A 72,089-nucleotide genomic window follows, 5' to 3' on the forward strand; every position below is an offset into this window, starting at 1 on the left:
TGAAATCATGAGAGCAAAGCACATTGGTCAAGATTGGGGACAAACCCTAATCTTCACTTACAAGCATTGATGAGACTGCCTAACTGACAAAAAGCGCCAGAGGCTAATCGACGTGATTGTTTCTTAGCATATCACACTGATCAATGTGACTATCCATAGATTAAGCACATTGATTGAGGGAGCCAAGAAAAAGAAAAGAAAAAATTTAAATAGGGACCAAATCTACTACTATGAATTGCAAACTCGGGCCAGTAAGCAGAAGAAAAGAAACAGAACTAAAGGGAAAAACTGGAACTAGAAAAGTTCACACAAAATCATGAAATCTAGGACAAACAAAAGGATTGGTTTCCCAGTATGGTCACCAATTTGTGGTAAAGTAAAATTATAAGTGAAGATGCAAACAGATTCCTCTAGCCGATAATGGGTCTAGCCTCGACAGATACATTCTATGGAAGATTTCCTTAGGTTAGAACCAATTAATAGGGCCTACCTCTTAGTCCACTTATCATGTTTGATGATGTCCTTGCTTGCTCGCACCAACTATCCCTCGCTTCCTTATTCAAGCACCAGAAACAAGTAAACAATAGCAGACAAGAAACGTGATTATAGACAAATTGTAATTCAACCTACTTAACAAGTCAAGAAACATTAAGCCATGAATATGTAAGATGACAAATCATGTATGAAATCAATCGAGAGTTGCATATATTAATATCAAAGAGAGATTACAACCATTTGTCTTGACGTTGCAATCCTCCTTTGACAAGACCAGGTTCCTACACACTTCTTCTAGCATTCCATGATGGCCTCAATCAACAATCGTTTTCAGACTCTTCCCTTTAAGCTTCACTCCAAACCAAATCACGCTTCTCCCTTACATAACTAGATAGCTAAAGTTGTAATAGCTTGTTGTCTACTCCAATCCAAAATAGCATTAGCGCACCAATATCAACAGTTCAACACTCATACTAGCATGTGCTTAGGAAAGGGAGGTTTACATACGATGAATTGATGGGTGATGGATCCTCTTCTCATGGGAGAAGGACTTATCCCTTGAGGTAGTTCCATCATTATAAGGGAAAGGAGCCCAAACTCAAATCGTCGACCCCATCTGGCGAAACCATTTACTAGACTTTTGTTACAAAGCTTCTATGGTTGGAAGCTTCGCCGCCTAATTTAAAAAAAAATCCATAATAGGACCAACGTGACTAGAACACAGCTCGATCACTATGGTTGGCACTAGGGATAGTATCAATGTCTGCACATTGACGTGGGGGAGACAAAGGCCATTAGTGTCGGTCTTGTAAATTGGGCAAAACATAAGTTTCAAGGGAAATGGTGCGGAAGGGAATTGATCTTCTCATGAAGAGGGACACAATGGGAGTTTCTTCATGAAGGCAAAGCATGCAGAGTTCACTGTATAGGTCCTACAGGATCAAGGAATAGGGAGTACATGGATAGTGACAAAATGTTATTTAACACATCTGTACCTACACATAGTGTGCATCGCATACATACAATTATACATGACATATATCATCATACAATACATGTATTCATACTAGTACAATTTATACCGTTTGTACAAAGTCTCACCTGTACAATGTGTACACAATACCAATTGTCCATAGCATCACCTGCACCACATATATTTCATACACATGTTTTCAACCATGTTAGTATTATACCAAAAATTTCTTCAATTATTCAAATTTCCTTTAAGCAAGTATAGTCAAACCATGCTCGGTTTTTCGATTGGAGAATAAGAAATTTCATGGACTTGTTCAATTCCTAAAATTAGAGCATAAGTAAATAATTTTTATGTCAAACTATTCAAGTGCTCTTATTTACCTAATACTTTTCAGGTGTCTTGTGCTTGCAGGACAATTTCAGCAAAATAGTACCATAGAGGTAATCATGCATACTACAATTTTATCTTACCAATAGCTTTGACTTCTAGAATTAATCAGTTAGTAGACAAGGCCTTAATTACCATTGGAGTATGACCTATGACCCATCTTAAAACATACCTATTGACTATGATAGTTAGTCTAGTATTGACTTTATTATTATACTTGAAGTTTAGTAACAACTTTAAGCCTTGTCTTTAAGAAAATAATTGTTATGTTGTCATGTTCAAAACTAGACAACGTTATGAATGCAATTTTACAATGGTATAAAATATGCATCTCAAATTGAAGAATTATGAATTGATTTCATTAGATTTCTACATATTATTTTATTGATCTCAATCATTTTTATATACCACAATCTCAATTTCTAGTACCATTTTGTCATCAATATGGTTGAAGCATCCTATTGATTTAATGATGAGATGTTGCATGATTTTTTATCCTCTCTTTTAGTCACCTAGAGATTTTTTTATGTCACCTTACTTGGTGGATGTATTATTTTACTACTAGCATAATATCCTTAGATCATCACACCAAAAAAAAAAATTATTAGTTCTGACCAGTCATGTTCTGAATCTAGTGTGCAATTCCTACTAGTCATTAGGCTACTCTGAATTGCTCTAATGCATCAAGAATGACCATATATATTCTTCAAGTACATCTTGTTTATATAAAGTACACCAATCATTTTAATCTTATCACTTCTCCCAAGAAGTACATTTGTAAGATCTTCAATCATTCTGCAGATTGGAAATGTTCCTATTTGTGAGATATTTAAAATTGAACCCCATTTATATTTGGATCGATGTATACATTAAGGTTGTGGAGTTTGAGGTTGCACAATTTAAGTTGAAAAATTTCACACATTAGAATTTGAGTGAACTATTGGGGATGTGCTCTTAAGCTCAATATTGTCTTCTGCTATTAGCTGAGAAGCACTAAGAGTTGCGTTTACACTTCCATTATGTATTTGTACTTTTGGGTGCCAATCACATTGACCTACTTATGAAGGTCATACAATTATTAATGTATGATGTCTTCATGCATACCGTGAGTTTTATTACCTGTGTGCACACTCTTCACAACTCTGACCCTAGTTCTATCTAGATTGAGCATATGATTTATGCTTCTTATCTATATTAGTTACAATTATTTATATATTGCTTTACTCAAAAAGAGAAACCTATAGGTCCCAACTTATTAAATATGCATATTTATATTGAATATTAGAATAATTTCTTGATACATTTTAATTCTATTGAATCATTTTCCCCATAAGGGTGGATTAACAACTCAACCCATGGCAAAACCACATCCAAAAATCGACTATATCATTAGATGTTGATGCACCAATTATCACAAAAGATTAAATTGAAATATACTTTAAAAAAAATAAAAATAGTCTGATACCACATACAGAGACTTGTCTTTCATGAGCTTAATGATATTTCATGGGAATTTCATGTACAAAAATCCTTCAAAATCCGTTCTAGGTTGGAAACCAATTAATTAATCATCAATTTCGGACAATTTGGATAGAATGTCATGAAGTTATTTTGTTATGACTTATATGGATTCTATCTTTATACTTTTATTTCAATATTTCCTAAGATCTCTATAAGTATAAACCTCCTTCCATTAATCTATGTACTTGGATGAACTATATTTATTAGCATTAGTTTGTATTTTCTTCAACTTTGTCCTTGCATCGCAATCATACAAATCATATTTAATTTTAATATGAGAAAAGTAATTTGATGACAATATGGAAGGAGAGATCTATTATCACACAGTTAAACATAGGATTCAACTTTCCTTATCCATCATTTCCTATACTTTCATTCATATTTATAAAACATGATGACCACACCATAGAAACCCATCATCCAAACTTTCACTGCAATAACCATACTTTACAATTATTACGAATTTATTCATTCTTCTTGCTCTACTATGAACTATAAAACTATGTAAATATCTTAAACCAATTTTAAACCATCGTATATATTATTTTTTCCTTAAAAAAAAAAATTGGGAGAACTTCCACACTTATAATAAAAATTTAATATTCACATAATTCTTAGCATTTAATAAGTAGGCACAATAAAAGGTAACCAATTAATGGTTGACTATTTATACTTATTAAAAAAATCCACATGTTAGTTTTTTGTTGTTTCTTTGCATTACTCTTTACTGCACCACAATTCAACATTGCAGAATTATTTGTTCCAATGTAGAATTTCAACATTTCTCCTCCCTATAATGCTACTATAACTATCCAAAGACTTGAGAAATTTAATATAAGTGCAAGGATTAAATCCAACTTTGTTTATTCCTCAAGTTTTATTATATATATCTATCATCTTGAATTAGTTTTTAAATCATGTTAATTTGTGAGAATTTTGATCCATCCATGCATGTAAACATACCAACACAACTCATTGTAACCACACAAATGATCCATATAAGAAAGCTATACATATATGTAAGCACATGCATGTAATCACTGATGAGCCCCAAAAATGGACAAATATTTGGGCTCATCCAACCTTCTAATTTGACTTAATCCACCACTCTCATTTGTTTATTGCATGTTTTTGATTATATTTGTGTTAATAGAGTGAATTTGGTTAGTCATTATGCCAACAAGTCTAATGGGTGCTTTGTGTAGCCTTGTTGGTCAACTTGGAGACAAAATTGAAGGTCTTAATGAGCACTTGGCAGCCAAATTCGTGGGAGAACAAGCTAGAGGATTTGTAGGAAGGTGTCCCCCTCATTTATGGGCCCTTACCTCGAATTCTCCACCATCAGCTCGGAGTTCAAAGGCCACCAAATCAATGAGCACAAGGGCAGCCAAGCAAGTCAAGTTGGACTGCTGTTAACTCCAAGTCTTGGGCAGCCAAGTCCCTAACTTTTAGGAGGACTGTTGGGTCCTCAAAATTGTATAAATAAGAAGGCTTGGGGCCTCATTTTGGTTAGCTAGTGGGTAGTCATTTTGTAGCTAGTTAGTCATTTCGTTTTAGCCATTAGTCAGCTAGTTTGTAGTTCGATTTTTATGCAATAGAGTAGCTTTGCTTTCAGCTCATGTTCAAGCTCTCCTTGTGGACAGTTTTGATGTAACTTTTCATTTCTTGATTAATAAAGATGGATCCAGCTTTGCACCAGCTCTAAATCGCTCTTGGGAGGCTGTAGTTCTTGGGGTTGGGCCCATCTCAAGCGCCCAGTACCTCCCTTGTTTATATTTATGTGTTTGCTGCGTTCTTGAAATAAAATCTGCTCTTTAGACTTAATTCGTGCTTTGTTACTTAGGTTTCTTTTGATGGTTCAAGTAGCTTTTCATGTTTATAATAGATTGGTAGGAGTTTGTTATGCATTTAGATCTTTTGGCATGTTCTTGCTCACGTGATATATATGGTTCTCTTTGCAAACAAAGCTGTTGTTTATTCATTTCATTGATAGTTGGATTGAGTTAGCTAGGACTTGGTTTGTTTGCAAGAATTCATTGATTCGTTGAATGAGCATTGTGCAGGGCATCTCTATCACCTTCATCACCTCCTCATTCATTTGAGCCTCGTTCAGATCAGCTCCTCCATCACCAAGTCTGTTCCCTCATCTCCCATCTTCTCTTTTGCCAAGTAACCTTACCTTCTTCCCCATTGTTGTCTCAACCACCTTCAAGCCAAGTCAGCTTCCCACATCACCTCACCACTCCATCCATCAGTTCCTGGGTCACTTCAGACCCCCATCCTACCTCCATAACCATCCATGCATCTTCCATCAACCATCCATCCTCAAACATCCCATTTCAGAACATCCTGTAGAAGAGTTGCAGACCTTCCTGTAGAAACCCCTGCGTTTCCTGTAGAATCCCCTGCAGACATCCTGTAGGAGGCCACTCACTCGGTTGCTAAGCCTCTGAACGTGAGGAATCTCTGTGGACTGATGCTAAGGATCTCTGGGGACCTCTCCTAGCCTCCCCAACCTTTCCCAAGCTTTCCTTCCTTCCGCATCACATCTGCACAACTAAACCCTAATAAGCACAAAATCACAATCACTCCATCCACTTAAAGAAAAAATACAAAAACATGTCTTTTAAGCTGCAAGTAGATTAGATTCATGCATTTTCACTTATTAGAGGTAATGGCATCATTGGTAGAAGTTTCCTTCACATTCTTTGCATCATAGAGGTTAGACTAGTTAAATTAGGGTTTCCTAGGGTTTCTATGTTTTGATTTGCTTTCAGTTCATTTTTGCCAAGTAGATTAGTCTTCTTTGAGCTAGCTTTCGTCCATCATTTAACAAGCTTCTTCTGAGAGCCTATAGAAGTTGGCTTGAGCCCTAGCGGACTTGTGCTAGCTGACCAAGTGACAGCTGCGACAAGAGCTAGTACTTGTGCATATAGCACCGCCGCTTCCAAGTTTGTACGAACTACCGGGTTGATAAAATTAAGAGACAGGAAGCCCCAGGAGTTGTAGCATTATTGCTACAATACTGGAGCTCACCAATCACATCATGAGTATCCCCTTCATTTATAATGTGAATTAGAAACTTCGAAGATAAAGTATTCATATTCTCCTGTTGTATGCATAAAACAAAATAACTCATATAAAATGTATGCAATCTTCTATGCAGTTCGTTTATACACAAACTGCCCACATGTCATTTAATCTTGTAATGACTCAAAATAATTATGCCTACTAATCTAAAAAAATATCCTTATGATCAAGTAAATTTAAATTAAGCAAACCGTGGCATATATGTCGACAAGTTTATACATGTTTTGATGTTTTTCACACATTAACAAAATAAAATATGTGCAACACAGTCCTCATCCATAACAAATAACTCACATAATTATGCACACACACATACATAAGTTATTTGGTTGCACTACAATTAAAACTAACATTCACAAGCATCTTGATAATGTCTGCCCATCGTGTCAAAATGTATATTCTAATTCATATACTAATTTGGAAAGAATGTACCTTTCCTGATCGAAATGGGAGATTTGCATCGACCACTAGTTTCGATCGTCACAAAACAAACCTCACACTTTCTAGAAAACAAATTTCTAACTAAACTAAGAAACCCATCATGAGAATCGAACTCGATCGGGGTGTACGGAATCTAAGGAACTCCTTTAAATTGTGACCAACTTTTGCTTGAAAATAAAACTCTTCATGGGGCTCCCATAATTGTTGCTAACTCACCTTTGCTTTTTGCATCTTTGGTAGCTCTACCAGAAAAGAAGAAGCAACACTTGTAACAACGTCCAATAAAAAGAATGTGTCTAGTGTCCCGCCAAGAGGAGCAGTTATTCCTCTGAAGATATTACGATATGGATCGCAGAGTGTGCTACACTAAATGCACTCTGCATTAAATCTGATTTATATTAAATTCAGTCAAAAGTGTAAAAGAATTAACCACCAATATTCTCGCCATTTGTTTTCAATTTCACAACTAAGAAAAGGGGCACTTGTTCCATACTCAGAGACTTTGGTAGTCAAGGTAAATATTAGACCAGGGTTTAGATGGGCCAAATCTTGTGTGTGTGTGCTAGTGCTAGCATATCTATATAGTTGTATCACACATAAGAAATATATCACCGCAAAGGAAGAAATATCTTACCTTACAGGATTCATAATGACCAGTGGTGAATTAGGAAACGAGGTTAATACCGACCTCACTATCACAAGAGTGTTGTAGATATTTAAAAAAATTCAAAAGTCTATTTGTCACCACCAATCCTACAATTTCTACCCACAAGTTTGTATTGGAGTTGAACTGATTTCAACAAATCCAAATAGCATGCCTGCCCATAATTCCACTAATCAAACACATGATTTAATTGGTTAGATGTGGAAGAATCGCCTTCGCTCGCACTCTGGATTTGAGATAGAACACACCCCTTTCTTATTATATGTTATGTAGTATCATTGAAACTAACCACGTGTTGTTTTATGGAACTCGATAACCATTCCCAAATGGAACGCATTTGTGGGATGACAACAATGATATAAATTGACTATTTTGAAAGCATGTCAACCATGATAACGATTATCATTGGAAACTTTTTGTGGCAACTCAATCCGCAATCATATGCCTCCATCTCAACAGATAAAGCAAGCAGAGAGGGAAACATCAACTCAATGGATAAAGCAAGCATCAGTTGCCACTCAAATTGGCAAGGTTGGTTTGTGTTTTAATACATATTACCGAAATCGAATGTGCTTTTCTCACTGTGACTTGTCCAAGTGGAGTAAGGATAAAAACTATATAACTTAAATGCTTTTATGAGTGCGACCACAAGGATAACCATCGTCCCTCGAATGCTTTTATGAGCTTGTTCATAAGGATAACCATTATCCAATAGGTATTCTCCTTATGGAAACGTATCCCACTCAGTCGGTAAGGTGAGAAAACAGAGAAATATTATATATCAAAAAGAGAAAAATCAGTTCCTTACTGTGATTTTTCCGTCAATCCAGTTGGGAAGGTGCATGTTGAGATTCAAAACTACCAGTAATAGAAATTCTTCCTAAAGTTGTCATAGTCGATCGTGGTATAGAGGCGTGTGGGTTTTTCTTTTGTTGCAAATCTCATGGGTTGCATAACAAGAAAGAAGTCAACAATTAAAAAAACATTACTCTCTCAGTTTTGAACATGAGCATTGGTACCACCATCACATAAGTGTCATGGCTTCTTGGCTCTTAGAGTTGATGTTCGAAAACACAAGTGTGAATCATCCTGAAATTGATATAATATCAGTCCTGGTAGAGGGAATCGACTTCGAACAATTCTTCATTATATTTCAATTCACATTGCGGGGAGCTAGAACTTGTCACTCAAAATGGTTGACTCTGTCTCTCTTATGGGACCATAGAGCTTTCTCACTCCCTTTCATTTTTATAGATCCTCAGGCCAAGTCAACTAGGATTTTTATTAACTAGTAGTCGAGTCAGGTTAAGGCATGGTAGTCTACATAATGTGTCTCCATCTTTGGTTCAGCATAAGACCATGCTTAATATCCAACATACCCCCTTTAAGGATTTCATGGCCCCAGATAATTGGGTAACTAAATTCAGTGATTGCATCATAACGTGACCAAGAGAATTGGCATTCCCATATCAACTTCCATAACGGATATCCATACACCATTCTAATCTTATCCTCTTCTTTAGTAGCAGCTAAATGACACCCAACATTTCACAAGATGTCAAAAGTTTAACCCTCTAAACAATCTTAACTTGATGCCTCATCAAATTCGTCACATTTCTTGTTACTCATGTTTTGCATTATGATTTTGTAGGCATCCTCGACGCTTGAGCCAAGTGCAAAAAATGCAACTTGTAATCATTAAGGTACATGGTATAGGTGAGTATGATTAACAATATGCAAGGTTGAAAGTACTCACGGGCTTATTAATGGCCCTCATAATATCAGGGTCCTTAAAGATAATGAGCTTGTATTCATATTCATGAAATCATTGCTACAAGATTTGGGTGAGAGAGTAGAAGGTCTGTAATGACTAAGAAGCTCAACACCCTTATCCACACCATACCATTTATCAATAAATGGAATTCCATTAGCACGATAATCTCTAGAAACCCCATAAGCAGAATATGGGCACTACTCTCTCGTAGAAAAGTACAATTCAACATCATGAGAGCAACCTGGAACAAATAGCGATCAAGTAATTTGCAATTTAGGATTGTTGAGAGCCTTTTCTATGCACATAGTTCTTATACCTTTCACCATACCTCATTTTACAATTTAGCTTCGGATTTTATCGTCATTCACTAAATTATGCTTGAGTTAAAATTGGTTTCTCTTTTGCACAATGGTGATGAAATTGGAATTTTATCCCCTATTCAAATTTCCATTTCCAATTTGCTAGAATATAACGATTTACAAGGGAAATGAGTTGCTATTATGGATTTCCCTCTAGCCTTTTTTGAATTATTTATTTAACAATGTTTTATCTCACAACTAAGGATCTGAGAGCTCAATTTAATCCACTACAAGCTCTACCGAGCTTTCATAAATTTTCTTTATTTCACCTATTCCAAGTTCTTACTAAAAATTCTACTAACATACCACTCCTTTGTATTCATAGATGGGATAGGGGAAGGGTACAACTCTACTTCTCAAGTATATATTTTTGCTTCCTATTCTTTCCCAATCATGAATTCCCCAATTATTATGAAGCATGGTTTATAACCCATTCTGCATCTTACAAAGATGAGTTGCCCTTAGGCTACGATATTTGAACTTAGATATCTAATACCATTTTTCACATAACCCCTTGGAACAATACTACCAACTACCTACTATGCTCCACTTGATCCATGATGTGGACTTTTAGGCTCAATTAAGAGGCTTAGTTACTACATTCCAAATCAACCCTTCAACATTTCCCATGCATACATTACAACTCGAAGAAAAGAATCAATCATGGGAATTCAACATGATAATATTATGCATTCGAATTTCATTGCCTTTGATGACTCAACACAATCATTAATGGAAATTTTGTCATAAACACATTGTATCTAGCATTGCCATATATCATGATCATAGTCCTACTGTCATAATCGAAAGTATTACTAACATATATCTTCTGAAATATGAATAATACTAAATAAATAGTTAAATGAGCTTGAGTGGATGGAATTAACCCCATGATGCATAATGAATAATATAGATAACCTGAACCATAGGCTATACAATTTCAAACTTTAAAAAAATAATTATGCACTGTACATAATTGTCTCATGCATAGGTATCGTCATCTTAAAAACCGTGATAGCACATAATTTTAAAGATGTCACACATAAGGAGTAATGATAAAACATAAGATACATCCCAAGCAATTGAACCAAACAAAGGTAATTGAAAGAAAGTCACTTGGAAAATCAAGCACCGCCACCCAACCTAGAACTGGCTACCTCCAATTCACCCCCCCGCCCAGAGTTCTTACCGTGGATCAACTGCCTTCTATTGATCTCTTCAATGTGTATTTAATACCCTCTTTCATGATATGGTTTACTTTAGTGGCGTCCTACTTTTAGGTGGATACTTTTATCCATTTTCCTAGGATTTTCATGGAAAATCTCACCTTTCTCTCCTCCGAGGCTTTTCCCATAGAATCTTTCCTTTCTCTCCTGCAAGGATTTTATGTTTTTCTTAAACTTAACATATTTCTCCAGCTAAGTAACTTGATATATATTTATCTCCAAATCCATTAAGCTTGTTAGTGTCAGTGCTTTCACACTGCCATCAGTGATCAAATTTCTCTTTTGCATTTCATATTAGGTGTCCCATTCTGATGAGTTGCACTCCATTAGGTCATGGATCAACTGATGGTAGGGTTTCATTTCATTTGTCCCTCATGCTATATACCTATTGACCTATTACACATATATTTTCTGTCATTCATAGTCATTCCAGTTTATTTCATTTATAAAAACCAGTCTTAGGGTTTAGTTTCACTGGATCTTAGGGTTTTTCGCCATGGTCCTTCAAAATGAATAAAAATGGTAAGCATACACATGAGTAGGTTAACAAAGTTGAGAAGATCATAATTTCCTTTTTGTAAGCTAAATAAAGCTCGTTAACCTCAAAACTTGTTTTGAGGTAAAACAGATCATTTGTATTTTATTGTTCCATTTCATGTAATTTGATGTAATTTTGGTTTCTATATGTATTAAATGTTCACATGCTACTCCTGGTCACTTGATGACATTGCCAACTCCTGCCACTGCACAAAGACAAAGAGATTAGCATCAGTTCACCTGTCAAAAGCCAAAAGTCAGATATCAGAAAAATAGAGTATTTCAGAAAAGCAAATAAACATTATAAAGTGGGTTTGGATAAATGAACAATCAAAGGGTTGAAAACCTATAAAAGGCCATCCATATCTTATGTCACCTCATTGTTGAAGTTTAGATTGCTAAAGAGAGCCCAAAACATGATTTTCAGTTGTCATTGAGAAAAAGGAAGTAAGCCACGGTGTTTTTGAAGAAATTTGCAGGTGCTATGCACCTGTCAGCTGGTGTTGTGCATTGGATAGGCGGTGTGCACCTGGAAGCTCCTACTAGTGTAAAATAACATTGGTGTTGTGCGTACAATTGGCTTCGCGCACCTGTTAAACACTCCCAAAATTCTGCTAATCGCTCAAAATCACCTCAAACCACCTCAAATATTCAAAGCTCATCCCATTTACAAGTATTATTTCCACTCTTGATTAAAAAGAAATTTTGCACTTAGTTTGTGGGGAGCTTGTCTCTTAAAAAATTAACCCTAGTTGTCATTAAAATATTTCCACAGTCCACTGTTTTATTGTTGTCATTCCTTACCTTGTTGTTGTTTCCTAAAACTTAACCCCCACACAAGTTTCCCTAAATATTATTCCCTTCATGTTTTCCCATTCCCACACATGACACTCCCAAAACCCTACTTGCATACACATTCCCTAAAACCCTATACCCTACATGCAAACCCTACTCACTCCCCTTATTCTCTAAATCCCCAAATTCTTCACTACATTCATCCATTCATATCCCCATTTCACCTCACTCATTTTCCTTCTTTTTGAAATCTCTTCATGCCCATTACTCATCCACCCTACTCCTTCATTCCTAACCAACATTTACAGTCATTAAAACCAATGGACAATGATTATGAAACTGGGGAAGAGACCCTCAGTGACAGTTCTAGGGAAAGAAATTTGCAGCAGAAGAGACCTCACAAAGGGGAAAAGATAACCAAAGAGGAGCCCATTAGTCTGAGAGAATTTCTTGCTCGTCCACTTTCCATCTCATGTTTCAAACATCAGTCTTGTTATGGTTTCTGTGAAATGGTAGAGAGGGTCAAATTCCATCATGAATTAGCGAGGGTATTTGTGACACACCTGGATAAAAGTGAAGTAAAACTTGCTGGAGTTACCTTCACTCTGTCACCTGCTATCATTTCGAAGGCTACACGAATTCCAAATGTAGGTGAAAAATGGAACACAAGACAATACATTAACAGGGAGTACTATGAGCCTTACATCAAGGCTACATACCATGGCAAACTGAAAAGAGTGTTTCCCTTCAAATTCTTGGAGGACAGGTTTGCCCCACTCATGAAGATCATCATTAAATATTTTAATTGTGAAGGTAGTTTTTCATGGTTGTATGCCTACCACATTAGATTATTGATGAATTTTACTAGAGTGAGAATGATGGATATTCCTTACTTCATGTTCTGGAATATTGAAAAGATGGCACACTATGTTAAGAAACAGCCATATCCCCAACAATTGAATAGCATCTACCACTTCTCTGTGATCAAGATCATTGTCTTACATCAGTCGAATCTACCGAATATACCAAGGGAAACCTTCATTTCTCATGAGGTGTTCAAAGGCCCTCAAGTATTTTCATCAGTGCATTAGGAGGAAAGTGGACCTTCAGGATATGAACAAGTCAAAGAAACTGAAACTGTTGGAGTGCCAGTGTTTGTCACTTATGAGAGAGGCACTAGGATACTTTTTGCATCTGCCAGGCAAGTATTATCTCCACAAGGAGTGGAAGGGGTCTCACCTTCATCTACAAGCCATAGGAAAATGCTATTTCCACAAGGAGTGGAAGGGGCTTTGCCTTCTTCTTTAGTAAAATAGGTACATGTTGTGCAGCACAACAAGGAAAAAAGTAAAGCCAAAGGAAAAATGCAAGAGGAGGATCCTAGTCAAAAGAAAGAGAGGGACTTTAACCTTGTTGTTCATGAGAAGACACAGGGAATTTATGTCATTGATGTTGAGACTCAAAGCACACAGATAACTAAGGAAATCATCAAGAAAAAAGAGGCTGACATTCAAACCTTGTCAATCAATTTGGAAAGGGAAAAGTGTATCATCAATTACCTTGAGCAGGAAAACAAGCAATTAACTGATAAGCAAGTTATCATGGAGTTGCAAATGATTAAGGAGAAGCGGCAAGAGGCAAAGAAGGAAAAAGTCACGATGACCTCCATTGAGCAAGAGATTGAGAATGATCGAGAAACTTAGCTAGAAATGGTCAAAATGCACCTTGAGAAGCTTCTTGAGAAGACCAATAAAGAAAATAAGATGCTTCGCCACATGGCCTATCACTATATGACCCGGAACAAAATATGCAATATAAGGATGAGGTAGTTTAAGGCAAGATTAAGGAAGGCTTTCAGAAGCAAAAAAGAGCAAAACAAATTGGAAATCCTTGTTGATGCTTCATTAGCTCATCAAAGCAGTGCATGAGGGTGCGTTGTGCAAATTTTGGGACAATTTTGGTAAAATTTTGTAATTTTCAAATTTTAAATTTTGCAACACAGGAAATCCCAATAGGTGTGTTGTGCCAACTTTTGACTGGGGCACTTTTTGGAAGAATGGTTTGCATTTTTGTATTCAGCATAAAAAAATAAGTAAACCCAGAAAGCTTCATCAAATTTGGAGTAGATCTTGGTAACCTAAAGGCCAAAAAGCCATCAAAAAATGACGTCTCTGCCACTTTTTGGATTCACAGGAAGCAGTCTTGGAAGATTCCATGTTTGAGGGGGGGAATGACCTCCAAATTCAGAAATTCAAGATGTTCCAGAAACGAGACAAGCCGTCCTTTCCGACAAGCCATTTTGGGCTCAGTTTGGTTAAGGGGAAGGCCCTCAAAACTAGCTTCAAAAAAGCACTATGCATAGGATCAGGGGTGCTGCGCATAGCATGAATTTGCCAGTTTTGCTCAAAAACCAAAATTTCGCCTAGTTTTTCTACAGTTTGAATCTTGCTCTCATTTAGGATGAATCTATGAATGTAAATGATGTTATGGTGTGTAAATGTAATTACAAAAATGACTCTTGAGGGTAGATTCATCATTTTGAGGTAGTTTGGGGTTGAATGAATCAGTTTCCATGGTTTTAGAGGCAATTTGTTCCACTGCCTATATTCCTGTTCTTAGTTTAGATATGGTTGAAACCACCCCTCTTCTCATGGACTCGACTCCTGATGGCTAGCATAGGTGTTTTGATGCCTATATTATGTACTTTCTTAGTCATTTGTAAAGGTTGTACTATTGTGGATGCTTTGAGCTTTATTGTACATCAGTATAGTAGTTTGGCAAGGAAAGAAACCAGGGTTTGCAACTATTTTTGTGGGATTCTTGTGGTAATGTGTCTTGGCATTGTTTCTCATTTTTTTCATTAGTTTTTCTCATTTTTTACATGTGCCAAAATCTATTTCATTCTTCTTAACTAAACGAATCAAGATAGATAGGTATAATACATTGATAACAATGCTCTGCCTTGGGAATACGTTTAGTTTTTTATGTTTTCAGCTGTTTGAAGAGGATTCATGACTTGTACATGCCCTCATCAGCCCCTCATTAGTCTTATACCTACCATCTCACTCAATTCTAAGTGCTAAAACACCTACCTACCTAGCCCCATAGAACACCCTGCAATTCTGATTTCATTTCCCAGACCCAAAATCGCCTGTCCATTTGATCTCGCAAAATACTCATCAAAATAAACCAAAAACTCTAGAGCTACTATACCTAGCCTAAAATCCCTATTCATTTCAGTCATCTCAACTGAGATTGACAAGGAGAGAGCCCTCTCCTGACCTGGTAAGGCTAGCTACCAGGTTAAGCTTGGTTTGTAGTTATCCTAGGATTGCCTCCCTTCAGCCTGAGGTTGATCTAGGCTCTAACAAAGCTTATCTAGAATTGGATTTAGAAGTCTTATTAAGAAAGAATTATCCATTCCCATTCACGAATGGGATTTCATTTGGTAAGAACCTCATCTCTTGGTGTCTCATTTTCCAAGTGATTAATTTATTTCTATTTATTTAATAATAAAGTATTTACTTTCATTGTTACACATCATACCTAGATTTTCTTATAGTGTTACATACAATAGAGGTGTGTTACAATTCCTTAATCAAAATTTTCAGATGCTATCGAGACATAATTTGAAATGAAAAAACAAAAAAAATGCAATAGCTAAGGGAAATAAATTAAAGGAAAATGTCCATCTTACCTCCAAAATCCACAGATACACAAAGATATGAGAGCAATGTCGAGTTCCTCTTTAAATCAACAAAGTGAAATAAGCATAACTATAGTGACTTCACTTGTATTACTTTAACGTTGATTTGGTTAGTTGTTTCTCTTTGTATAACACAGACGATGTTAGAATTTGTGTGTCAAAAAAAAAAAATGGTTTAACACGGAGCATTTAGTTCACGATTTTGTCACATGAAAGTCGTATGTTGCGTTTTGCGTCAAGGATCAAGTTCAGTGAGATAATCTTAGTGTAATGATTTTGTTTAAAAGGGACGCGTGGGAATTTTTAACTTAAAATGTTGTACTTGTAAAATAACATGAAGATTGCTTTAATGTTGACAACTTAGGATGGATTTGTAAAATTAGACAAAGAGTGTGTTTTATTTAATTGAAAGGATAAAAGGAAAACTAGGGAATTTTGTTTTTATTTGAATTAACTGACTGTTTTAGATATTTGAGTTAATTTGAATTATTAATGGAAATTATTTTGTTATTATCATTTGTATTTATTAGGTATTTGGTCTAATTAGGTAATTTTTTAGTTGATCTGGTTTAATGTGATTATAAATTGGGAAAATTGTAATTTAAGTTATTGAGTTTGTACAATATAAGTAATTGATTTATAATTGAGAAAAATGTAATTTTAAGTTGTTGAATTTACACAATTGATTGAGAGCAGGTCATCAAGGCTAAATGGGAAAGGCAACAACTAAATTTATCTATCTACAAATAACAATTACTATGATTCTTTCTTAGCAACTATCCATTTAATTATATTTTTTAAATATGAAAATGAAACTTATATATATATATATATATATATATATATATATATATATATATATATATATATATCAACGCTATGTAAACCTTGTGAATCTCAAGTAAAAATGTATTCCTTGTCAATGAAAGAAAATTTTTATAATATTCAAACTAATTGCATATTCACATAAAAACCTTGTAAACGTAAACTTTATTACCTATTTTTTAATTATATTATTTTCCTTTCTATAAATACACTATAAGATTTTTCCCTTATAGAACCATATGTTTCCCACCATCCCTTTAATTGGATTATGTCCATAAAATACATTTTACAACCATGGATTCACTCTATGCCCATGCACAACATGGGACAATAGCCTTGTTAGTTTGTTTATATGATATCTCCACTTATTCTTTGTTTGTATATTATTTCATATACTATTTGACGTTGAGTTGTCAATTTAGGTTTATGGAGGTTTTCTATTATTTGAAATGTCATCAATTGTGTAGAAGTTTAAGGATGTGGTGTGCAATAGACATGGTTTCAAAGCCTCAACTTCTTCATTCCATGAAGTTAAAAATAGCTTAAATTTGTGTAGTACCTATGAGTAATTTCATTGTTTGTATTTCTAATTATATGGTATGTGACCTTGTCATTTGGAAAAAAAGTAGAGCAGGTAGGTGGGGTTCCATATTTTGTGTAGGACTCATTTTCCATAGTGAACCATGGTCCCACATCGCATTGTGAAAAATGTTGTCTCAACATGAAAATTAATCATGCTCAACCATGCTCAAGCATGGTCCAATGTCACATTGTGTCAAATATTGTCCCAATATGAAAATGAACCATGGTCAACCATGTTTATTTTAGGGCTTATAATACTTATCTTAGGGTTTATATAGCTTAGGTTTATAATATTAATCCCTTGGTTAAATATTATTCCCTTGGGTTTATAATCTCAATCTCTTGGGTTTATTAATTTAAAGGTTTATATTCCTAGGGTCTAATATTATTCATAAGATTTATAATGTTAACCCTAGGGTTTAATATAAATCATTTGGATTTATAATCATGCTCGACCATGCTCAACCATGGTCCAATGTCACATAGTGACACATTTTCTCAATATGAAAATTAATCATGGTCAATCATGGTCAACCATGGTCCAATAATATAAATCTGTTGGGTTTATTAATCTAACGGTTTATATTCCTAAGGTGTAATATGATTCATAGGGTTTATAATATTCATCCTTGTGTATAATATAAATCCATTGGGTTTATAATCATGGTCAACCATGGTCCTATTTCTCATTTTAACAAAGATTGTCTCGATATAAAAATCAATCATGGTAAACCATGGTCAACCATGGTCCAACGTTCGATTGTGACAAGAATTGCCTCAATATGAAAATGAGCCATGGTTAACCATGGTAAACCATTTTTATTTTAGGGATTCTAATATTTCTGTTAGGGTTTATATATCTTGGCTTATAATAGTAATCCCTTCTATTTAATATTATTCCTGTGGGTTTAATATTATTCTTGTGGGTTTATAATACCTTAGGGTTTTAGCATTAATCCTATGGGTTTATTATTCCCTTGCATTTATTAATCTAAGGGTTCATATTCATGGGATATAATATTATTCATAGGGTTTATAATATCAATCCTATGGTTTAATATAATTCTCTCAGGTTTATAACCATGGTCAACCATGGTCTAATGTCACATTGTGACAAAGATTGTCCCAATATGAAAATAAACCATGGTCCAATGTCTCATTATGGAAAAGGTTGTCCAAAATTAAAATGAACCATGGTCAACCATGGTCCAACGTCACATTGTGACAAATATTCTCTCAATATGAAAATAAGCTATGGTCAACCATGATCCAACTTCGATTGTGAAAAAGACTGTATCAATATGAAAATCTACCATGGTCAATGATGTTTATTTTAGGGATTTTCGTATTTATTTTAGGGTTTCTATATCTTGGATTTATAATATTAATCCCCTGGATTTAATATTATTCCCATGGGTTTATAATCCCTTGGGTTTTTAGTATTAATCTGTTGGGTTTATAACATTAATTCCTTGGGTTTATTATTATAAGGATTCATCTTCCTAGGGCATAATATTATTTTTATGGTTTATAATTTTAATCCTATGGTTTAATATAAATCTCTTGGGTTTATAATCATGATCATCCATGGTCAACCATAGTCCAATGTCACACTGTGACAAGGATTGTCTCAATATTAAAATCAACCATGGTAGGTCATTTTCAACGATCATAAACCATGGTCAATCATGGTCACCCATGCTCCAATGTCACATTGTGACAAAAATTGTCTCAATATGAAAATCAATCATGGTCAACAATGTGCTAACATCGCATTGTGACAAAGATTGTCTCACTATGGAAATAGACCATGGTAGACAATTGCCAAGCATGTTTATTTTAGGGTTTATAGTGTTTATATTAGGGTTTATATACCTAGGCTTTATAATATTAATCCTTTGGGTCTAATATTATTCCCTTGGGTTAATAATCACTTGGGATTTTAGTAGAATCTTTTGGGTTTATTATTCCCTTCGGTTTATAATATCAATATTTTGGGTTTATTAATCCAAGGGTTCATATTCATAGGCTATAATATTATTCATAGGGTTGATAATATTAATCCTTGGGTTTAATATAAATCCTTTTGATTTATAGTCATGGTCAACCATGGTAAATGATGGTCCAATGTCACATTGTGACAAACGTTTTCTCAATATGAAAATCAACCATGGTCAACCATCGCATTTGTGAGAAAGATTTTCTCGATATGAAAATCAATTATTCTCAGGCATTGTCAATCATGGTGAAATGTCACATTGTGCCAAATATTGTTTCAATATCGAAATGAATCATGCTCAACCATGTTTATTTTAGGCTTTATAATATTTAACGTAGGATTTATATACCTTGGGTTTATAATATTATCCCTTAGGTCTAATGTTATTCCCTTGGGTTTGTAATGCCTTGGAGTTTTAAAATTAATCCCTTGGGTTTATTGTTTCCTTAGGTTTATAATATCATTCCCTTGGGTTTATCAATCTAAGGGTTCATATTACTAAGGTACAATATTATTCATAAGGTTTATAATACTAATCCTAGGGTTTAATATAAATCGCTTAGGTTTATAATAATGTTCAAACATGGTCAAACATGATCAACCATGGTACAACATCCTTCTTCTCTACACTGACGATATTCTTCTTCTCGCAAGGTGCCCATCTAATCTTGATAAGCAACTTATACTTCTTAAGGATTTCTGCTCTACCATGGGTATGATTGTTAACACTAACAAAACAAAAGTTATGATTATCAAATTGAGGAAGGACACTTATGCTAATTTTATGTATGACAATAGTAACTTGGAGGAAGTGTCTTCCTACAAGCACCTAGGAATTGATATTCATCACAAGCTCAACTGGAACTATAGCATTGAGAAAAGGATTAACTGGGGATGGAAAGCTTATTTTGGTCTTGAAAATAATTGTAAAACAAAAAACCTCGTAATTTGGGATAGAAATAACTTCCTCTTTGAAACTTTAGTCAGTCTGGTTATCTTATATGGATGTGAGGTTTGGGGTTGTAGCATCTCTAGAGAATCCTATAGAAGGATTGAGAAAATCTAGAAGTGTTTTATAATGTATCACCTCAAAATTAAAAGCAACACAACCTATCCTATTCTCCTTATAGAAGTGGGTCTTTCCCCTATCAAGAGCCCAGCTATGACTAGGCTTCTGTTGTACAAGAAAAAACTCAATAATATAGGAGACCATAGAATTCCTAAGCTGGCTTTAAATTCTAGCCAGAACCACATAAGGCTCAAATGAGGTTGGTATAAAGAGACCAGGGCTTGGTTAAACCATTGGGAGATCGACGAGAATGTTGCATTGCAAAACATTAATAACATTAAAAATATTGTTACTTCTAAGTTCAAAGAAAAAATGTGGTGTGAGAAAGATTTAGCAGCTAAAAGAAAATTAAGATATTATAAGGAGGTCATCAACCCCACCCTAGAAGATCAAAAGTATCTCTCTGTTTTAACTAGATCAAAGAAGAAAATTAATATAGCCAAGATTAGAATGAACTAGCATGAGCTCCATAGTGAAACGGGTCATTGGGCAGTTCCTAAAACACCATGGATGGAAAGGTTCTGCCATCTCTTTGAGAATACGAACATTGAGGATGAAAATCACTTCCTCTTAGAGTGCCCTGCATACAACCACATTAGATCTCAGTTTCAAAATCTTTGTTACAATATTGACCTTCCTAGCCTTTTACATTGTCAAAATTACAGTGAGCTCAACAGGCTTCTCTCCAAGCTTTTTGAGCATAGGAATAAAATCTTAAATCAAACTAAATAATTTGTTTCTTTAGGTCTGATAGACCAAAGTTTGGTCTCAGTGGATGTTAACCATCATCATCATCATCATAATCATCATCATCATCGTCAACATCGCATTATGACAAATATCGACTCAAAATTAAAATGAACCATGGTCAACCGTGCTCCAATGTCCAATTCTGAAAAATATTGTCTCAATATGAAAATCAACCGTGGTCAACCATGCTCCAACATCACATTGTGACAAATATTGTCTCAATATGAAAATGAACCATGATCAATCATGTTTATTTTATGGTTTTTTTGTATTTATCTTAGGGTTTATATACCTTGGGTTTACAATATTAATCCCACTTGCTTTAATATTATTCCCTTCAATTTTTAGTATTAATCTCTTGAGTTTATAATATTATTTCCTTGGGTTTATTAATCTAAGGGTTTATATTCCTACGATATAATATCATTCTTAGGATTTACAATATTAATCCAACAGTTTAATACAAATCAGTTGGGTTTAAAATCATGGTCATCCTTGGTCCAATGTCAGATTGTGACAAAGATTGTATAAATATGAAAATCAACCATTGTCAACCATGGTAAACCATGGTCAAACATTGCATCATGGAAAAGATTGTATTAATATGAAAATAAACCATGTTTAGCCACTGTCAACCATGGTCCAATGTAACATTATTGAAAATCTCCATCTCTCACTCTAAAATCAATACTGCACTGATATCCTCCTTAAAATCTCTCATCAATCACAATATTTCTCTCAACAACAATACTAGGTCTTCAGAAAACACCGGATTGTCAACCACACCATCACTCACACTCACAGAAAACAACTCGTCTCTAGAAATCATCACACCTACCCACACTAGATAAAATAACAGACTCACTTCTACACTAACAAATGATACATAGATCAACAACATCATGTTCCACAGCAGCCACCCAACAACAAAACCCACGCATCCCAGAACACCCCTTTCCTCCACTCAACACACACCCCTCAACAATCCATCTGTCATATCTGCTCTCACAGCACACAACCCATCCCCCACGCAATTCATTACACATAATACATCCCTGCTCTAGCATACGCATCCACTCCAGCCTATGATTTCTGACAACAATATCCCCTCTCCCGAGCAACTAACAACACACTTAAAAGCCCTCAAATCATGCAACCCTTACCCCACACATCCAACACTACAATCCAACCTCCCATACATAGCCGCACTCACACTCCAGCAACCAGCCACCAACATGCCGCTCCTCACTGCTACGCATCTCATTAAACAATGCAATGCTATGCTAATTGATAAACAACCCACCACATATGTGCCTACACTCCATATGCAATTAGATATCCCACCCCAACCCAAACTCACACCCTAGCAACCGGCCACCAACATGTCGCTCCTCACTGCTACACATCTCATTAACCAATGCACTGTTATGCCCATCGATAAACAACCCACCACATCTGCACCTACACTCCATATGTAATTAGATATCCCACCCCAGCCCAAAATCACACTCTAGCAACCAGCCACCGACATGTCGCTCCTCGTTGCTACACCTCTCAATAACCAACGCACTGCTACGCCAATCGATAAAAAACCCACCACATCTGCGCCTACACTCCATATGCAATTATATATCCTGCGCCATCCCAAAAAAACCATTTCCACACAATCCACCAAATCTGCGCCTCCACTCTAACCTACGCTACCCAGACCTAACATTCTAATCTCCTTCCCCACGCAACCTAACAACTAGTTGTCGCAATTAAACCATGATCCAATAAACCCTATTGATATTTCCATAGAAAACAACACTTATGATTCTCCACCTGATAACACAAACACAATCAATACAACCCCTTCAGAGCAACCAATTAATACTAAACCTACTTCACACACCAATAATAATAATAACTCCAAGAATAACAACGACAACCTGGTCATAAATCTATCTAACCTCTAGCTAAACGAACACATCCTCAACTTATTAAGGAAAGGTTTGAATTTCTCTATCACCCCTCGCAGGATTCATGTGGAAGATATTATGTGCAACATTGAATATGGCATTAAAAACCTTCCTGACACCATAAAAGAACAAATCAAACAAGACTATTCCATCACTCTTAGGAAATCAAAACCCCCCAAAAGCAATATCAGCAAACATGAGTATCTAGCTCTCAAAACCATGAACTCTAACCTTGATGTTGTAGTGTTGAAAGCAGACAAAGGAGGAGCCACTGTTATCATGAACAAAAGTGACTACAAAATAAAAATTCTAGACCATCTAAACAACAATGGTTGCAACAAAAAACTCAATAAAAACCCATTAAACAAGATCTCCAAAAAAGTATGTAACTTAATCAAAACTAGTAAGATATAAGACGACAAGAATCTCATAGTTAGCAATCCATACACACCTATAATCTATGGAGCTCCAAAGATTCACAAGGAAGGCATCCCTCTCATACCGATAGTAGACACCATTAATGGTCCCACATACCACCTAGAAAAACACCTGGACAAAAAGCTAAAAACTCCAGTGGGAAACACAGACTCTTTTGTCAAAGACTCAACCCAATTCATTGAAGAAATTAAGAACATCAAAATTGACCAAAATGACATTTTGGTTAGTTTTGATGTCACCTCGCTATATACCAATATCCCTATTAATGATCCCATGGAAGTCATCTGCAAACTAACAAATCTTGACACATCAAAGCTCATAGAAATTTGCCTAAGATCCACCTTTTCTAGCTTCATGGAAGACGTTTATGAACAAGCATGCGGAGTTTCCATGGGGTTGCCTTTATCTCCTATTATTGCCAATTTATTCATGGAAGACTTTGAAAACAAAGCCCTCATGAACTCACCCATAAAACCTAAATTGTGGAAAAGATATGTGGATGACACATTTATCATATGGCCTCATGGAAGAGAAACCCTAGAAACCTTCAAACAACACCTAAATAGTTTATACACTTCCATAAAATTCACTATGGAATTTGAGGTCAACAAAAGCCTCCCCTTCCTTGATATCCTTATCACTAGGAATGATGATGGCTCCATATCTCACCAGGTATATAGAAAAAAGACGCACTCCCAACAATATTTACATGCCTCCTCACATCATCATCCAACCCACAAACTAGGAGTCCTCAACACATTAGCAACCAAAGCCCTTAGAATCTCTGACAAGGAACACCCAGAAAAAGAAAAAAACACCTTAGTGAAGTTTTCCTAAGAAACAGATACAACAAACATCAAGCTTTCAAAGACAGAAATAAAGCAAACACTCGAACAAATAAGAATAAAAATTTTAATAATATTATAGGAAAAGTTAACCTCCCTTACATACTAGGGACCACTGATAAAATCTCCCGCATCCTAAAAAAGAATAGGATTTCAACCACCTTCAAACCTTTAAACACCATCTGTAGCTACCTTAAGCCGATTAAAGAAAAAATTGATCCAAAATGTCATAAGGGTGTCTACATAATTCCTTTCTCATGTGGCAAGCCCTATGTAGGTGAGACAAGGAGATCCTTTAACACAAGAATCTAGGAACACTCAGCTAACATTAAACATAATCGATCCAGATCATCAGCTTTAGCATAACATTCCAATAAAACTAAGCACCAAATTTGTATAGAAGATACCGGCATCTTAGCTAGAAGTGATCACTACTTCATAAGGAAATTCAGAGAAGTCGTAGAAATTAGCAAGCACCCTAATAACCTCAATAGAGATGACGGATGGACCATAAGTGAAAACTGGATTCCAATCCTATCATCCAATCTTACCCCTCCCTAACTATAATTCTCCACTAATTAACCAAGAACAAATAAAAATAGTTTAATGCTTTATAATTAAAATAAATTATCACCATAATAAAATAGAGTTTAACAAGAATTCAGAATTTAAAATTAACAATAAAAAAACTTTAAACAAACCTCAAATTAACTATATAATAAGATTTCCAAAATTAAGAAATAATTGAAATATACAATTAACATGAAATATAATTAAAAGAACAAAATATAAAGTAAAACTAAAATATAATTAAAATAATAAAATATAAATTAAAACAACTATGACCCTAATAAATTATAATTCAAATTAATAAATTAACAATAATCATATTTATAGTTACAATTATTATTATTAATTATAATAATAAATTAGTAAATCAACAATAATTAATAGAAAATAGTTTAATCCATTATAATTAAAATAAATTAACAAATTAATAATAATCATATTTATAGTTACAATTATTATTATTATTAATTATAATAATAAATTAATTAATCAACAATAATTAATAAAAATAGTTCAATCCATTATAATTCAAAAAAATTATGACCATAATAAAAACATAATTTAAATTTAGGATTGAAAATTAACAATAATCTAAAATTATCAATAATTTTTTTTTAAACAATTCTCAAATTAACTATATAATATGATATCTGAATCGTATAATTTTCTAAACTATGAAATAATTGAGATATACAATTAAAATGCAATAGAATTAAAATGGAAAAAGAAAGTGAAACAATTAAAACAAAATGTAATGAAAATAATAGAATATAAATTAAAATAACTATGACCATAATAAATCACAATTCAATAATAAATTAATTTATTAATAATCGCTAATTTCTGTTGCCAATGCATCTCATACATCTATTTATTAAACTAAATAATAAGATCAGTTTTCCATTAATCTTTCACATCCTGAAGGTGAACCACCGTTACTGTTTCAAAACATCGATCAAAATAAGAAACCTAATGCAATGAATCTGGAAGATGATCTACACAATTATGGAAAAGATTGTCTCAATATTAAAATCAACCATGCTCCAATGTGGCATTGTGATGAAGTTTGTCTCAATATGAAAATCGACCATGGTAAACCATGGTCAACCATGTTTATTTTAGAGTTTATTGTATTTACCTTACAATTTATATACCTAGTGTTTATATTATTAATCCCTTGCATTTAATATTATTCCCTTCAGTTTTTAGTATTAATCCCTTAGGTTTATTATTCCCTTCAGTTTCTAATAACAATTTGTTGGGTTTATTAATCTAAGGGTTCATATTCCTAGGGTCTAATATTATTCATAGGTTTGATAATAATAATCCTTGGGTTTAATATAAATCCCTTGGGTTTATAATCATGGCCAACTATGCTCCAATGTCACATTGTGACAAGGATCATCTCGAATAAAAATCAATTCTGCTCAACCATGGTCAATCATGGTGCACCGTCACATTGTGACAAAGAGTGTCTCAATATGAAAATGAACCATGGTCAACCATGACCAACCATGTTTATTTTAGGGTTCATAATATTTATCTTAGGGTTTATATACATTGGGTTTATAATATTAATCCCTTGGGTTTATAATATCAATTCCTTGGGTTGATTAATTTAAGGGTTCATATTCCTAGGCTTATAATCATGGTCAACCATAGTCCAATGTTACATTATGAAAAAGATTTTCTCAATATGAAATTCAACCATTGTCCAACGTCGCATTGTGAGAAAGATTGTCTCAATATGGAAGTGAACCATGGTCAATCATGATGAACCATGTTTACTTTATGGTTTACAATATTTATCTTAGTGTTTATATAACTTGGGTTTATAATATTAATCCATTGGGTTTAATATTATTCTCATAGGTTTAAAATACCTTGGGGTTTTAGAATAAATCCTTTATGTTTATAATATCAATCCCTTGTGTTTATTAATTCAAGGGTTCATATTCCTAGGGTATAATATTTTTTTTTTCTAGTTTAGACTAACCTAAGTACCCACGGGGGATTTGAACCGGTGACCTATCGCAAGGAGTTCCTTAACATCGCACCCATTCACCATCAATCCAAAGCCCCGTGGGCCAAAAATTCCTAGGGTATAATATTACTAATAGGGTTTATAATATTAATCTTAGGGTTTAGTATAAATCCCTTAGGTTTATAATCATGGTCAAACATGGTCAACCAATGTCAAATGCCACATTCCATTGTGACAAAGATTGTCTCAGTATGAAAATCAACCATGGTAAACCATGTTTAGTTTAAGGTTTATAATATTAATCCATTGGGTTTATAATCCCATGGGTTTTTAGTATTAATCCATTGGATTTAGTGTTTCCTTGGGTTTATAATATAAATCCCTTGTGTTTATTAATCTAAGGTTTTATATTCGTAGGGCACAATATAATTGATATGGTTTATAATATATATCCTTGGGTTTAATATAAGTTCTTTTGGTTTATAATCGTGGTCAGTCATGGTTCAATGTCACATTGTGACAAACAATTTCTCAATATCAAAATCAACCATGGTCCAATGTCTCATTGTGACAAAAATTGTCCCCATATGAAAATCAATCATAGTCAACCATGGTGCAATGTCGCATTTTGAAAAAGATTGTCTCAATATGAAAATAAACCATGGTAATCCATGGTCAACGATGATTGCTTTAGCATTTATTATTAAGAAATGGCAACAAGAAATTCTAGTTTAATTTTCCCTTGAATTAAACTGTGAATTAAAATCGAATTGTATTCTCATAGAAACTTGTAAATAGTTAAAGAAGGTTAATTAACTTAATTAGATTATAAATTTCGAGTTGGAAGTCTTTTAGAAGTCATGTATGTGTTCTCCCTAATTTTTAGGGGTCCAATATGAGTTTAAATTCATTTGGAAAATTAGATCACTCAATTTACTGAGTTATGTCTAGTTAAATTAGTTCCAAACTGTTTGTGGAGCTAATAGAGAGCTGGCAGTTAGTTGGTGCACTAGTGCACCCACAAGTCTCATTCTAGTTAACTGAAGATTCCCTCATCAAAATCTCATGTATGTTGATTCTGGGAAAGACCCAATTGAGACTAGAGTGCAAGGAAAATGTATTATCAGTGGTGTGATTTACTGAGCTGTAAATGTCATGCATGGAATCACGAAAAGACATATATTTGGATTGCAGAGTTTTGGAAGAATTAATTCCCTTTAAATATGTTCTATTCATTCTATAAATTACGCAAGAGATTAGGAGCTTGGAGATTTGCATAATTGGCTAAGTGTTGGCCAAGAGCTAGCTTGTGAGATTAGAGAGTCAAGCGCACTTGTGTAGAATTGTTCTAGTGAGACTAAGCTTTGTATCTTCACTCATATTTCTGATATATGCAATACAGAAAGTGGGGATTTGATCAATGGCTTTCCCCAGATACATATTGTGTTATGTGCCATTGATTTATCTTCTTCTTATTCTTATTGTTTTCATCGATCCATTAGCTTTTACTGGTTCAAAGTAGAAGTGGATTCTTGTCCTATGCTTTAGTACATTACATGAGCTTATGAATGTATAGGAATTTTCTATATGGTATAAGAGCTAAGAATAATATGCTAGAGAAGATTTTGATGTTTTGAGTTTTGGGTTACAGGGGAAATTCAAATTTAAAATACATACTTCAGGATTGGGAGACGGGTATCTACCGTTTGCGGCTTGAGTATGCCTTGGAAGGAAACTCGAATTTTATTGCCCGGAGGGATAGAGCGGAAGTTTTGCTAGAGGATAATGGCTTGAAGGAATTCGTTGATAAGGAAATTCCTAAGACAACAACATCGGATGCATAAAATTTGGTTGAATAGAAGAAGTGTGTGGCAAAGGTGAGGCAAATAATCCTTGAGGGAGTTAAATACCACATTGTCCTGAGTCCCCATAGAAATGAAACTTTGTATGCTATGTGGAAAGCATTGACGGACTTGTTTCAGAACAATAGTGAGGAAAGGAAATTGGAACTGGAGGACAAACTTCAAAAAATCAAAATGGAGAAAGGCGAGACGATTCCAAAATACTATACTAAGTTCACTCAGTGTCATGATGAATTTGAAAGTGTTGGAATCATGGTTGTTGAGGATGATATGGTGAGTATTTCTCTTATAGGAATATGTTGATGCCTCGAAAATTGCTGCAACATCATGGGGGAAAACCACCCAGTGAGGGACTTGAATATTGTCCCTTATTCGTTTGGATTAGTGGCTCCGACTGGTTTAACTAGGTCTAGTTACCTTCTCTCAATCTTTGATGACTTAATATATGACCTTCATTCATCAATGGAGAAGAGACATCAGATCAACCATCTTGCTGATTAGGTAAGAAAGTGATCCTTAAGTTGATTTGTGGCTCAACCAAGCCACGACTAAGTTATGACTTACAATTAGCCTAACTTATTCCAACCTAACTAGCTTTATGGTATTAAGTTAATATTAATTGTTAATCTTATATGATACTATGATAACGTTATGACTATGAAACTTGTTAGTTTAATACAATTTATTAATCCTAAAGTAATGCTATGTTAATACTACACTATCATTAAAGTCATGTGAGGTACTAAACTATTTCATATTTATCTCACATGTCAAATCTAAACTAATATATCCTATGATATTATACTAATTAACTAATTACACTATTCTACAATAAAATCACCTATACTATAATATATTCCTAAATATCACTAATATAGTTCTAACAATAATACTAAATATTTAATCTAGTTTATTATAAGATTATAATATATCTCTGATAAACTGTAAAATGAATGTTAATTAAACTAAATAATGTTATTATTATTCTAAGGAAACATTTAATTAAAATAAGATCTAGTTAAATACACTACTTAATTAAAATTAAAATTATTCTAATTCCCTTAAGTTATTATTATTTAGTGAAAGTTAATGTTAGAAAACTAATTAATAATTAGTATGCTAAATTTAACTCTAAAAAAGATAAGAAAAGTAATTTCAAATGTTAAGTGTTATTGATTAAAAATAAATAAATTAATATACAATATATTACATTAATCCTCATGATTTATTTATTTTTTAGTGTTTTGAATAAAGATTAAAATCAATCAAGAGGTTTGATTGATATAAGGGCTCAATCATGCCACTTAGGACTAGGATGTTTGCCTCTAAAGAAAGAAGACTTTATGCAAAATTAATTTGCAAATACAAAACTAATTTAAAAGGAAGATCCTATCTCGAACTAGAATGGGATAGCCCTCTCTTAATATGAGAGCAAATTAAATAAAACAAGGGGAATAACTAGTTTATGAATGAATTCACCAATCTGGGCTCCATTAAATAAACGAAATAGTTCATTTTAACTAATGGAATAAAAACAAAATACATTTGCGATTAAATGATAAATAGTTATCATTTATCTTCAACTAATTCATTGTAGAAAGATAGATAGCCCTCAATAAGGCTTCAACAACATATCAAAGTTGAACCAACAAGAGTGTTAGATATCAACCAGCAATATTATTTAAAATAAAAATTGAAATCAATTATAAAATTTTGACAAAAATATAAAAACTCAGCATTCGGGTGATAGTACACAAGAATAAGAATTTATTTAAAACAGTGCCAAAACTTCTTACAAAATATAGTCTTTAAGAATTTGAGACCTATGCTCTTAATGCCTGCAATAGTGCTAAGCAATTAAACAAGGACCAAAAACTCTATTTCATTCTTTACCATCATTCTCTTTGCGTAAAACAGAAGTGCTTAAGAACAAATCGAATAAAGAGTCGAAAATCCCCTGGGCTGGAAAGCAACTCCTCCTGTGCTTGGATCTGAATCGTCCTCGCTCCTGTGTTATGATAGCCTCATCTCCTTTTATAAGTCGTCAAGTAGTTTTTTTCTTCCCTCAATCTTAGGCTTCGAATCCTTCCATTTTAACCTTGTCATTTAATCCGTTCACATCCAATTCATTGTTTGTCATTGAGAAATCCTTCTATCACAACGATCCTGTAAACAAACAGAAAATCTTCAATGAGATTGATACGACCACAAATCCACAAAAATAAATAATCAATAATAAAACGTGGATCTGGAATCAAGGGGTGAGATCTGGAGCATGTATTTAGCATCTCGGCACATATGTTGGGCATGATCTCCTCATGTTCTTCGCATCGTTCATTTCTTTCAATCCAGTTTGAGTTGACACTAAGTACGTAGTTTGGTGGATCGGTGTCTCGAAAGAAATCTGGGATCAACGTTCCATAAGAAAACAATTGTCAGCCAAAATTCGATGTGTTGACGTTGAAGAGATGGCATGTTGCACTACGATTTCGCAACTAAATCCCATAGGATCCTCATCCCTGCAATAAAAAAAATAAATCATATTTAGTATAATAATATCACAAATATAGTTTTGATAACAATCTCCGGGGAATGCCGCTCTATCTCTTCTGTCTTATGCTGTTTGCTTCCAAAATATCTAATGCTAAATTATTTCATGGAACCGTTTTGTTCTTTCTGCGTAGTTGTCCTTCCTCTTGTATGCCTGGATTTGCGCATAAAAATTGCCACATGGAGCTATGTGGTGCACCCTGAAATTCTGTGTTTCCAGAGATAAAGTCAACAGCTTCAGAAAATACCTGCCATGGTCACCAAAACTGAGAATTAAATCTTAACATGAAAGTTGTGATCTGCAATTGTGATGATATGTGTGAATATACATACGTATGATAGGTTGCATTTCCCAAAAAAATGTGGTGATGGAATGCAACATTTATGCTACGTTGAACCATGAAAGTCGCAATAGAACCCTTTGAGTTAAACTCGCAGCGTATAGTTGTATTGTAGTAAAGCAAAGTGTGATGGGTGGATTAAAGCACTCCAAAGCTGATATTTTGCCTCAAAGTTTGGCAATTAGTTTGATGTCAATGAAATTCCCGTGATTATTGATTAATTTCCTTCTTTAAATTGGCTTGCGACGTTTTTCTTTGTGACGATTCACACAATTGGATCTGGAGATTAGGATGGCTTGTTTAGGTTGCAGAGCCACGTGGGAGGTGTTAGTTGCGTTTACTTTCTCACTTTGCAGCAATTATCCCACATGCATCGTGTTATTATAAAATATTTTGTGTAAATATGCAACGTATTTCTCTCTTCATCGAAGTAACAACGTGTTGGTCATTTATTTGGTTGTGGTCCATTTTCCAGATTTTAGTATTCAAGATTACAATGCGAATTTATAATTTGATATGATTGGTATAAAAACATTAATGTTTCGGTTATATTTTTAATATATATACACAATATTATTTTTTTTAATTAATTTATTACTAGCCACATTATGTACAATAATATTGTTTATTATCCATTTTATTTTCAACTAGTGTTTATTTACAACGTATTATAATATTCTCAACTAATTAAATTATATTATATTTATAAACCAAATTAATTAATATATATATATATATATATAGTGTGTTAAAATCTATTTACAAAAATGACTAAGTAATGATTAGTCATTTTTATCAATGCATGTATTAAGTCATGTAGTTGAAAAGAGCTAAGCAACATATGATCAGATGTGAAATGTGTGGTGATGTGGCCCATGAAGGTGCCATATTGCTTTATCGTGACCAGTAATGGAATATGGTCATGATCGTAAAGTCTAAACACGAAGCAAACAAAGAGCTCATTGCAACAACCCAGTCATGATCAACCCCTGAGAAAGCCTCAAAGTCAAACGGTTAAAACACATCCAATCTTCAAACAAGCATAATTCGCAAACAACTAATCCAAATGAGGTCAAACAAATTTAGCTAGATAGATAAAGACACGTTGAACTCATTTAGGCCATCCACATTGTCAAAATCCAATAATAATATTACCAAATGATCAGTTAAAAGGTTCCCCATGTGAGATTTAAAAGTGAAAAAAAATGGGGGGGTTGTGTTTTACCACAACAGACTCTTAAAGAGTTGGCATAGTTATCAGGACACTATCAATGATCGGGAAAAGCTTCCAAATTGGGAACGGTTGTGGTCGAATTTGATGCAGGAGGAGATCAAGAGGAACATCAAGTATGGCTCTTCATCAAAGACCGATGATGAAGAGAGTCGTGCGTTAGAGATTAAGGCGAAGAATGAGAAAGAGAAGGCATCCCATTCCAAATAGGATTGTTATCATGGAGGTAAGGAGATATAGATGACGAAATTTAATTGCTTCCATTGCCATGAGTTGCATCAGTTTGCTACAAATTGTCCACTCATGAAGTCCAAGAAGACATCCCTAGGAAGAGCGGACGGTGAGGCTTTGGCCTCTTAAGTTAAGCTGGAATTTTCCCTCATTGCATGCATTGTGTCATCAATGATGGTAAGTGTATGGCACTTACACAGTGGAAATTAATTCCACATGGCTGGTGACAAAGAGTTATTTAGTGACATGGAGTAGAAAGATCTCCATATGCATATCGACATGGGTGACGGCGAGAATTATAGTGTCATTGGATTTGGCATGAGCACTTTTGAGAGGGAGGATGGGGCTCCACTCACCTTGAAGAATGTTATTTATGTGCCCGGGCTAAATAAGAACTAGGTATGTATTTCCATGCTTGAGGATAGAGGATATGATGCGATCTTCTTGAAAGGAAAGGTGTTCCTTCGACACATAGGCACAAGTCAAGTAATGAAGATAGGATTCAGATGAAGAATATCTATAAGTTGGAGGTGGAGGAATGTGCTTCTTTTACCACAACATAAGAAATGGTGCAGAGTTGAGATATTGGTGAATTGTGGCAAAGGCAATTAGGTGACTTGAATCATGGGGCTTTGAAGATATTGCAATATATTTCTACCAGTTTTCCCAAAGGTACATTTGAGCAAGTTGATACATGCAAGCAATGTACTTTCAGAAAATTCACCAACTCTTCCTTTCATTACAGAGACAACCAAGTAGAGGCTATTCTAGAGCGAGAATAGTTAGATGTGTGTTGACTATTCTCGAAAACATACACATCTAAACATAGGTATTATGTTATATTTATTGATGAATATTCTTGTAAATGCTGGATGTTTTGTGAGTTTAAAACTTTGGTGGACAAAGAGTCGGGCAAGAAGGTTAAATCTCTACGGAGTGATAACAATTGTGAGTATGTCTCAAACAAGTTTAATAACTTATGCATAGTGGAAGGGATTAAATGGGAGTTGATGGAACCCCATGACCCTCAACAGAATGGGGTGGACGAGAGGAAGAATAGAAGCATAGTAGGGGAAGAAAGGGTGATGTTACATGATCAAGGCCTACCACTATACTTATGGGTTGAAGCATGCAACACATTGGTTTATGTTCATAACCGTAACCCACATCAGGTACTTGAGATAAAGATACTGGAGGAGGCATATTCTAGTAAGAGGCCAGATGTTGGTCACTTCAGGATTTTTGGGTCATCGGTATATTTCCATGTGACCAAATATGAACAGAAGAAGTTTGAGCCTACAACAGATTTGGGGATATTCGTGGGGTACATTGATACACCTCACAACTATCGGGTGTACTTTTTGACGAGTAGGATGACAGTGGTTTGCAGGGATGTCATATTTGACGAGGAGAAGTCCATGGGAGTTTCACTTGAGAGGGAGATTGAGCTACATGCGTATGAGGAGATTTCAGCTCCTAAGGTTGAGGAGCCTCAGATTGATGTGGAGAAACCACATGTAGAGAATCCAGGAGTGGAGACATTCACTCAGGAAGAGTCTTCCAATGAAGGAAGAAAGCACACCAAAGTATCTGACAGGTCGTTGGATGATGCATGGGAGAATGTGGGGGCACCCACTTCTAAGTGCAGACAGAGAAGGTCACCTGAGAGGTACACTGGATACATGGATCTTATGGGCAAATGTGTTGGGATAGATCCATCTTCCTTTAACGAAGCAGTGCAACAGTTAGCTTGGGTTGATCCCATGGTGAAGGAGTATGACTCCATAGTTTGTAACAATATTTTTGATGTGGTCCCGAGACCATAGGACAGGTCAGGTGGTAGTGTGGAGAAGAATAAGGCTAGATTTGTGGCCCGTGGCTTTTCACAGGTAGAGGGGTTTGACTCTGATGATACCTTTGCTCTTGTTGCAAGGTACTCACTAAGTAGATCTATATTGGCTATATTAGCACATATGGGTTGGAAGATACATCAGCTGGATGTGAAGACAACCTTCCTTAATGGCATGATTGAGGAAGAGGTGTACATAGGGAAACCTGAAGGTTTTGAGACCTTTGACCATGATTCACATGTGTGCTAGTTGAAAAGAGCATTGTATGGGTTGAAGCAACAACCCCATGTTTGGTACACCATGATAGATAGCTATTTCACTGGGTTGGGCTTCACGAAGAGTGAAGTGGATGCAAACCTGTAAAACATAGTGGTGGAAGGTAAAATGTTGATCATTGTACTTTATGTTGATGATCTCATACTGACAGGTGATGATTAGTTGATCGAGTCTTGCAAGGGGGACCTTGCAGGACAGTTTGAGATGAAGGACATGGGGCTCATGCATTACTTTCTTGGCATGGAGGTATGGTAGGGAGATGGGGAGTTTTTTGTGCCTTAGGGAAATTATGCCAACGAGATACTCAAGAGATTCCACATGGAGAGCAACAAACCCATGGAGACTCCTCTAGCAGGTAACTAAAGGAAGGAGGATGATACTTTAGGGGAAGTAGTGGAAGCTATTGTTTATAGGTAGCTTGTGGGTTCACTGATGTACTTGGTGAATACATGACCAAATATATTCTACGTAGTTAGCCAACTTAGTCAAGTGATGGTTAGGCCGACCAAGTTGTATTGGAAGGCAGCAAAGCATGTGTTGAGATACCTCAAAAATTCTAAGTATATATTATCGTACAGACAGACAGAGGGAGTGAAGATGCAAGGCTTCACCGATGCAGTTTGGGGAAGGATTCCTTCTGAATGTAAGAGAACATCAGGAGGGACCTTCAGTATTGGGTTAGTAATAGTTTCTTGGTACAGTAGGTAGCAGATATCAGTTTCCCTCAGTTCAGTAAACACATAGTACATGGCTTCAAGTCAGGCAACATGTGAGGCCATTTGGATGAGGAAGATCTTGGCTGGTTTGTTTTGTCAGCAGATGGATCCACCTGTGATTTACTGCAATAATCATGGTTGTATCAAAATATCTTAAAATCCATTTTGTCATGATCGATCCAAGTATATTGATATTTGATATCATCTGAGAGATTGTGTATTTAGGTGGATTATGTTTTTAGAGTACATTTCCATGGAGGAGAAAGATGTTGACATTTTGACAAAGGCATTGTCAAGATGTAAGTTCAAGTTTGACAGAGACAGGATCAGGGTAGCTGATAATCCCTTTCTTGTTAAGAGGGAGTCTTGAGAAACGGAAATAAGAAATTTCAGTTTAATTTGTTCGTGAATTAAATTGTGAATTAAAATCGAATTCTATTCTCATAGCAACTTGTAAATAGTTAATTAAGTTTAATTAACTTAATCATATTAGGAATTTTGAGTTGGAAGTCTTTCTAAAGTAACGTATATGTTCTCCCTAAGTTTTAGGGGTCCAGTACGAGTTTAAGTTGAATTGGAAATTAGATCACTCAGTTTACTGAGTTATGTTAAGTTAAATTTGTTCCAAATTGTTTGTGGAACTAATAGAGAGTTAATAGTCAGTTGATGCACTAGTGCATCCACAAGTGTCAATCTAGTTAACTCAAGATTCATTCATTAGAAACTCATGCATATTTATTATGAGAAAGACCCAATTGACACTAGAGTGCAAGGACAATGTACTATCAGTTGTGTGATTTACTTAGATGTAAATATCATTCACACAATCAAAAAAGGATCTACATTTGGATTGTGTCGTTTTGGAAGCATGAATTCCCTTTAAATATGGGTTATTCATCCTAGGAATTACACAAGAGATTAGGAGTTTGGAGAGCTCCATAATTGGCTAAGTGTTAGCCAAGAGTCAGCTTATGAGCTAAGAGAGTTGAGCATACTTGTGTGGAATTTTTCTAGTGCGAACAAGCTTTGTATCTTCACAAATATCTCTAATATATGCAATATAGATAGTGGGGTTTTGAGCAGTGGATTTCTCCAGATATATCTTGTGTTATGTGCCATTGATTTATCTTCTTCTTTTTCTTATTGTTTTCATTGATCTATTGGCTTCTGTTGGTTGAAATGAGAAGTATATTCTTGTCCTATGCTTTAGTACATTGCATGAGCTTGTGAATCTACACAAATTTGCTACATTTATAACATTTATCTTCTGGTTTATGTACCTAGATTTACAATATTAATCCCTTTGGTTTGATATTATTCCCTTTAGTTTATAATGTTAATCCCTTGGGTTAATATTATTCCCTTGGGTTGATAATCCCTTAGGTTTTTAGTATTAATCCCTTGGGTTTATAATATCAATTTGTTAGGTTTATTAATATAAAGGTTCATATTCCTAGGGTATAATATTATTCAGAGGGTTTATAGTATTCATCCTTAGGTTTAATATAAATCCCTTGGGTTTATAATTATTATCAACCATGGTCGAACGCCACATTCTGACAAATATTTTCTCAATAATAATTAACTAATTAATATATTAATGAACAATAATTAATATAATTAATAAACTAATTAAAATAAATTAATATAATTAATTAATAAAAATTCTTTGTCAAGTTATCTTTGATCCTCAATGCTTGACCTCTGGCTTGAGGAGTCGCAAACTAGGGTCATCTAATCCATCAAAGTGTAGAAAATCCTATAGATTCAGAAGCTAATGCAATTTTCTAAAGCAAGAGACAAGAATCTACTTCTACTCTTTACAACAGAAGCCCATAAACATTGAGAAAACAATAATCAATAGAGGAAGAGAATCTAAGGCACATAACACACTAAATATCTGGGTTAATCCATAGCTCAAAACCCCGCTATATGTTTCGTATTAATCCAACAAATCAAGATGAAATTACAATTCTTGTTCTCTCTAGAACAATCACATCACTTGGAAAATTCAATCTCCAACTCATAAGAAAGCTCAAGGCCAACACTTAGCCTCTTCACATGCTTTATCAGTGCAACTCATAAGAATCTAAAAGAAATAGTACATTGTCCTTGCACTCTAGTCTCAACTAGGTCTTTCTCATAATTGACATGCATGAGTTTCTAATGAGTAAATATTCATGTAACTAGAGTAGCACTGGTGGTGTTCATTACTGTGACCAGTAACTGTTAACTCACTATTAGTTCTCTCAATCCATTTGAGAACTAAGTTAACTGAACTGACTCATGAAAATGAATCTTCTATTTCACAATGCACAATAAACTCACACTAGACTCCTACAAAGTACGGAGAACATACACATGATGACAAAAATACTTCCAACTCAAATCTACTAAGTTAAGTAAGTTTAATAAACTAAATTAACTGATTTTATGTTTCTATGACAATATAATTTGAATTTAATTCACAGTTTCATTCAAGGACAAATTAAACTAGAATTTCTTGTTGCCATTTCTCAACACTCCCTTTCAACAAGGAAGGGATTATCAACTACCCCGATCTTATATCTATGAAACTTGAATTTACATCTTCGCAATGCCTTTGTGAAGATGTCAACATCTTGCTCCTCCATGGGAATCTAATCTAACAACATGATCCACCTCAATTAATCATCTCTCAGATGATGATACCGGATATCAATATCCTTGGACCGATCATGAAACTCTGGATTTTCATAGAGTTTGATACAACTTTGGTTATCAAAATAAGTCATTTCAGATCCGTTTGCTGACCAAACAAACCAACCATGATATTCCTCATCCAAATAGCTGCACATGTTGCCTATTTTGTAGCCATGTACTTTTCCTCTGCCGAACTGAATGCAACTGATCTATGTTTCCTGTTGAACCAATAAACTTCCATTGACCCAATACTAAAGATTGCTCTTGATGTGCTCTTACTGTCATATGGACTCCCTACCTAATCTTTATTGGTGAAGCCTTCAAGCTTTAGTCCCTTTGTTCATATATATGATAACCTAAACTAAGTAGTGCCTCTGAGGTATCTCAATAAATGCTTTGCCACCTTCCAATACAGCTTGGTTGGCCTAACCATTGCTTGACTAAGTTGGTTAACTTCATAGCACATATACAGTCGTGTGTTCACCATGTGCATGAGTGAACACACAAGCTACCTGTAAATAGTAGCTTCCACTACTTCCCCTAAAGTAGCATCCTCCTTCCTCCCGTTACCATCTAGAGGAGTTTCCATGGGTTTACTGCTCTCCATGCAGAATCTCCTGAGTATCGCATTAGCATACTTGCCATGATATGCAAACAACTCCCCATCTCCCTGCCATACCTCCATTCCAATAAAGTAATGCATGAGACCCAAGTCCTTCATCGCAAAATCTTTTACAAGGTCCTCCTTGCACGATTTGATGAGGTTATCATAACCTGTCAGTATGAGATCATCTACATAAATTACAATGATCAACATCTCACCTCCTACCACTATGTGATATAGGTATGCATCAACTTGACTCTTCGTGAAGCCCAACCCAGTCAAGTAGCTATCTATCCTGGTTTACCAAGCATGGGGTGCTTGCTTCACCCCATACAATGCTCTGTTTCAAAACCTTCGGGATGCTCTATGTACACCCTTTCCTCAATCATGCCATTGAGGAAGGTATTCTTCACATCCATCTGATGGATCTTCTAACCCATCTGTGTTGATAGTGCCAAAATATATCCGATTGACGAGTACCTTGCAACAGGAGCGAAGGTCTCATCATAGTCAATCCCCTCTACCTGTGAAAATCTACGGGCCATAAATTTGGCCTTATTCTTCTCCACACTACCATATTTAGCTTGTTGTACCTTTTAAAGCCAGCGGGAGCTCACAACTGACTTGTACTCTAGTGTCGAGACCACATTCTCAGACATTCTTTTAAACTATGGAGTCATACTCCCCCACCATCCTATCAACCGAAACTGGTTGCTACATTTCTTCCTAAAAGGAAGATGGCTCTGTCACAACAGATGCACCCATAAGTGCCATGTATCAAGTGTACCTCTCCCATGACCTCCTCTATCTGCACTAAGAAGAGGGTTCTCCCACATTCTCCCATGCACCATCCAACAATCTCTTAGCCTCTCTAGTGTGCTTTCTTCCCCCTCTGGAAGACTCTTCCTGAGTGGATGTATCAACTCTTTGAACCTCTGCATGTGGTTACTCCACATCAATCTGAGGTCGCTCAAGCTTAGGAGCTAAAATTTCTTCATCTGCATGTAGCTCAAGCTCTCTCTCAAGTGTTGGGTGTGGAGCCTGATTATCTTCTATATTCAAAGGTATCGCCACATAGGACCATAAAATATTCGTTGTAGGGGGGGTCCAGGGGGGGGGGGCGGTTGCAACCTTTGGGAGCCCCCCTTGGCGGGGGGTTTCAGGGGCGGCACCCCCGAAGCTAAAAACAGCTGTAAAATTGCCTTGTAAAAGTATAGTAATTTCTAGTCAATCTAGGCCGTTCATTAGGCAAATGATCTGATGGTAGAACTTATGTTTAGTTTAGGATTTTTTTCCCTAGAAGGCAACCCCCTCTCTTCGTATGAGGGCATTGTATTTGAGGCTGAGAAATAGATGTGTATTGTGAGAGCGAGAAACAGAGAGGTGAGACTGTGAGAGAAAACAGAGGATATTATAGCGGATTTGCTGTAGGTTATGTCTCTTCATTTTGCTGGATAATAGAAAGGAAGGACTGGCTGTTCGAGGTGGATGTAGCCCAAACTGGGTGACCCACGTATATCTGTGTCTCTCTTGTTTTATGCGTTTTCTGTGTTTATATTTCTGCAATATTTTATGTGTTCCATTGCTCCGTAATATATAATTTTCTAACAATTGGTATCAGAGCCGAAGGTCTATTTGGCTGATAAACTCGTAGGAAAGAAGGGTTCCTGGTTCGAGTGGGAGAAATGGCGGAAGATGGTAAGTTTAGGGTCGAGAAATTTAACGGCCAAAACTTCTTGCTGTGGAAGATGCAGATGGAAGATTATCTGTATCAGAAAGATCTATACCTACCATTGGGCGGAAAAACAAAGATGCCGACGAGTATGAAAGACGAAGAATGGAACCTTCTCGATAGAAAGGCACTCGGAAAAATACGGTTGTGCCTTGCTGCGTCAGTTGCCTTCAACATTTTGAAGGAAACCACGACAAAGAGTTTGATGCAGACGTTGTCGAAACTATATGAAAAACCCTCGGCCTCAAACAAGGTATTTCTTATGAAACGGTTATTTAATATGAATATGTCGGAAGGTGGATCTGTTGCAAACCATTTAAATGATTTTAATACAGTTACAAGTCAGTTAAGTTCTGTAGGGGTAAACTTTGGTGATGAAGTTACAGCTCTGTTATTCTTGTGCTCATTACCAGAAAGTTGGAATGGTTTGGTAATGGCCATTAGTAACTCCATTTCTGTATCTAGTACTTTAAAGTTTGATGATGTTGTCGGTGCTATCCTTAGCGAGGAAATGCAATGGAAAAGCTCCGGTGAGACATCGAGAAATGCTTTGAGTGCAGAGTCTAGAGGAAGAAAAATGGAAAGAGGAAAGAGCTCAGGATATCGCAGTAAATCAAGGAAAGGAAAATCCAAGTCCAGATCGGGGATAGTGTGCTGGAAATGTGGAAAGAAAGGACACCTAAAGAAAGATTGTAGATCTCGGAAGGGAAAAGAAGGAGATGCACAGCAAGAAAACAATCATGAAGCAAATGTGACAGGTGAGGTGTTACAAGATGCTTTGATTCTTTCTTTCAAAATTATTACTGATTCCTGGGTGGTAGATTCAGGGGCTTCATTCCATGCCACACCTGATAAGAAATACTTTCATGACTATGTTCAAGGAGATTTTGGACAAGTTCGTCTGGGTGATGATAAACCCTGTAAAATCATTGGAATGGGTAAGGTTCTTGTAAAACAGCAGAATATAAACCAATGGTTATTAAAGGAGGTAAGGCATGTTCCAGATCTAAAGAAAAATCTGATTTCAACAGGGCAGTTAGGCGATGAAGGTTGTGTGACAACTTTCACAGATAAAGCTTGGAAGGTCACCAAAGGAGCCCTGGTAATAGCGAAAGGCGAAAAGGTTGGTACATTGTATTTATGCAATGGTATTTCTAACTTTGTTAATGCTTTAACTTCCAAAGGAGCAGATGCAACATTATGGCATCATAGGCTTGGACACATGAGTGAAAAGGGGATGAAGATTCTTCACTCAAGGAATTTGTTGCCGGGTTTGAAGAATGTTGATTTGGACTTCTGTGAGAATTGCATTTATGGAAAACAGAAGAGAGTCAGATTTCTCAGAGTTGGGAAAGAAAAGAAGAATGAAAAATTAGAGTTTGTGCATACAGATGTATGGGGACCTGCTCAGGTATCATCTCTCGGTGGCTCTCGTTATTATGTTACCTTTATTGATGATGCAACTAGAAAAACTTGGATTTATTGTATTAAGAATAAATCTGATGTATTTGATACTTTCAAGAAATGGAAAGCTTTGGTTGAGATTGAGACAGGAAAGAAATTGAAGTGTCTTAGATCAGACAATGGAGGTGAATATTGCAGCAAAGAGTTTGATAGGTACTGTTCAGAGCATGGAATTCGCAGAGAGAAGACGGTTCCAAGAACACCACAAGAAAATGGTGTATCAGAAAGGATGAACAGAACAATCATAGAGCGTGCAAGGTGCATGAGATTTCATGCAGGATTGCCTTTACAGTTTTGGGCAGATGCTATAGATACTGTTGTTTATCTAATAAACGGAGGGCCTTCAAGTTCCTTGGATGGTGGTGTTCCAGAGGAAGCATGGACAGGTAAAAAGGTAAACTACTCCTCTTTAAAGCCTTTTGGTTGTGAGGCCTTTGTCCATATTGATAAAGAAAATAGAACAAAGCTTGAGGCAAAGTCAAAGAAATGTACCTTTATTGGATATGGTGTTAATGATTTTGGTTATCGCTTATATGATTACGAAAATCAAAAAATCATTAGCAGCAGAGATGTAATATTCAATGAAAAGGTCTTGTATAATAATCAGTTGCAGGAAAAGAAACAGGAAAAAGAAAACAAGGAATACGCAGTTCTTGATGAAATCACTGAAAAGGTAAAGGTGCTTAAAAATAATAATAATCGACAACAGCAACCACCACAACAACAACAGGCACCCCAAACACCTGGAAGTGGTGTTAGAAGATCTACTAGGATAAGTAGACCCCCTGAACGATACTCTCCTTCATTATATTATTTATTGTTGACCGATTCTGGTGAACCCGAATGTTATGAAGAAGCAATGCAGGTTGAAAGCAGGAAGAAGTGGGAGGTAGCCATGGAAGAAGAGATGGACTCCTTAATGCATAACCAGACTTGGGATTTAGTCAGGTTGCCTGCAGCAAAAACTACATTGAAGAATAAATGGGTTTACAGGCTGAAGGAAGAAGATGGAGGAAAACAGAGGTACAAAGCTAGACTTGTGGTGAAGGGGTTTGCACAGAAGAAAGGTATTGATTTTGATGAAATATTTTCTCCTGTTGTTAAAATGACTTGAATCGGAACTAGTTTAAGTCTTGTAGCAGCTAAAGATTTTCATCTTGAGCAGTTAGATGCAAAGACAACCTTTCTCCATGGGGATTTGGAGGAAGAGATATATATGCAGCAGCCACAAGGATATGAGGTGAAAGGGAAGGAGAAACTAGTGTGCAAGTTGAAGAAGAGCTTGTATGGCTTAAAACAGGCTCCAAGGCAGTGATATCTAAAATTTGACAAGTTTATGTCTGAACAAGGTTATACTAGATGTCACTCTGATCATTGTGTTTATCTGAAAAAGCAAAATGATGGCAGCTATATTATATTGTTATTGTATGTGGATGACATGCTTGTTGCAGGATCTAACATGCAGGAAATAAATGTACTCAAAAGAAAATTGGCAAATTCATTTGCAATGAAGGATTTGGGAGCTGCAAAACAAATCCTTGGTATGAGAATAACTAGAGACAGGAAAAATCGTAAATTAACATTGTCTCAGAATGAGTACATACAAAAGGTGTTGAAAAGATTTAACATGCACAATGCAAAACCAGTTAGTACACCTTTTGCTAGCCATTTCAAACTTAGCAAGGAAATGTGCCCAAAGACCCAAGACGACATGGATTATATGTCTAAAGTTCCATAAGCATCAGCAGTTGGAAGCTTAATGTATGCAATGGTCTGCACAAGGCCTGATATTGCACATGCAGTGGGAGTTGTAAGCAGGTACATGAACAATCCAGGAAAGGAACATTGGATGGCAGTGAAATGGATTCTCAGATATTTGAAAGGTACCACAAATCAAGCATTATGCTTTGGTGGTTCAAACATCTCCCTACAAGGATATGTTGATGCAGATATGGCAGGTGACAGAGATAATAGGAGGAGCACTACAGGATATGTATTTACTATTGGAGGAACAGCTGTCAGTTGGGTTTCAAAAATCCAAAGTGTTGTTGCACTTTCAACAACAGAAGCAGAGTATGTTGCTGCTACAGAGGCTAGTAAAGAAATGATTTGGTTACAAAGGTTTATGGGTGAATTAGGTAAGGAGCATGATATGGGCACGTTATACAGTGATAGCCAAAGTGCCATTCATCTTGCAAAGAACTCAGCATTTCATTCCAGGACTAAACACATACAGCTCAAGTACCATTTCATACGATCAGTGTTGGAAGATGGAGAGTTGAAGCTGGAAAAGATACACACTAACCAGAATCCTGCAGATATGCTAACAAAAGTTGTAACCAGGGAGAAATTGAGAATATGCTCAGTTTCAGTTGGTCATCAAGGATGACGATGAAGATGAGAAACAACCAAGTCCAAAGAGGAGTCATTGTCTAGCAAATGGAGCAGCGGTGGAGTTGCTACAATCAGTCTGTAAGTGGGAGATTGTTGGGTGTGGAGCTTGATTATCTTCTATATTCAAAGGTATCGCCACATAGGACCCCAGTTCGAAATGGGGGCGGCAACGACGCCCGTAAAATATTCACTGCAGGGGGGTCTAGGGGGGGGGCGGCTGCGACCTTTGGGAGCCCCCCCCTGGCGAGGGGTTTCGGGGGCAGCGCCCCCCAAGCTAAAAACAACTGTAAAATTGCCTTGTAAAAGTATAGTAATTTCTAGTCAATTTGGGCCGTTCATTAGGCAAATGATCTGACGGTAGAACTTATGTTTAGTTTAGGGTTTTTTGCCCTAGAAGGCAACCCCCTCTCTTTGTATGAGGGCATTGTATTTGAGGTTGAGAAATAGATGTGTATTGTGAGAGCGAGAACAGAGAGGTGAGACTGTGAGAGAAAATAGAGGATATTACAACGGATTTGCTGTAGGTTGTGTCTGTTCATTTTGCTGGATAATAGAAAGGAAGGACTGGAAGTTTGGGGTGGACGTAGCCCAAACTGGGTGAACCACGTATATCTATGTCTCTCTTGTTTTGTGCATTTTCTGTGTTTATATTTCTGCAATATTTTATGTGTTCCATTGCTCCGTAATATATAATTTTCTAACATCAAGGGATACTTGCATGTTCTTCTCCTCATCGAACATGATATCCCTGCGAACCATTATCATCTGACTTGTCGACATGTACACCCGATATTTGTGGGGTGTACCAATGTATCCAACAAAGATCCCTAACTTTGTTGTTGGCTCAAGCTTCTTCCATGCATCTTTGGTCACATGGAAATAAACCGATGACCAAAAAAATCTTGAAGCGACCAACATCTATCCTCTTATTGGAATAACCCCCCTCTAGTGTCTTCATCTCAAGTATCTGATCTGGGCTATGGTTCTAGACATAAACCATTATGTTGCATGCCTGAGCCCACAAGTGTAGTGGTAGGCCTCGATCATGCAACATCGCCCTTTCTACCCCTACTATGCTATTGTTCTTCCTCTCGACAATCCCATTTTACTGTGGGTTATGGGATGTTGTCAACCCTAGTTTAATCCCTTCCACTACACAAAAATTCTTAAACTTATTGGAGATATACTCACCACCACTATCACTCTGTAGAGCTTTAACCTTCTTGTCAGACTCTTTCTCTACCACAGCTTTGAACTCACAAAATTGTGAAATTTTGATCCTTTTTCTACATAAAAGATACCCAACATTTACAAGAATAATCATCATCAAATATAACATAATCCCTGTGTTTGGCCATGGATGATGTCGAGAATGGTCCACACACATATGAATGGAATCTCTCCATAATAGACTTTGCTCGACTGTCTTTGTCTCTAAAGGAAGACTTGGTGTATTTTCCCAAAGTACAACCCTTGCATGTATCAACTTGCTCAAGCGTACCTTTGGGAAGACTGGTAGAGATTTTCTACAATACCTTCGAAGCCCCATGATGCAAGTTTCCCAATCACCTATGCCACAACTCGTCGACGTCTCGGCTCAAAATCATTTCCTCTTTTGAACTCAAAGAAACACACTCCTCTACCGCTATCTTATAGAGATTCTGAACTGGAATCCCTATCTTCTTTACGTGACCTATGGCTATGTGTCGAAGGAATGTCTTTCCTTTTGAAAAGATCACATCATAGCCTCTATCCTCAAGCATGGAAAGGGATACCAAGTTCTTCGTCAGTCTGGGAAAATGCATAACATTTTCAAGGTGAGTGGAGCCACATGCTCCCTCTGAAAAGTAATAGTGCCCACACCGGTAACGCTATACTTACCGTCATCACCCATCTCGGTATCCATCTTGAGATCTTTCTCCTCCAGTTCACTAAATAACTCTTTATCGCTAGTCATGTGGAAAGAAGCTCCACTTTCTAAGTACCAGACACTTCCCATCATTGAAGACACCATGCATGTAATGAGAGAAACATCCAATTTGAATTGGGAGGCCAAAGCCTCACCTGTCGCCCCTTCTGAGGATTTCTCCTTGGACTTCCTCAATTGACAATTTGTAGCAATGTGACCCATCATGTGATAATGAAAGCATTTGACTTTCATCATGTCCTTCTTCTTACCTCCATGATAAGAATCTCATTTAGAATTGGAAATTTTACCTTTTCCCTTCCTCACGTTAATCACGAAGGCACATTTTTCTTTGTCATTATTCTTTGATGAAGAGCCATCCCTGGTCTTCCTCATGATCCGATCCTGCATCAAATCTGACCATAGTTGTTCCCAATCTGGAAGCTTCTCCTGACCATTAACAAAGTCTTCATAACTATGCCAACTCTTTGGGAGTCTAAGAAGAGAAAGGCTCACCATATATTCCTCAAAAACCGTGATTCCAACACTTACAATTTCATCCCAACATTGAGTGAACTTGGTCAAGTAATTTGGAATCATCTCGACTTTCTCCATATTGTTTTTATGAAGTTTATCCTTCAGTGCCAACTTCCTTTGATCACTGCTATTCTGATACAAGTCCGTCAATGTTTTCCACATAGAATGTGGGGTTTCATTTCCATAGAGAATAAAGACAATATGATCTCAAAATCACTCAAGGATTACCCACCTTGCCTTCACCACACACTTCTTCCACTTGGCCAAGTTCTATGAATCAGTAATTGCTGGCTTAGGAATTTCTTGTTCAACAAATTCCTTCAAGCCATTGTCCTCAAGCACAACCTCCGTTATGTCCCTCCAGGCTATGAAATTTGAGCTTCCTTCAAAGGCATATTGGAGCCTCAACCCATGGAATGTCATCTTCTGATCCATAAGTATGTATTGCAAATTCGACTTTCACATGTAACCCAGAAAATCAAAACTTCAAAATTTTCTCTAGAGAGTTGATTTTAAATCAACGATATCTCCCTCATCCAAACTCCAATTCGGATTTTTTTTTTTGAATTTGGGTATATTTTCCCAAGGAATCTACATTTGCAATTTGTTTCTAAAAATTTTGCAGAGAAATGTTTATATATTTTCTACAAATGCTTGGTCCAAAAAAAAATATTTCTCTGATACCATGTATAAAATCTTGTAGATTCACAAGCTAATACAATTTGCTAAAGAAGGAGACAAGAATATACTTATACTCTTTACAGTAGAAGCCCATAAATATTGAGAAACCAATAATGAGTAGAGGAATAGAATCAAAGGCACATCACACAATAAATATATGAGGAAAGACACAACCCAAAACCCCACTTCTAGTTTTGTATTAATCCAGGAAATCAAGATGAAATTATAATTCTTGTTCTCTCTAGAACTATCACAACACTCAACAAATTCAATCTCCAAATCATAAGCAAGCTCAAGGCCAAGCTTAGCCTCTTCACAAGCTCTCCAAGTCTCTATTCCAATGTGTATTTGCTATGAAGGATAGCTTGTATTCAAAAGGAATTAAAGCCTCTAAAAACTACGCAATTCCTTAAGGATCAATTCCTGATTGCATGCACTATTAGTGCAACTGAGAAAAATCTAAGACAAATAGTACATTATCCCTACACCTTATTCTTAATGGGGTCTTACTTAGGGTTGACATGCACGAGCTTCTGATGAGTAAACATTTAGTTAACCGGAGTATAACTGATGGAGTTCAATAGTTTCACCACTGACTATTAATTCACTATTAGTTCTTTCAATCAGTTTGAGAACTAATTTAACTGAACTGGCTCATGAAACTAAGTCTTCTATTTTATAACTGACAATCAATTCACATTAGACTCTTACAAAGTAGGGAGAACATACACATGATGACAAAAATACTTCCAACTCGAATTTCCTAAGTTAAGTAAGTTTAATAAACTTAATTAACTAATTTTTAGTTGTTATGAGAATAGAATTCGAATTTAATTCACAGTTTAATTCAAGGACAAATTAAATTATAATTTCTTGTTTCCATTTGTCAACACAAAGTCACCCAGTGATGTTAGGATATTCCAACACATAGGAAATAGTTAAGTATAACATGATCTAGTGTATAGCTAGGTAAAGTGTGTTTCTGTACTATGTACTTTTCGTAACTTACAATCCGACGGTCACGATATGTTCTAGACATGAAGTGATCTAGTGGTTCATTATATCCTCTATATTATCGACACTTGATATATGGCTTAACACCTGATTGTTCCATGATCTCTATTTAAATAGCATGGAGGGTCATTTGTAAGGGGACTGTTCGTGAGAGAAGCTAACATAAATTTTCTCTCTTTTACATTAATAAATTGCCTAAAGTGGCTGTGCTGGATGAGGTCGTGGACTATTTTCCCTCCTTGAGGGTTTTAACCACATCAAGAATACTGGTGTACCGATCTTTGATATGTTTATGAGTGGTGTCCTTTGATGATCTATCTAAGGAACTTACCCTGCAAATTCCTACATGATATAAGAGCTATTTGAGGGTTGCATCCATTGGTGATACAAATATGAAGCAGGTACAACTGCATCCGACTGTTGTTTCCTAAATCTATTGTTTCTGACTGCTTTCAGACCAAGAGGGCTGCTCTATTATGTTAGGATCATATGTTGCAGTGAGGAGCTCCTTTCATCTCACGCGAAAATATTTCTGGTAGCCCTAGCTACATCAATTTTAAAATCTGGAGGTATACAATCTTTACTTGCAACTATAGTTATTTATCTCTCTGTTTATTTTGGTTTATAGTCGTCTATAATTTTTTTTATTACCGGATCTATACCTTTCATTTCTGTGTATGATCTTTTCCCCACAACTTTGTGTGATATGGGCAAACCAGAAATAGAAAGAAAGGATTTTTCTCATGTGTATCCTCTTTTCCACTGCGCCTTAGTGTGAACTCGGAAAATAAAAAACATGAGGAAAATATTTAGTTTCTAGCCAAATCTAACTTTAAGCGGTAAGGCTTGGATTTATTTTTCATGTTCGTTTTGTGTTGTGTGTTTTTTTTGTTTTGTAGGAAAAAAAGGTTTTTCAAGTAGGTACACACTCCAAATATTCAGTGAGAAAAAATTAAAAAGATAAAATCCCCTTCCTCCTTTCCAAAAATTAATAACCTTTTAAACAAACTCACTTAGTTCAAAGTTACTTTATGAGAATAGAGGTCTTGGGTTCAAGTCTTTCTTTTTGTTGAGTTAGCTTTTCAAAAAGAACATGTATCTTATGTTTTAAATTTATTTTATGTAAAAGTGTTTTCACCTATTACAAAAAGTGAGTTGCTTATAATTCTAAAGTCACTTTACCTTTTGTTTAAGTTACAATTTAGTTGGTAGTTCATAAAGTACCATTGTAAAAGTGACTTTCACTTATTTATAAAAGTGGGCTACATAAAGTAATCTTTTTAAAAAAAGTGAGCTAATTAGATTAAGTTCGGAAAGGGGGGGATTTTTTTTAAAGTATAACATTATCATTCACTTCCCAACATTCACATACTTCGTTGTCATCTTCAACACCTTTTCTTAAATAAGCCATAACTTCTTCATTCAGAAACCATTTTCAGAGCCATTTTTTTTAGTCGACATAATTTTTCAAGATCTTTCCATTGGAACACTTAGTTTCAACATGTTCAACTTCATTTCCTTTTAAAATGGAAAGTCCATGCCTAGTTATTCTTGACATCACCAACTACTTCCAATGGTTATCCTACATTTTGGATTTACTTAGAGGTAAAGGCCTTTATAAAATAGCCTCACACCAAGAATATAAACCTAAAGATGAAGATAAGCTAGACAAATGGGAAAAAAAGCAAGATCAAGCACGTGGGTTGATATGGATGTCTATTTCTCTAGACCTTAGATTCCATATCACAGAACTTGATACCCATGATGAAGCAATGAAACACCTCAATAAATATTTTGGAATTAATGATGAAATTAGAGCCCATCAACTCGAGAATGAGTTGCTTACATTAGACCCAAATAATTTTTCTTTCATTGAAGATTTTTTGTCCAAGTTCAAGACCCTTAGACTTCTCTTGGAAGGTGTTAAGGTTAAGAAAGAAGATGGTAGCCTTATATATTCCATTTTTACTAAGTTAGAACTAGCCTATTCTATGTTACTTTCCACCTTCCATTCTACTAGAGAAGCCTTTATTTCTCAAAGACGAGCCTACAAGTCTTCCTCTTTTGATCCCTTTTGTGAATCTTTAATAAGATAACAAGAAAAACTTTTAGATCTTGGTCTTATTAATACTAGAAACTCTTCTAACAAAGCCATAGCAGCCGAGCAGCAACCAAATTCAAAGAATCCTAAGAAGCAACATCCTCAAAAGAATGGTCCTAAACCAAACAAGGGTCCTAAGAAATTTCAGTCTCAAAATGAAAAATCAATTCAACAAAATGATAAGGAAAATAAAAGCAAAGGCAAGAAGACTGATAGACATTGCAACTTTTGTAATCATAATGGTCACTTAGAATCCAAATTCTTTAAGAATATGGAAGCCTTGGAAGTAGTAATTAAGAAGCATAACTTCCATTTAGAGCACTCTTCAACTTTAACTTCATCTTCAGGAATAACACTTTCTGCATGTGGTTTTCAAGCATCTCATTTTGGTTGTGCACTAAATGTATCTTATTCTTCTCATTCTCATGAGTGGCTCATTGATTTTGTACCTTCTGGCAAAAAACAAAGCCATGTTTTCTTCTTTAAATGATTGTAACACCAAAAATATATATGTTGTTGATGATAGATCTCTTAGTGTTGTAGGGACTGGAACTATTCCTATAGACAATGGTCAATTTAATGATGTATTATGTGTTCCTATCTTATCCTGCAACCTTCTATTTGTATATCAGTGAACTCATTCGGGTGAATGTAAAATCATTGAATTTTCACCTCATGATGTTGTAATTAATGACTTGAGAGATCCTAGATAGAGTTTAGCTACTAACATTGCCGATGATTCTACAAGTTATATAAGTTTAACAAATTTGGGTCATCAACTCTTCCCTCGGTATTTTTTGCTCATAATGATGAAGTGAGAAAACTTTGGCATGAGTGATTTTGTCACTTAAACTATAACTCCCTTCAAAATCTATGTAAATAAAATAAGGTGACAGGTCTTCCTATGGTATCCTACAGAGATGGTGTTTGTTCCATATGTGTATTTGAAAAACATCTTCGGGATAGTTTTGAAAAACGTGCCACTTGGCACACCTCAACACCTTTATATCTTGTGCATAGTGATTTAGGTGGTTTACTTCCAATTGTTTAATTCTCTGGCTACAAGTATTCTCAACTTTCATTGATGATTTCTCGAGGCACACTTGGGTATACTTCTTAAAGCTTGAGACTGAAGTCTTTAACATGTTCTTTGCCTTTTAGGCCTTTTTTGAGAAACAATCTAGACATCAAATTCTTAAGCTAAGATTGGATAATGGTGGAGAATATGTTAACAACGAATTCGTCAAATTTTGCATTGAGCATGGAATTCAGTTTCAACATATTGTTCCATATATTCCACAACAAGATGGTGTAGCTGAAAGGAAGAATCACACCTCAAAATAAATGGCAAATTGTATGCTTCAATCTAAAGGACTTAGTCCTAAATTTTGGGCAAAAGAAATAAATTGTGCAAATTACGTAGTAAATCGAACTCCTACTAAGGTTTTAAAGAATATCACTCCAGAAGAAGCATTGAACTCATTTAAACTAGATGTCAATCACTTTCATGTTTTTGGAAGTGAAGCTTGGGCCCATATTCCAGATGAGAAACATAAAGCCTTAGAAACTAAGAGTGAAAAATGTATTTTTGTTGGATATAATGAAGATTTCAAAGGATATAGACTTCTTCAAACCTAAATCCAAAAATTTTATCATTATAAGAGATGTAAAGTTTGTTGAAAATATATTGGCCTATGAGCCTAGTTAGGTGAATGTGCCACCTCTCTCTACTGCTTCTACTTTTGAAAATATTTCTTCTTTAGATGATGACAGTGAGGATGAAAATCCTCCCCCACCTTCTCGGGATCCTCCTTCAGCTCATCAGCTTCCAAAATGGGTCTGTGCTACACAGAATGCAGCAGGTGCTCTTGAAGGTGATCGATTATCGTTGTACACATTCTTATTTTGATAGAGCCTCTTCTTTACTAGCTCAAGCTTCCGTGAATTATGATCCTAACACCTTTGTAGAAACTTCAGGTCATCCAGATTGGGACGCAACTATGAGTGAAGAATATCATTCACTATTGGAAAATGACACATGGGACCTTGTTCCTCTTCTAAACTGATGAAAACCTATTAGATGAAAATGGGTTTACAGAACCACGTTTGGACCAAACAGAAAAGTTTATAAACATGAAGATCATCTTGTTGCTAAGGTATTTTCACAAGTTAAAGGCATTGACTATAGTGAAACCTTCTCCCCTTTTTGGCTTGTCATGGCCCGACCCAGGTTTGGAGATGATTTAGCCAAACAAATCCCAAAACTACCAGCACTTTTGGCAACAGTCCATAGTGCGCGGACTAAGGTCTCACCCAAGGTAGTATGGGAGGGTGCTGGAACCAAATTTCAGCACCCTAGGGATGTCTTCATGATTTTTGGAAGGTTCATGGTTTGACCCTTGGCACACACTGCTTCACGTACCTATCTATCCCTTGCAACCATGAAGCTGCCTTCGCGCAACTCAGTTTATAGTGCGATCAAATTATTACCCTGATTCCTTATAATTATTGTATTATTATTATATTACTTTACTTATTTGTGCAAGCCCAGTATTATTGTTTATCATTCAACATTCATATAAGTGCGCACAATCATCAAACAGTATAAATGTATAAAAGTAATAGGAAACGTAGATAGAGAGTATTTAGAATCAACCTTTTTTTATTAATCTTCAATCTCGATTATAGACTCGACACTACCCTATGCACTCAGCTGCAGGGGTCCATGCACTCAGATGCAGACTCTACTAGGTCTTTGCACACTTAGCTACAGAGCCTTCTCCTATTCTATGATCTAAGACTTAGATCTACAACTCAGAATTCTCGTATTGATTCTTCATTCTTCCTCGCTAATTCACTATCTTTACACTTAGAGCCTCGCTCTATTTATATAGTCCCATGGTCTATGGACCATGGATAGGCCGACATGACTTTACATTACATTAAAATATTTTAGACAGCTCTATGACTCATCCTCTACTTCGTGCTCCGCGCCCATAATTCGCAAAGTCTTACAAAACCTTTGACCAAAACTTTGGCTTTGAGCCCTAAAACCATGCTACGGGGGATCTGGTGCCCAACAGGCCCCCAACACAAACATCATGACTCATCCTCAACTCACTAAGTCGGTGCGTTGATCTTGGTGCAGAGTCCGTCTAGCAAGTCATGCGCTGCTCGGAGGTCTGCGTCGCATTGTTCTGCTGTTTGTTGCATTTGTTACACGTGTTGCTATGAAGCTTCCTTAGCAGGTTCACATACTTGCCTAAGCACGTACATTCGTTGCATCTGTGTGAGATTTCCTTCAATATTCACCATGATCGTGAAAGCTTTGTAAATCCATGGCTAGATGCATGCTTTAAGTACTGCTTCCTTTTGTCGCGCTACGTCCACCTGCTCCTTCAGTGTCATTGCTTGCTACATTTTCACAAGCCGTTGAGTGAGGAGGACTGTCTGCATAGTCCCTCAGACACTGTCATACTGCTCCTACAGCTCATGCGCCTCTGTTTCCAGGCATTATATGTTGGGATCCTCCTGCAATGATGTAAGAGTGGAAAGCACTTGATCCAACATACCGGTACAGTCTTGTATAACCCATCTTATTTCTTCCAGCCCCATATGGATAGTGCGGGCATGCTACTCTTTGACTTTTGGGGCCATGGATGGATGTGCCCTCAACTGCAACTTGATGATCTATAGATTCAACTCCAACTGAACTTTCATCGTTTCGGCCTTTGTCTCGTGGACTTCGGTCGCCAATTGGTGGATCTACGCTGCTACTAGTAGATTTATCAGAATGGGCAACTCTGGGATGTTTCTACAAGCATTCTCTACCACTTGTTCTAGTCCTTGAGTCTGCGCACCCAGTTCATCATGTTGTAGGCTAAGCTATTCCATATTGATCTTTTATTCACTTAATACCTGTTGCGCGCGACCTTCTCTAGCACAGAGCTTGGCTGTGACCCCATACTATAACTGGTACAGGGTATCACATGGAAGGGCAGCCAAGTTTTAGCCTAGTCCCTTAATCCTACCCATCGCAGCTCAGTCAACATTGTTCCCTGCTATTAACGTGCCCTTAGGGAACACGAAAGTGTTGCTCATTTGGGTGCACAACATCTATTCTGCCTCCGATGTACCTACTGCGACATATGGGGCCATCATTCCTATTTGTGGGGGTCGCACCTATAGTTCCTGTAATAATGTTGTTAGCGACCCCCAACATAGTGCTCTGCTCCATTATCACCTTTTGGAGCGCATCCTTAGTGACATCGCGAACTGTTTTGCCGATGTCAAAAAGATCACCTTCTGTAAGTGTGATCAGGTCGATGGACGTCTTCGATGCCTTAGCCTTCTTTTCGGGGACCAATCTCTCAGGGATGTGAGGCCGTTTCAACTGTTGTGAGGTGGTTTCTGGGTCTACGCATTCTTCGGCCAGGTCTATGTCCTCAACCCCCTACCCTGTGGACATCTCATGGCCCTCCTCGGCCTCTTCTATTGGCCCTATTGTTGTTTCTGCTATCTGCACTGCTGCTGCTGCATCGGTCGTCTGCTACTATGCGGATACCTCTGCTACTACATTTTCCTGGTGCCTCTTTTCTACCAGCTACGCGATGCACAGCTTGGCGTCCTCCTTCCTTAGTTAAGCTACGACCCTTTCCATTCCTGCTAAATTTGGGGTGCACCACTTCAGAGGCCATGTTTCCAACACCGCGAAGAGGGTGTCGTCAGTAGCAATGAATGGGAGCTTCATCCATTCCTTTACCAGATCTTTCCTTGCCCAGACATAAAGGTTGTGCATGTCTTCTTTAAACTCTGTAGAGTGGCGTACACTGTGGGAGACAACTGCGGTCTTCTATTGATCCACATCCGGATGCTTGCCTCTGTCAGCACCAAAAGAAACCTTGGTTTCATGAATCTGCTTCGCGTCCTTAGTGGTCCAGAGCGAAGCGTACTTCGTGGCCTCAGGTAGGTCCCTGTAGATATTCGGGAACTGGCTATCTTTCGGTAGTTAGCCCACTACCAACAAGATGGATAAGAGAAACCACACGTAGTGGAAAGTATTACCCTTCTCTTGTGCCTCCTTAGAGTTTGTCAAAAACTCCTCACAGAGGAACTCAGCCCAATTGAACTGGACCCCCTCCATGCATTGTTTGGCTAGCACAACCACATGCGTTGCACTTCATCGGCGTGGCAGTTCCACATTAATTTGCTGGCCAGGAGCTGGGTGGCTATGCGCACCCCTTTATCCTTAATTCTCATGATCACATAGCCTCACTTCTTCTTTTCCAGCTTGTATTTAGTTTTCATGGCTTTTGTGAGAGCCAAATCACTACTTTTTCTCGCTATCATCGCAGGGTCCTTTCCATTACAAGGAAGTCAAGAAATCTATTGAATGAGGGCAGTCGTGATGGGAATAGGCTCCTCTAGCCATAGATACCCATCATGCACCATCCATAACAGCTGCCTGATGACGAAAATGGTGATGGAAGTGAAAGTGGGGTATCCATCGTAGATGAAGTCACCCAACCTACTCTAAACCGCGCAGCCATTTTTGCAGCTCCAACGTGATTACTGACCCCTCTGAATTTTGTTTCATCAAGCTCTCTGTCACTAGGTGTGGGAACTTCTCGCTGTCTACGAGGTCCTAATATTAGAATTTCTTGGTAGGCACCCGTCCTAAGAGTGGACCTTTAAATGTGATTCCATCAGGGAGGAGTGGGGTTTGGAGTGCACTCTTTGTGGCCTCCAAGTCTTCGGGCACCTTATCTTTCCCTTTCTGCGGAGGGACGCAGTTGGGTAACTTTGCTGCAGAAGGCATTGGTGGGATGTCTACCTCCACGTCTTCTTGCTCCTCTATTTCATCCATCAGAGCCTGTAAATCCTCCTCCTCTTCATCCAATTCAATGGTGACGACCTTGCCTTTTTCTTCCATTGACATCTTGCCAAACCGCGGGTTTCTTCTGGACATGTGGACTGGTTCCATAGTCTGTTTATCTTTCTTTGTTTGCGGTGTCTTCGGTGGTTTTGGAACTTCTGCCACAACCATTTCATCTCCAGGCTCCTCATGGACCATATGGGGTTGTGCAACCTTGCCAGTGATATCTTCGAAAAATCTCAGACCTGGCATGGTAGCAGTCATTGTGTCTGCACGAGATATGTTCTGTCGCATACTCAAAGATGGTAAGATTGTTTGGTGCTCAATACTCTACAACTGCTCAAATATCAATCAATCAAGTGTTGTCTCATGGCTAGTCCATGGGGTTTTATAGCATATTTTGAATTTGAACTCGACCATTCCCCCCATTTCTAAGTCATTAACGCATGCTTGGTGACAGATCATCCCAAATCTAGCTCTTAATTCGAGTCTTAATTTCCTGTCACCCGCTCCCTTTTTCCTTAAATTGGACATCTCATCATGAATAGTGACACCAACAGTCACTTCCCATCCTACCCACGTGGTAGCATAGCCCCCTATTTGTGGGCGCGATCCTTGTGACATGCTGATCCTGCCTGCAACCCCCTTATTGTGCAGCTCTCCCACAGACTCTTTTAGAGTCCCGCACTCTCTTTCAACTACCTGGAGCACTAAGACTGTGCTCCCTACAGCTAGTCAGGTGGTCACACCACTTGTGCGAGACTTCAATCCTCTTCCAATCTATTCCATGGGAACTCCTCAATTACGTTTGGGACAGTCAATGTCGCACGTTCTACCTTACGCGATGCGCTCCCCTAGTTACTATGGTTAGTAAGGTGCGGTTGCAGCCATGGTAGTAGAGTCATAAACTCTCGGTGACAATATTCTAATGCAATGGTATGGCTCTCTGTATCTTGTCTTGGTTTATCAATGAGGCATGCTTACGCGATCCTGTCTTCCAATTTTTTGATCTTAGTGTCCATCAACATACTTTTCTTCCTTAATCGTACCCGATCTTCTTTGAGTTTGTGAAGTCTAAGGTTCCATCACTGAATGGCTTCATGAATCCTTATATGTTTGTCCTTGGGTAGCTATATGATTCCTTTGTCCTGGTCTTCGCATACTGTCCCAATTGTGGGAGCTATTACATGTGAAATTATGGTTTCGACTTTGTTTCACATCTTTGGAATCATCTCCACGCTTAGGTTTTTGCACATGGTCCTATAGGCCCATCGAACTAATAGCATGTGTAGGTCCCAATCAATTCGTTGCACCCAGTGAACCTTGTTCAAGACTCTACACACCCTATTCAATTCTTCCACATGGAAAACTTGTAGTACGCATTACCTTTCCTGTTGTTACGATTTGCTCTGAATTTCTATTCTGGAGTCCGGGTGCACTTGTGTGGGATATACAACATATGTCTATACCCATCGAGAAAGGTGGGTGTGCAAGTTGTTCTACCTTTGCAGACTAACTTTCATATGAAGCTGGGGTTTCCAAAAATGTAGATGCATCATCCTTTTGTATCTGCACCAATCCTTAAAATTTCCTTGATGCGTACCCTACATCATGTCGGTGTTGCGCATAGTGCCTACTTCAGTGCATCGAATCGCTTCTGTTCTAGTACTGCGCTTTCAAATTTACTCAAAAATTCATCCACCACTGACAATCCATCATATTTCGACAACTCTCTTGCCTCTGTTGTCACGCAATGTAGTGATCTAACAATCATGTTGCAATTAAGCGTTGTTACTTCTTGCAGCCAATTCTGCCATCGCTCTACTTCTTTATATGAATCCGAAGTGTAGGAGCTTTCACGCTCCCACGAGATTCTCCCATCTACAGTTGGATTCACCCAATCCTAGTCTCGTGCAGTTATCTTGTAAATGCAATCAAGATCATCATCACTATCATCGTCATGCACTTGTTCAGTGTAACGCGCTCCTTCGGCTAGATCCAGTGGTACTACTACGTGTAGTGACATTTTTTCGAAGATTTTTTTTGCGCTTCTTCAGATTTATGACTTCGTTCATATCGGTGGCCCAGTCTATTCCTAACAGTGAGGGATAGGGAATAATGTCATCGATAAACTCTATTACTTCAAAATCTGCCTGTGCGCTCACACCCTCAATATTTACTGTTACCCCTTGCAATATCCCTATTGGCAAAATCTTCTGTTGCTTCGCTATTCATAATTGAAGAGGGGACCATTGTAACGCAGTTCTGCCCATGTGTTCCCATGTTTGCTTTGGTAATACATTCATGTCCGAACCTAGATCTAGGATTACCTGATCCATTTCATACTCACCAATCTGTGCAATCAACCTCATTTCCCTTCCAGTGCATAATGCATGCCTCCCCAATTTTCGGACCACGCGTGGTTCTCCTGACCATGCACACCTGCTGATCAGTTCCTGTAGTCCCTTAACTACTTTTCTGTCGCGTAGTAGTTTCATGCATGTCTCCAGAAGGGTAGTGAGCATTGAAGGATCCATTCGTGGTTCTAGTTGATCCTTGCTACCTAAAATGGAGGCCTCCGTGAAGCTCTTCTTAGCTTCCATGAATGTTTCCGTTGCGCGTTCTAAGTAAAACTTGGGTTCCTTTGTAGGAGCCTTGTGAACCCACATGATTTCTTCAGGTTGCTTTCCCTTATGCTCTCCCCTTGTCATACTGCTTTTGAGCATCATGTTTACATTCGGGGCTTCCTCGTGCAGCTTAGACCTCATCATTTGTATATTTTGAGTCAAAGGGGCCTAGAATACCCCTTTTTCTCCCATCCTTGTGATTAATGAAGGACAGTATTCTATCTCATGATCAAACTAAGCACAATACAAACAAGATATCCTTGTCAGGTTAGTACAATCGTGGGCATAGTGCCATGGCCCTTCGCAATTGTAACAAATTAGTTGTCCATGACCCCTTCCTAGTCCCATTCCACCACATCCTCGACCACACCCATGAAATTCAGCACGCGCCATCCCTACATTTGGGTCGACGGGTCATGTTTCAGTCTACACTCTATAGGCAGGGGTCCAATCCATCATTAGTTCGTAACTATGGCAAGTGCGTTCATCATGGCCTACCGACCTGCAAAAATTACAAAACAATTGATGGGATGTCTGTGTATACTTATGCAACAAATGACAATTATCTGTAGTGTGTTTCCCTCCTATCTGACAAATTGCACACCATAAAGTAGGTGGCACGCTCAACCTTGCATGTGCCTCCGGTCTCAACGGCATCAACCCTCCTTCTGTCAAGTAGTTCATGAACACTGGACAATGATCTTTGTCGTGGCTTTGGCCTTTGTATTTTATGCACCATACTTCCTCGCACTCCTCTGGTTGAGGTGCCCTATCCTATTTCAAACTCTACATTTCCAGACACAGATTATGTAGCTGTGGATGGATTTGTTGGACTCCCAATGTAGTGTCTTGTATAGGGGTCTCATCTAATCTCATTGCCATTTCCAATGCTTCAACCTAGGTGGAAAGTTTCTGCTGTGACAACATCGTCCCCAAGTACGATGTTAGAGATGCTACAAACCATGTGCAATGTTGTCCATCTGTCAATGTCATATTGGCTTCGCGAATCGTACTCTTCACCCTTTGATCTAGATCCTAGGGGGTCTCGCTCGGAAGCATCACAATCTCTTTAAACCTAATGATTGATTGTGTTTCTAACTTTGGCCTGCTAAATTCCATATTCAACGTGGCCTATATTTTTGCAATTCCTACATTTGGGTGATCATTAGAATGTTTGATATACCATGTTAATTCATGATCTTGCAATGTGCTTACTAGCGTGGCTTTCCTAATATTATCATCCGTGACATCTTATGCTTCCCATACCACTCTTACCATGAACCAGAATTGGTCCGGATATTCATTCCCTACTCCTCTTGTTGGGTAGCGAATCCCCTGCATAATGGTTTTGGGGCTTAAAGCCCACAATTTTGCGTAATGGTATTGTAAAGGCTCCGCAAAGTTCCCAAAGCACGAATTGTAATTTGTCAAGTCAAACGGTAGTCGGCCCTAAAATATTCTAAATTTAATATAGAGTGTGTCGGTCTGCCCATGGTCTGCGGACCATGGGAATGTATAAATAGAGCGAGGCTCTAAGTGTAAAAGTTCATTTTTTGCGAGTTTGGATCTCAAGTATTATGGGTTTTTGAATGTGATATTCGCTCTGAGTCTATAAGTCTGAGTCTCAGGTGGTAGCAGTTGAAGGAGGCTCTGTAGCTGTGTGTGCAGAGGTCTGGTAGAGTATGCAGCTGTATGCACTGACCCCTGCAGCTGAGTGCGTAAGATAGAGTTGGGATTGTAACGGGATAGAAGTCAATAAAAGCTAAGTTGATTCAGAAATATTGGGCATCTATTCACAGAATTGTATGTTTATGCTTCTGTTATATGTTTATGCATATTTTTATAATTTATGGTTGCGTGTAATGTTTATAAATGTTGAATGATTAATAAAGAATACTGGGCCCGCAAGATTAAGTTAGATCTATAATAATAACACAGTAAGGATAAAGGATCTAGATAGCGCCCCGTCGTGCTCTATACAAAGGTATAGGAAGGCCAGACAGTTGCACAGCACGAGCGCGCAGGATTGGTTCGCGACCTTTCCAGACCTCTTCAAGACATCCCTAGGGTATGGAAACTTGGTTCCAGCACCCTCCCATAATACCTTGGGTGAGACTTCAATCTGTGCTCCATAAACTGTTGTCGAAAGGGTCGGTATTTTTTGGATTTGTTTTGCTAAAACACTTCTTAACCTGGGTCAAGCCCCAACAAGCTAACAAATGGTTCCATTGCCAGGACTGGGATCTCCCTAAGGGATGTCTAATGTCAGAACAATGGAACCCAACGAAGAAGGAAATCACAGAGTGGTTAGATCAGAAGATTCATGAGTTTGTGACACAGGAAAATCGAACTCTACAGCTATCTAAGAAGAGATGTCTGGATCACTATGTATATACGTAAATCCATGATATTTTCTTTGCATCGCTTTCAACAGAACTATATGATTGGATTGCAAGATTAGCCAATAGCTAGGGAAGATATAAGCTCGACAAACTGATAGTGTGGACTCTAGAGTTGGTGCACAGGTTAGAGGCATCAGAGGATAAGATTGCATGGGCTGTGGACCATTGGCTCAATCGGATAATAGGGGGTTCATCACTGAGTTCACGGTAGACATGACCGTGAGCTATAGCGAAGTAGAACAATGCTTTTTTAAGGGACCGTGAGGTAGGTACGTCAAATCCTTGAATACCTAGATTAGGATGCTGTTATGTGAAAAGCAGGTTATGCAAATACATTAATGAGTGGAATGATGCGGAGCGGAAAGATCTACAAAGGGATCAAAGGGTTAGGGAATAGTCCTTTAATTTCACCTTCGCGAGAGAGTGAGGAAGAGAATGCTTAGGTTTCTCCGATAAGTGTGGTTAGTTTGATAAGGCAGCGCATTCCCCAATTAGCACCACCACTTACACCATCACCCACTTCACCTCCATCCTCAACCACCGCACCTCCACCAAACCCGCAGTTCAGCATGGCGAGTGCGATCAAGCTACTTGTATTCAAAGGAGTAGGGAATGCGGATCCATATCAGTTCTAGTTTGTGGTAAGAGAGGTGTGGGAAGCACACATGGTTTCGGATGATAACATTAGGAAGGCCACATTGGTGAGCGCATTGCAGGATCGCACACTAACATGGTATATCAAGCACTTGAGTGATCACCCAAATGCAAGAATAGTGGAGATCCAAGATGCGTTGAACAAAAAATTTCGTCAGCCGAAATCAGAGACACATTCAATCATCGGATTTAAAGAGATCGCGATGTTTCTAGGCGAGACACCTTGGGATCTAGATAAGCAACTGAAGAGTAGATCTGCAAGGCTAATATGACGCTCACAGATGCGCAACACCAAGCATGGTTTGTGGCATCCCTAACACTGCACTTAAGGACGACGCTGTCACAACAAAAGCTTTCAACCCAGGTTGAAGAGTTGGAGGTGGCGATGAGGTTGCATGAGGCTCCGATATAGGATCCTAGGTTGGGAGTTCAACAAATCCACGTGCAACTATAGAACCTATGCCTGGAGATGAAAAGTCTGAAGTAGTATAGGGCACCGCGACTGGAGGTGTGCAAAGAAGTGTGGTGTATAAAATGTAAAGGTCAGGGTCATGACAAGGATCATTGTCCCATATTCGTGAACTATTTGGCAAGACAGGGGCCAATGCCATTGAGACAAGAAGCACAGGCAGGGCCAGGTACGACACCAGCATTATGCTGTGTGATCTATTAGATAGGAGGGAAACACATGATAGATAGTTGTCATCTGTTGCAGAAGTATACATAGGCCCCACAAGAATTTTTTTTCCAGTTCTATAGCTCAGTAGGACACGACGAGTGCACATGTCGGAGCTACAAGCTAATGATGGATCAGACTCCGACATATAGGATGCAAACAAAAACGCGAGGCCTTGATCCAGCTACAGGGATGACGTGTGTAGGATTTCACGGCGGAGGTCAAGGATGGGGAGGAATGGGACTGTAGCTCAGTAGGACACGACGAGTGCACAAGTTGGAGCTACAAGCTAATGATGGATCAGACTCCAGCATATAGGATGCAAACGAAAACGCGAGGCCTCGATCCAGCTACAGGGATGACGTGTGCAAGATTTCAGGGCGGAGGTCAAGGATGGGGAGGAATGGGACTAGGAAAGGGTCATGGACAGTTGATTTGCTACAATTGAGGAGGGCCAGGACACTACGCACGCGATTGTACTAAACCGACGAGAATGCCTTGTTCATATTACCAGTAGTTTTATGATGAACCGGTGGCTTGTCCTACGTTAATTTCACAAATGCATGGAAAAGGACTACTCTAGCCTCTGCAGACTTAGAACATCCATATGATGAAATCTGAACCCTGCGATGAAGATCCCAACATGAACACGATGATTAGAATGGCACGACCATGGGGGAAGATAAGGGAAAACAGCCTGAGGAAGATACATGGGTTCACAAGGCTCCTGCAAGGGAACCTGAGTTTTACTTCGAACATGCAATGGAGAAATTTATGGAAGCTAAGAAGAGCTTCACGAAAGCCTGAACTTTAGGTAGTAAGGACCAACCAGAGTTGGGGATAGATCCTTCTATGCTTACTATCTTTCTGGAGACCTGAATAAAGTTATTGTGAGACAATAAGGCAGTTAAAGGACTACAAGAATTCATCACTAGGTGAGCCGGGTCAGGAGAATCGCACATAATTTGAAATCTGGGGAAGCATACATTGCACACGACAATGGAAGCGACAATGAGCTGGATTGCCTTTACAAGATAACCATGCATGATGAGGATTAGGTGAATTCGACTACAGATGGAAAAATCTTGTGGGAGCGTACAGGATTCTACACCTTAGATTCAGATGAAGAAGATGAGTGCTGGCACAATCGGTTGAATAAGGTAACAATGCTAAACTGTAACACACTAATTCGATCCTTGCATTGTGTAACAACACAGGCACGTGACCTACCAACATATGATGGACTAACAGTGGTGGATGAATTCTTGAACAATTTCGAGAGTGCAATACTGGAGCACTAGTCGTTTGATGCGTTGAAGTGGGTGCTGCATGCAACACCTATGCGTTGGTGGGGAGCGTATCAAGGAAAATTTAAAAACTGGCGCAGCTGTAGGAGGATGAGGCGGCTATGGTTTAGGTAGCCAGAACTATGAATAGTCGAGAAATATGATGGATGCGATGACCCATGCACGCACCTCGCAAAATGGACCAAGGCCTATGGAGAAGAACCTCAGCCTGAATGGGTACACTTATTCTACCATACCCTAGTTATCATACCTAGAAATTGGTACACCGAGGATGAACTCCGACATGGTATAGGTGAATGGGATCGCTTGCGCAAGGGATTTTTGTTAACATTCTCATTTTAAGACCCTTGGTCGGATACTGTTGATGACTCACTGCAAGCCATGAAAGTTGTCATCTTCAAAATACCATAGGAGCCACAGGAAGTAGTTCAACCAGTATGGTGAACTTAGTTAAGTCATGCCCTAGAATGTTATAACGTGCAAGTGGAGAAGGACGATGACGACCCCTGAAATATTAATTATCCAGAAATTGAAGGGAGTCGCAAAGTTTGAGAACCATCAATCAATGACCCCAACATCACCAAGGATAATTTTAGGGGCGAATGTTCGCCCTTTGGCGAAATTAAGGGGTTTTAAATTTTTAGTGGGCGAATATTTTGTATCATAGTACATTTTTACAAATCACCTCAAATAGCCCACCTTATATTAAGGGAGAGGGTAAAAAAGGTAAATTTAGCCCTTGAAATTAGGACTTACAACCTTCCATTCGCCCATTTTCAAGAATAGGTTTTATTTAAGTGAATCCATTCGCCCATTTTCAAGAATAGGTTTTATTTAAGTGAATCCTATGGGCCAAATACCATATTTATGAAAGAGGTATGGTAAATTAATAAACATATAAATAAATGAGAGGTATGGTAAATAAATAAAACATTTTTTATATTTACTCCATAAGTCACCTTATATACATGTAAGGGTGTAAACAAATAAAAATACAAGTAAAGTGGAGGTATGGTAAATAAATAAAACGTATTTTTATAATGGTAAATAAATAAAAATATAAATAAATTAGACGTATCGTAAATAAATAAAACCTCTTTTTATATTTAGTCCTCGTAAATAAATAAAACCTCTTTTTATATTTAGTCCATAACCCTCCTATTTATGAAGGCTCAAGAAAGAGGTTTTATTTAAGTGAATCCTATGGGCCAAATACCATATTTGTAAAAGAGGTATGGTAAATTAATAAAAAATATAAATAAACGAGAGGTATGGTAAACAAATAAAACATTTTTTTATATTTACTCCATAAGACACCTTATATTTACGAACACTCAAAAATGGGTTATATTTAGGTGAAACCTATGGCCAAAATACTATGGGACAAATACTATGGACTAGATTGTTATTAATACCATGCAAAAAACCATTATTAACCCTAATATTAGAATTAATAAAAATAAAAATGGCACACGGTATTGACCCATGGTATTCACCAAAATGGAACATGGTATTGACCCATGGTATTCACCTGGAATGTAGCCTATTTAAATGGGGGAATTAAAGGTGAAACCTATGGCCAAAATACTATGGGACAAATACTATGGACTAGATTGTTATTAATACCATGCAAAAAAACATTATTAACCCTAATATTAGAATTAATAAAAATAAAAATGGCACATGGTATTGACCCATGGTATTCACCAAAATGGAACATGGTATTGACCCATGGTATTCACCTAGAATGTAGCCTATTTAAATGGGGGAATTAAACCAGCATGTAGCCTATGCTAAGATTCATTAGGACTTTACAAAGTTTTATTATTTAGTGAAAGACTCGCCAAGATCTTACAAGATTTTATAATTGAGTAAAATATTCTAATAAAAATAAAAATGGCACATGGTATTGACCCATGGTATTCACCAAAATGGCTCACGGTATTGACCCATGGTATTCACCTGGAATGTAGCCTATTTAAATGGGGGAATTAAACCAGCATGTAGCCTATGCTAAGATTCACTAGGACTTTACAAAGTTTTATTATTTAGTGAAAGACTCGCCAAGATCTTACAAGATTTTATAATTGAGTAAAATATTCGCCATGGTTGGTGAGAGATTCGCCAAAAAATTATATATACATATTATATTATTCATAAAATCTCCTTCCATTTTTCCTATATACCATGGAGATTCGCCCATTTATTATATTTATAAATTTAGGGGGGGTTCTTAAAATTTTCCCTGAACATCACTGCACCGCTAAAAACAAAGCATGTAAACATTGGTACAGATGCGGACCCAAAGTACGCGATGTTTGGGGACTATTGGGATGATTCTATGGTAGATAAGGTCATCAAGTTACTCTGCAAATATCAAGATTTGTTCCCGACCAAAATCACAGATTTAAAAGGGATCCTTGGCGACTTAGGGATGATGAAGATTACTCTAAAACTGGACGTGAAGCCAGTTAAGCAGCACCCTTACTGTTTGAATCCAAAGTATAAAGAAAAGGTCTGTGAAGAATTGGAAAAAATGCTTGCAGCAGGAATTATTGAACCAGTTGAAGAATCCAATTGGGTGAGTCCTATGGTAGTGCAGCAGAAAAAACAGAAGGGTGAAATTCAAATCTGCATGGACCTCAAGAAGCCTAATGATGCCTGTGTTCGTGATCCATTCCAGACACCGTTTACAGATGAAGTATTGGAGAATGTTGGCAGACAGGAAGCTTACTCATTCACAGATGGGTTCTCAGGGTACCATCAGATCAAGATCATGCTGGAAGATAGGAGCAAGACAACCTTTGTAGCCAAATGGGGTTGTTTTCAGTACACTGTTATGCCCTTTGGACTCAAGAACACGCCAATGATATTTTCGCACGTATTGGTGGCCACGTTCAAGGAATTCATCCACAAGTTTTTGTAGGTCTATCTGGATGACTGGACTATATTTGGGTTAGTTAAAAATCATATAACGAGCTTACGGTTGATGCTGGATACTTATTGATGACACCAGAATGCCCTAAATCCTAAGAAATTCACCTTCCTCATCACCTTTGGAAATATGCTCGGCCATGTGGTCTGCAAACAAGGCCTGATGGTGGACCCTACGAAGATTGCCGTTATTCTCAATCTAGAAGTGCCACGAAGTGTCAAATAGCTATGTGCCACGTTGGGGAACTCTGGTTACTATCGAAAGTTTATTAAGAGCTATGCACAAATCATGACACCAATGGAACAGTTGTTGAAAAAAGATGCGACGTATTGTTGGAATGATGATTGTACGAAAAGATTGGATGTCCTCAAGGAAAAATGGCCTCCACTCCCATTTTGGCCTTCCCAAAATGGGACATCAAATTTCATGTACATGTTGATGCATTCGTGTATTGCACTGGGTGTTGTACTTACGCAGGAAGGCGCAGAGGGAATGGATTACCCGATCGCATTCAGAAGTCGGCGGCTATCCAAAGTTGAAAAGAGTTATTCTACTATTGAGCGCGTAGGATTGGCGATGGTATATGTGCTCTAGAAATACTACCACCATCTACTTGGTGGGCACTTCAATATGTATACCGATCATTCCACGTTGAAATACTTGGTGAACAAGCCTATGTTGGTGGGGCGCATATGTAGATGGATGTTGCTGCTTGAAGAGTATGACTTTGAGGTCATCATAAAGCCGGGATGCTTAAATGTAGGACCATATCACCTATCACGAATTGAGAATGGTGAGGAGCCAAAAAATTTTGAGGAAGGACTGCCTGATGCACAGCTCTATGCAGTGCGTGTCACGAAGGCCCACTTTGAAGATATAATCCATTTCTTAACCATAGCGACTGCGCCTCAGGGATATTCAATCCAATAGAACAATGAATTGGTGGTACGTGCAGTATATTTTTCTGTCATCACGGGACACCTCTACAAAATGGGAAATGACGAGATATTATGAAGATACGTTCCTGAATTTGAACGAGGACAGATCCTCGCAGAAGCACATGGGGGGGCTGTAGGAGGACACTATGCGGGATGAGCGATGGCACAAAAGATTCTTTGCACTACACTATGGTGGCCAACCCTACATCAATATTCGAAAGCATATTGTCAGGCATGTGACGTATGTCAATGGATAGGGAAACCATCGCGAAGGGATGAGATGTAACTCAATCCACAGATGACACTGTAGCCATTCGAAAAATGGGCGATAGGCTTTGTAACACCGATCAAACCTCAGGGGAGGACGGGCACGCTCTACATCATCACCACGATAGAGTACTTGAATCGATGGACGGAAGCATAGCCACTTAAGGACTGCACAACTGCAAAATTTTTGTTCGACAATGTGTTGATACGGTTGGATGCCCGAAAATTCTAATGAGTGACCGCGGAATGCACTTCCTAAATGAAACTATCATTGCACTCACCAAGGAGTTCCAGTTGTATCATCAACAAAGTACGCCATACCATCCTCAAGTTAATGGGATAGTGGAAGCATTCAATAAGATTCTAGAGACTACACTGACCAAAGTATGTAACATGCAACGAAATGACTGGGAGTTTGCATACCTATCGTATTATGGGCATACAGAACCACATGCAAGAAATTGATGGGTCAGACACCTTTCAGGTTAGTCTATGGCATGGAAGCAGTCATGCCAATGGAGTACATCATACCCAGTTTGCGAATAGCAACGATGATAGGAATGTCAGACCGTGAAGCCTTGGAAGAGAGGATCATGCAATTGGAAGAACTTGAGGAAGAATGGTTTGTGGCAAGATTCCATCAGAAGGTACAGAAACAGTGCGAGAAAGCTTGGCACAATTGCCACATCATGTTGCAGACGTTTAAGATAAATGATTTAGTGTTTCTGTATGACAAGAAGTTCGAAAAATTTCTTGGAAAATTCAGAATACATTGGTTGGGACCATATGTGGTAAAAGAGGTCATAGACGGAGGCGCATCCACCATGTCAAACTTAATGGAGAGCCCTTCCCAGGAAGAGTAAATGGTAGTCGCCTGAAGCCCTACATGGGTGGGTTGGTTGTCTAACTAACCGATCAAAGCATAGTCTCACTGCTCCAGACAGTTAAAAGAGAGTGCGGGACTATAAAACAGTCTATTAGGGAGCTGCGCGACAACAAGGGTGCAGTTGGGGTCGGTATGTCACAAGGGTCATGGTTGTGTAGAAGGGGCTGCGCTGCTACATTAAGAGACAAGGAAGTGAACATTGGTTTCACTGTTCATGACAAGATGTCCGAGTTAAGGGAAAAAGGAGTAGGCGGCGGGCAATTATGATACGAATTAAGAGCTAGATTTGGAATGATCTACCCTATATCTCACATTAATGACCCGAATAAGGGGGGGATGGTCGAATTTGAATTTCAACAGGCCTATAAATCATAGTTGGTCATCCACTAAACAAACCATGGCATCTTGAGAATTAAGTTGTTGCGCTATCAAATAGGTATGGACCCGTCGAACTTCGACGCTTTGAGAGTAAGCCCAATGGTTGCAACAGTGCCAAAAGAGACGTAGGGCCTTCATGACAACATAATGCCAATAGCCAAGGACGTTGCGCCTAGCCGAACACCAATGATGGGAGATGTACCGGAAAGTCTCAGACAGATAGAAGGATCGTTCCAGATGTCGCCCCGAAACCCACAGTTTGGTAAGAGATCGATGAAATATAAGGGCAAGATGGTGAATCTTGAGACAAAAGATGGAATTATATTTAAAATTTTGTCTTTGGGCCACATGCCCACGACAAATCTTGAAGATTGGGACCTCGCGGATAGCAACAACTCTTGTAAAAATGTAGCACAAACTTCATCAGACATTGAGTATACTGAACTAGGGATCGCAAACTTGTTGTTCTTGCACAAAAATTTCACGCATTTGACATCTCAGCTAGAGCTAAAATCCTATGACGGGTTGGTTTTTGTTAATATAGTAGAGCAAAATGAGCATCAACAGTTAAGCGAATTAGTAGGGGCAATGGAGCAGGAGCTTGAAGAAGCATTGCAGGAGGCAATGACGTAGCAACAAATTGTAGAACGTCACTCATAGGGATGGTGGACCACGAAGCCTTGGCAACGCGACTTGCCACACTGATGGCATGAATTGAGGGTGAGTCACGATGTTTGTGTTGGGGACCTATTGGGTAGCGGATCCCCCGCGTAATAGTTTTGGGGCTTAAAGCCCACAATTTTGGGTAATGGTATTGTAAAGGCTCCATGAAGTGCGTGGAGTGAAAATTGTAATGAGTCAAGTCAAAGGGTAGTCTTCCTTAAAATATTGTAAATTTAATATAGAGTGCATCGGCCTACCCATGGTCTGTAGACCATGGGAATGTCTAAATAAAGCGAGGCTCTAAGTGTAAAATTTTAGTTTTTGCTAGTTTGGATCTCAAGTATTCTGGGTTTTTGAATGCAATATTCACTCCAAGTCTGTAAGTCTGAGTCTCAGGTGGTAGTAGTAGAAGAAGGCTCTGCAGTTGTGTGCGCGGACCCCTATAGCTGAGTGCACAAAGCAGAGTTGGGATTGTAATGTGACAGAAGTTAATAAATGCTAAGTTGATTCTGTAATATTGGGCATCTATTCGCAGATCTATATTTTTATGCTTCTGTTATATGTTTATGCATCTCTTTATAATTTATGGTTGCAAATACTAGTTATAAATGTTGAATGATTAATATAGAATACTGGGCCCACAAGATTAAGTTAGATCTATAATAATAACACAGTAAGGATAAAGGATCTGGATAGCACCCTGTCACACTCTATACAGAGCTATAGGAAGGCCGGACAATTGCGTAGCATGAGTGCGCAGGATTGGTTTGCGAGCTTTCCAGACCTCTTCAAGACATCCCTAGGGTGCAGAAACCTGGTTCCAACACCCTCCCATAATACCTCGGGTGAGACCTGAGTTCGCGCTCCATGGACTGTTGCTGAAAGGGCCTATAGTTTCGGGATTTGTTTGGCTAAAACACTTCTGAACTTGGATTAGACCCCAACAAGCCAACACCTCTGAATACTCGTAGTTTTATCACACTCACCATACTGAACTATGGGGGTGGCGGAGGTGGAGTTGGTGGGGATGGAGGTGAGGGGGGTGAAACGGGTGGCGGTGTGGGTGGAGGTGGTAAACACAGAATTCGCTGCCTTATCAAACTAATTGTGGTTCTCAGAGAAACCTTTGCAAGATCGTCCTCACTCTCCCGCGAGGGTGAAATTAAGGGACTGTTTTCTAATTCTTCACTACTTCCTCTTTTGTAGATCTTCCCACTCTGCATAGTCCCAAAAATTAATTTATTCTCATAACCCACTTTTCACACAATAGCATCTTAATCCAAGTGTTCAAAGATTTAATATACTTACCTCGTGG

The sequence above is a fragment of the Pinus tabuliformis genome, chromosome 1_2, assembly GCF_031772625.1.
Source record: "Pinus tabuliformis cultivar Carrire ecotype Pingquan chromosome 1_2, CPIR1, whole genome shotgun sequence".
Lineage (NCBI taxonomy): Eukaryota > Viridiplantae > Streptophyta > Pinopsida > Pinales > Pinaceae > Pinus > Pinus tabuliformis.